The following is a 72089-nucleotide window of genomic DNA, read 5'->3' as shown; positions in this document are numbered from 1 at the left end:
GGTTAAACCGGCGTCGGCCAGGCGCGTAAACAGGCGTCGGACCTTCTTTCCGTGTTCCTCCAACGTTTTCGCGAAGATGACTATGTCGTCCAAATAAACAAACAATTCTATGCCCTGCAGGCCGCGAAGTAATTGATTCATCAACCGTTGGAAGGTTGCTGGGGCATTCTTTAATCCTTCCGGCATTCTAACATATTCGTAGTGTCCCGTAGGTGTACTGAACGCGGTTTTGTGACGGTCCTTCGGATCCGTCTCTATTTGTTGAAACCCGCTCGCGAGGTCGAAGACCGAGAAGTATTGCGCGTTTCCGATTAAATCGAGAATTTCAGTCATATTAGGTAGTGGATACGCGTCGCCTACGGTTTTTTCGTTTAGTTTCCGAAAATCTATCACCATTCTCCACCTGGGATTGCCCTTAGAATCAGGTTTCTTCGGAACAATCCACAGGGGAGAATTATAAGGTGAATTCGACGGTACAATTATCCCACTGGCTAACTTCGTTAGAATTTGTCTTTCGATCTCGTCCTTGTGGACGGGAGGAAACCTATATTGACGAGTATTAATTGGTACCTCGTCTACAGTTGGAATGTTGTGCTTAATAAAGGTTGTAGCCTGCAATTTATCCGTCGGAAGGTGGAATCTTTCCGGAAACTCTTCCACTAAATCTTCCACGTGGCTACGTTCCTCGAGATTCAAATGATCTAATCGCAATTTCTTTAAAACCTCGGTAACTCGATCGACTGTTACCGGATTTTCTAACTCGGTATCCGGGTCGTCCGACTCTTCCGGAAAGCGATGGTAATCAAACGGGATTATTTCCTGGGGTGGAATTTCCAATTCCAAATCGCGTTGTAAGGTGTTAATCGCGAGGACGTGGCATACCCCCTGGTCATTTACAGCGACTGCGGCTCTGCCTACATACAAGCCGTCCACCGTTTCCAGTAAGGGAAGATAGCCCTCTCGCAGATCGTTATTAATTACATCGATACCGATCGACTGTCTACTGCGCGCTTTAATGACATAAGTACGCGGCTTTAAATCTCGACGTTCTACACAATTCAACGAACGTTCGTCGACAAAACGAAATGGTCGAATCGGTTCGGTGCACGTCACGAGTGTATTATGCGCGAACGATATCTCGGCCTTTACCTGTCGAAAATATTCTTGTCCTAAAATTCCGTCGGTAATTAATGGAAAATCCGACCTAACGACGTGAAAACGAACAGGATTCCCTTGAATGTGCAGGGTAGTTGTGCCGATTGTTCGGTCTTTCTGTGGCGTAATGCCAGAGATTATCGTCGCCTCGTAAGTCGCGATTGGTAACTTGGGTTGTAAAAGATCGACTTTAATCAAATTGATTTCTGCGCCGGTATCAACAAGAAATAACCCGGTTCCCGGTTCTAAATCTTCGGATGGAATTTTCACGATTGGCGTAGCCCGCTTAGTTTCTATTGCGAGAACTATTTCTTCTGGAACTGTACTTTCTTCTGACGCTCTGGTTGAGTCTGACTCGTCGTCGCGTCCGTCCGGCGAGTCGCACTGGCGTTTAAATTTGCGCGACGGTCAGGTGACGGTGACCTCAACCGTTCCCGTGAGGGCCCTGGTACAGGTTCCTCCAACGGTGGTGTACGCGGTCTACGAAATTCAAAACTGCGACGCGGTTCAGGAGATTCGCGCCTTGTGGGAGATTTCTTTCCACAGGTGCATTCCTTACGGCGATGCTGCGATGTTCCGGCAGGCGAATCCGCCCGAAAGGCTCTAACCGGACTCGAAGTTCTAAAATCGCGGGTCCTATTCGCGTCTCTAGTTGGTGACTCAGGATTCGTACGTTCCGGCGTGTGTTCGCGTCTCGTTGGCGAAAAGCTGTCAAATCGCGGAGAATATGAACGATCGCGTTCCGGACTTTGATGACTCGAGCGATAGCCATGGTATGCATCTCGTCGCGATTCGTAAGATGGACGATAAAGATCTCGAGATCCAGGACGATAGTACTTTTCCCGATTTTCAAGTCGAACGGCAATGTCTACCGCGTCCTTCAATGTTTTGGGATCGCGCGAATCGACCGCCCTTGCAAGCTCGTCAGGCAAACCGAAAACGAACGCGTCTATCGCAGACGATTTTACAGGTTCCATAAAATCTGACGCGCGGGCTCCGTAATCCCTTTTGAGTATATCTTCCATCCCAGATAGCAATGCACGAATACGGTCGTGAAATGCAAATACGGATTCGTCACGCCGCATACGCATATTCAATAATTGTCGATTATAGTCGTTATACGATCTCTCCGGAGTAAATCGATATTTCAAATGTTGAATTAATTCTCCGATAGTGATGAAAAGCATACCGCTAACGCTGTCTCGTGCCTCCCCCCTTAAACGCGAAATTACGAGTCGAAGGAAAGTCCTTCTTCCCGTTGCTGGTAAGCTATCGTAATGATACTGTATTTCGCTTATAAAGTCCCGAAGACGGATATTCCGTCCATCAAAAGTCGGAACATGGTGGGCGGCTTGTTGCACGGCAAAACTTTCCATGACCGTTGTGGAAAGGTCGCTATATTCGCGATCATCGTTCCTGAACGTATGCGAGGCGAAACCGACATTTCGTGTATCGCGCCAAGTATCGTGTGGTTCACCGGTATTTTCAGGCGTATGCGGTCTCAACCCGCTCGGACCTTCACCGGCGTCAATCGGATCAGACATTTTCAAACGGAATTTGTTAGTACGCGGAAAAATATTCGGATTTGATTTGTAATACACAAAATATATAACAGACAAAATATAGACAAAACACAGAAATTGTAACACACAGTATTCAAATCAAATCAAAAATCAAAAATTTCGAATCAAAAATAATAATAATAGAAAATCAGAAATGGACGATAATTGTTCAGTACTTTAAGAAAATATCGGAATAATTCAATAGATGGAAATTTGACAAAGCACAAATTTAATATTAACTAAATAAATAAATACAATAGATAAATAATAGATAAATAAATCAAAGACTGACAATAAATAAATAAGTTACTAGAAGCAGAAATTGATTTCAAATGAATTTTTCCTGAACAATTACCGTAAAACACACAGAAATTACGATTAAATATATAATTCGCACAAATTACACAATGAATAATTCAATTTTTCGCAATGCGGCAAGTTTGGCAAAAGGGGGTATCTATAATGTCCCGAATTTGCCTCAACTGTGATCTCAGAGATTACGACAGTGAATTCAATAATTAGTACAGGAATTTAGAAATTTTCAAACACTTCAAATTATACAGATTCACGGGGCAAGCGCTGGTATCCCACCGCTGCCACCAAAATTTTGTTACGTTGCGCGTGCGACGGCGCAACGTAAAAAGGATAAGATAAAAAAAGACTAGGAAAGAAAGACTGCTGTTTCAACTAGAAAATTGAAAGGCAATTTCCTATACTTTTTACCCTATTCTGAGCGCGATGGTTGGTATCGCTGCCACCAGTCTCGAGCGGGTTAGCGCTCTCGACAAATTAAAAGACGAAAGATAATTATTAAGATGTTAGAACTTAGAGTGTGAACTTTTTAATCTTTCGTTTGGGTTCGTTCAGCGCTTTAGGTCCCGTACGGGTCCCTCCTTGAATCTGTATGAAATGGTAGGCGTGTATAACTGAAAGAAATGTGTTTGGTGTGTTTGAAATAAATTTGAAACTGTTTAACTAGTGAAACTGGTTTAATTATGAATAATAATCAAGAAATTAACAGAACAAAGAAAGCCAAAAATTGAAGATGTTCTAATTTTGGAACTTGTTATTGAGGATACCAGTTTTATACGTATTTGTTAACAAGGGTAAAGATGATTCGTAAAAGTAACAAAAATATAATATATAAAAATATAAAAATATGATGATATGCGCGCGCTGAGATCACACTTGGAGGTTTACGATTTTCGACGGTCGCGGGAAAAATGATTGTTACTATTTCGTTTTCGCTCGAATTAACTCGAAATTCGGCGTATTTCGCCGTAAGGGTACACCCCAGCCTGAGATACTCTCGGCACCCTCGAAAGGGCAGGACTAGGATGTCCCTTTGATTTAATAAAAGAAATGACAGAAATCATAGAAAACGAAATCGCAGCACGATAATAATTGAACGTTTTTATCGATACCTCAAACGTTGGAACGATCTGACCGGAGGAATTCTCGGAACCCAAGAAGGGCTGGACAGATCGCCCGTTTTGCCAGTAAATTGTCGTCGTGTTCAAAAATGTTACAGAATCGACTTACCGAAACGCTGTTTAATTACAATTACAAGATAATAAATTCGCTTGTAGATTTCTATATAGTATTCGCTGGTTAATCTGGAACACCAAAGAACGGTAAAATATCGATCACTGCACTTGTCGCGTCGGAAAATGAATTAAACGGACGAGTACGTCGACGAGAGACAAGCGATTACGAACAGGAAAAGAGCAAATAAATATTTAATTACGCGGAATGAAGCTAATACGATTGATTACGCGAGCAAACGATTTAAAACGAGAAAGAAAGATAGAAATTTAGGTAGAAGGAAAATTTAACGTGCGCGTCTATGAGTCCTTATTCAGAATTCTGATTATCTTAACTCGCACGGCACTCTGCCTCGCTACGCGGAGGACTTTACCGCAGAGAAAATATCGCGAAGTTCCGAATAACTCTGTCTCTCGGACACACGGGCTCAAGATCACGTACCTCGACGATTGATCGATCAAGAGTGTCGAAATTTGCGCGAGATCGACGGGCGAAGGGCCCGTCGCGCGATCATCGTCCTTGGAGGGGACGGATTGACGAATCGTGGCACGTGCTCGGAAGTGTCGCGTGCCCGGTGATTGGCTAAGACGCGCGAGCTAGACGAAGATTCTTCATCCCCTTTCTTTGGTGTTCCTTTTTCTTTCTAATACGTCGCCATGATAGTTTCAACGGTTTTCTAGAAACTACGCAGTATTTCCTTTAAATGTACTACTTGCCAATTTACAGCTATTGATTTGATTTGATCATGCAAACATTGAACTGTTAAATGATACTATTAATTTGACTGAACATGAATGGTCTTGAAATCGGTATAAATATAATCTAACAATTGTAACCGTAATCCGTTCACTTTCCCTTAACAGGATCAGAATTATCTGTCTTTCCTGATTAATAAAGATTTTATCAGTGTAAAAGCGGACGATGCATTCGAGATAGTCGCAATGCCGATTATGCATTCATTTACAATCTTTCGCATAATTACTTCGGTGGAACCGGCATTTCGTTAGCGATGAACTTAAACATTTCTACCAGAACATTCCTTTGTTCAAAATTCGTCGTTGTCGCTAGGTAGTTCTTAGAATTTCGAACACAATGATGTTTATTGCTTCGAACGACCCTTGATTTTCGAACAGCGGTCGAACGTTCGCGACGTTAGGCTTTGTAAAGGTTCTCATTTACTGTAGTTTCATCGTTCAAATTCATATTCATCCATCCATTCCTTTCACACTATCATTCGGTCAGGTAATAATGATCATGATTGGACCGGCTGACGCTTTGTGCAAATGAGAGGGAAAGAGTTTCCTCGACAAAGAAGTTATTACGGTTTTCCCGTTTCTACGCAGTTACCAAGGGAAATTCCCGGAATGCGAAGCACTGGATAACTGCGTAGCGCTGGTGTTGTGCTAACGGCTCTCTCTCTCTCTTACGAGCTAACGCGAGTTTTTGTGCGTTACCCGATTGTAAACTGTCTTATATATCTATGGTTGGCGACGATAGTTTCAAGGAGGGTCACGTAAACTATTGTAAAGAAGGAAACAGAAATAACCTTTCCTCGTGTACCTCGCATGAGAAATTCTCGGAACCCAAGGGCTTGACAAGATACACGATTCCAGGGTAGAATAGAATAAAGAAGAGAAAGCAATAGAAGAAGTCAAAAATAGAAAGGAATTAAACTCAAACTCTTCCTGGCACACCCCTGCATGAGAAATCCTCGGAACCTCGAAAGGCTTGTCAAGGATGTACAAGGTAGAGGAGGAATAAAAAGATTGGCGGAAAAGTGAAACACCCACCTCACGACCCTTACATGAGAAATTCTCGGAACCCCAAAGGGCTTGATAAGGGACGCAAGGCGGATAAATTTCAAAATTTCCGCCGGGGCGTAACAAATCCTCCCCCCTTAAAACTATCGCCGTCCTCGGTGATGAAAACTAGAAGTTACGGAGTATCGGCTGATACACTCGATCGTGGAGTACCCTAAGCACGAGGCTGGGTCGAATGCGCACCCGACGATCCACGCTCGTCCCGCCGACCGACAGACTCAGCACCGCTGCCCTGCCCTGCCTCCTGACGATTTCAGTAGACTCAATGATCGTCTGAGTTGTTACTCCCAGACATCCCTCCACGTCTAAGAGCACTAGGTGTGGGCAGCCACGGACGATAGCCGTGGTATCCTCGTCCGTGACCCCCTGACTGTCACGTGTCCTAACCTCCACTAACGTGCCAATAGTTCCCAAGGCCGTTGCCGCTACAGAGGGGTGAAGGTTGTTAAGCGTGGCCAGTTCCAACCCCGGAAGATTTCCTAATGGTTCTAAGGCAAATTGCCCCCTTATATTGGAACATCCAGAGAGATCAAGCTCCCGTAAGCGTTGTAGGTGCTCCCCCACGTGCCTGATAAAGGTGACGTCTACCCAGCCACAGAACAACACACGCAGGATGGTAAGTTGTTTGAAAAGTTCAGGCAACGTTCGCGCTGTCTCCACCGGTCCTAATTGGAGCTCGATATAGACCGGATCAGGAACTGGGGGAGCATCTGGAACGTCGTCCTCTTCTCCGTCCCCGATCGGGGCGAAATCGATGTCGATGAACACAATTTCTTGGGCTGAACGATGTAGATCCTCGTTATTGGTGAGAGCGACGAGCGGCTCGGCAGAGGACAGGGATCGGCACTGGGCGAGCTCAATCGACGAAAGCGAGCGCTGGGCCGCCAGACACGCGGCCACCGATGCTGAGGACAACGACTCGCAACTCCTAAGCCTTATCTCCTGAAGTGCCGGGGCCATCCGCGACAACGCCGCCCCCGCGAATCCGGTGCCGGTAGCCCTAAAGCCCACGAGACGCGGCGCCGCCGCGAACAGGCCCGACAATTCCGGCTCAATATTCCCGCCACTTTTACCTAAATAAAATTGTTCTAAGCATTCCGCGTTCGACGCAAGATCGCGCAGCGCCGAAGGTCGTATTGTCGCTCCAGTCAAATCTATTCGCGTTAGCTTAGGGCATCCGCGCGCCGCGATCCCCAGCACCTGCGGCCGCAGTCTTTCGGCGACCCACTGATCGTCGAGGCGCAGTTCGGTGACGTAAGGGCCCAGTCGCACAATCGCCCAACGCAGGTTGTCGGTGTTGATGCGCGGGTGACCCCACCCCTGCGGCCAGCGTTGGTCGGACGTTGAAAGTACGCGCTCTAATGCGTAGGATGCCAGGACACCCTTCCTCCAGGCTCTGCACACCCCTTCCATTCGTCCACGGTCGGCGAAGCTGAGGAAGCTGGCGATTCGCGCCACGACCTCCTCCGGTAGCGGTGGTGATCGCCGCGGTTCCCATCCTGGGAACGGGTTAGGCCGTCCACGCGGTCTCAGTAGGGACGCCTCGTTCCACGCGTCCGCCACGGCTGCTCTGATGCTACGCCTATGTAGCACTGGCTTGGTGGTTTCGACCCATTGTACCGCTCTAGACGCCAAGTCCGCCGTCGGGAAGGTCACGAACGCGAAGGTCCCCGCTGGCTTCCTCACAACCACAGCCTGGTCCGGGTGGTAGGCTTGGAAAAGCTTCATTAGGGCCTTGGTCTGCGTGAAAGGCGGTATCCGCCTCACGAAAATCCTTCGTCCTCGATTTTCCTCCGCCGTATTTCGATATACGGCTTTCGACGTAGACGCCATGATGTTGGATCCCTAGATTATTCAAATACAGTGTAAAAATCGAATATTCGCACGCTAGATTTTGATTTGAATACAGTGTTACGCTCGGTCAGCTCCTGAAAAGAGTGTTAATTCAAAATGCGAAAGCACTGCGCCAGCCGGCCCTCCATTGAGCTATGTTGCCCCTTCATCGATCAATTCGATTTTAAACGGACAAACGGCCAACTGTGCAGTGATCAGCCGCCTTTGGTTTCCAGAATTTCAATTTATCAATATGTTTGCTAAAGACGTTTCCCATCCCATCCTTCAACACGACATTCTTGTGAGGTGTAATTTCAACTATTTCGTATGGCCCATGATATCTCTTGCCGAACTTGCCCTTGCGCGGCTCGACCAGGACATATGCCACGTCCCCTACACGACCCTTAAACGGACGAGCTGTAGCGTCGTAATAAGCTTTTGAACGGTGTTTAGCTTTTATTAAATTTCGACCAGCGATGTCCTGCATTTCGTTCAGACGGCCGCTCAAATCGCGAATATATCCCTCATAGGTAGGCAGGTCGTCGCTCGCGGGAAACGCGGTAGGTGCCCGTGCGCGTTTTCCATACACTAGCTCAAACGGTGTAAATTTGGTTCCCTCGTGTACCGAGGTGTTATAAGCAAAAATTGCAAATGGTACTAATCTGTCCCAGTCATCAAAGTCTCCTAAGTAATGCGCGATGTAATCCACCAGAACGGCATGACTCCTTTCTAATGAGCCATTTGTTTGAGGTCTATAACCCGATGTGGTAAGGTGATGTATACCGAACATCTTAGCTACGGCGGAAATGACTCGATTTAGGAAACTCGTGCCTCGATCAGATAGTATGACCTTGGGAGCACCAAACTGCAGGATGAGGTTTGTGACCAGTGCGTGGGCTATTGTTTCGGCTTTGATATTAGGTACCGGAACAGCAATGCAGAATTTCGTCAAATTATCTTGAATAGTCAAGATATGTTTGTTCCCGTCAGGTGTTCTGGGAAACGGACCCACCGTGTCCAACGATACTTTCGCGAACGGTTCAACCGGTGTATCTGTAATTATCATTGGTTCGCGTGTACGTTTCCTCGATATTTTACGCGTTTGGCAACTTTCGCAATTTTGTACGTATTCTTCGATTTGGTTTCGCATGTTTGGCCAGTAAAACCTCTCACGAATTCGTTGGTAAGTTTTTGTTACCCCTTTGTGTCCACCCACTAAACTACTATGTAGTTCCGAGATGATATCCGGACGAATTTCCGTGGGCGGTAATTGGACTCTACCATAGCATAAAGTTATTTTAATATTTGTTTGACCGAAAACTCTCCGCAGAATGCTTGATAATGCATCCTGTGGCAAACCTTCAGTCAAATCGTCGAATCTAGATATTCTGAAAGTTTGGACATTTAATTCAGACATCTTATGCTTTAGTTTATCCAAGCTTGATTCTAATTTAGCTAATGGTAAATCGTCGTTGATATTTTCCTTGATTACGATCGTAAACACGTAGCTACTACCGCGTTTGGTAACAAAAATTGTTCCAACCTTTAAATCCGTATTTTTAAAGTTTTCTAGTTTAATTGCTCCTATGTCAATGAGCAGTTTACTAATTGGCGTAAGCGATAGGTCTTTACTCACGAAATGTACGTAGTTGTCACGATGGTAAGTTAGATTCTCACACGCGAAATGCACGGTTTTCGCGGGTGCAGTTGCTCTACGTTCTGGCGCGTCAAAGTGCGACGAGTCTAGGTCTATTATCGAATCGTCGGCTGATTCCTCAGTCGGTGGTACATCTGCAGGTACTATTAGGTCGTTTTGTTGCTGTTCAGGAACCCTTTCAGCAATAAGTTTTCTACTGGGAGTGGATAAGGCTATTGGCGGAGTAGACAGTAAAGTAGCTGGTAACCGTGATTGTCGTAACGGTCTATGGATTACTGTATCGGAGAAATTCTCTGTAGACAACCCGTCAGGACGATGTAAATTGTCATAGTCTTCGACCGTATCTTTTGCCGTAACGTCAATGTCTGATGGTAATTCGAAATACGTTTTTGATACGCTAGAAAGTGGAGTTCTGAAACATTCCTGATCCGAATCGGTGGTAGCGCTGTCGGGCTCTGGGGTCTGGGACACTCCCGGAATTCGCTGACGCGAACTGAGCCCCAGGCTCGGCAACACGCTACGTCTACGCACATAAATCGGCGTTCCTGCTTCGGAATCAGTATCGGTGTCTGTTGGGTTATCAGTTGTAGAGTCAGTCTCTGTAGGAGAATTAGAAGTTACTATGATAGTTGGTGGAGACAGATTGGAAACAGTAGATGGAACGGGTTGCGTCGCGGATCTCAAACGTGTACGCGTAGCTATTCCGTCCGTGTCTATTACAGGTGTTTCTTTTGGCCGATTCCTTGTACCGGGAGGCCTACCTCGCCCCCTACGAACGACGACTGCCGGTGTTTCAGAGTCAGACGACCGCGGAGATCCCGATATCGGCAACAAGTTCGCTTGTGTTGTCCTTCGTCGCGCCTTTCTAGATTTAACTTGCGCGGAAGTTACTAAGAATCGATTGATCATTTTAATTACGGAGGACGATTCTTCTTTCTCGTTCTCGGTTTCAGAGCTAGTTAACGTGAAAGCGTCTGATTCATTCAGCTCCGCTTCATTGACCGGATTTCTCGAAAGCGCATCTGCGTTGGTATTCAGTTTACCGGGTTTATGCACGAATTCGTATTCATAATCGCGTAATTTTAAACGCCATCGGACTAAACGTTGCCCTGGATCTTTGATCGAATTGATCCATCTTAAAGGCTCATGATCGCTAACCAACTTGAATTTACGCCCGTACAGATAAGGTCGAAAATGCAGCACGGCGTATAAAATTGCTAAGCACTCCTTCTCAGTGGTAAAGTAGTTTCGCTCCGGTTTTGTGAGCGTACGCGAAAGGTATGCGACGGGCAGATCGTGTCCGTCGACTTCTTGACTAAGAACGGCCCCGATTGCGAAGTCTGACGCGTCGGTTGTTAGCGTAAACGGCTTCTGAAAATCAGGGTATTGCAAAATCGGTGCACTGCAAAGTGCTTTTCTTAGCGCGATAAAAGCTACTCGTTGTTCTTTTCCCCATACGAAGGGTACGTTTTTCTTTAGCAAATCAGAAAGTGGTTTAGACTTGGCAGCAAAATCTTTAATAAACCTGCGGTAGTATCCTGCTAAGCCTAGAAATTGACGAATGTTTTTGGCGTTTCTGGGTCGCGGAAAGTTCTTTACTGCGGATATCTTCTTAGGATCCGGTCGGACTCCGTTTCTACCAATCACGTGCCCGAGATACGCGACCTCAGTTCGCAAAAATTCGCATTTATCCGGTTGAAGGGTTAAACCGGCGTCGGCCAGGCGCGTAAACAGGCGTCGGACCTTCTTTCCGTGTTCCTCCAACGTTTTCGCGAAGATGACTATGTCGTCCAAATAAACAAACAATTCTATGCCCTGCAGGCCGCGAAGTAATTGATTCATCAACCGTTGGAAGGTTGCTGGGGCATTCTTTAATCCTTCCGGCATTCTAACATATTCGTAGTGTCCCGTAGGTGTACTGAACGCGGTTTTGTGACGGTCCTTCGGATCCGTCTCTATTTGTTGAAACCCGCTCGCGAGGTCGAAGACCGAGAAGTATTGCGCGTTTCCGATTAAATCGAGAATTTCAGTCATATTAGGTAGTGGATACGCGTCGCCTACGGTTTTTTCGTTTAATTTCCGAAAATCTATCACCATTCTCCACCTGGGATTGCCCTTAGAATCAGGTTTCTTCGGAACAATCCACAGGGGAGAATTATAAGGTGAATTCGACGGTACAATTATCCCACTGGCTAACTTCGTTAGAATTTGTCTTTCGATCTCGTCCTTGTGGACGGGAGGAAACCTATATTGACGAGTATTAATTGGTACCTCGTCTACAGTTGGAATGTTGTGCTTAATAAAGGTTGTAGCCTGCAATTTATCCGTCGGAAGGTGGAATCTTTCCGGAAACTCTTCCACTAAATCTTCCACGTGGCTACGTTCTTCGAGATTCAAATGATCTAATCGCAATTTCTTTAAAACCTCGGTAACTCGATCGACTGTTACCGGATTTTCTAACTCGGTATCCGGGTCGTCCGACTCTTCCGGAAAGCGATGGTAATCAAACGGGATTATTTCCTGGGGTGGAATTTCCAATTCCAAATCGCGTTGTAAGGTGTTAATCGCGAGGACGTGGCATACCCCCTGGTCATTTACAGCGACTGCGGCTCTGCCTACATACAAGCCGTCCACCGTTTCCAGTAAGGGAAGATAGCCCTCTCGCAGATCGTTATTAATTACATCGATACCGATCGACTGTCTACTGCGCGCTTTAATGACATAAGTACGCGGCTTTAAATCTCGACGTTCTACACAATTCAACGAACGTTCGTCGACAAAACGAAATGGTCGAATCGGTTCGGTGCACGTCACGAGTGTATTATGCGCGAACGATATCTCGGCCTTTACCTGTCGAAAATATTCTTGTCCTAAAATTCCGTCGGTAATTAATGGAAAATCCGACCTAACGACGTGAAAACGAACAGGATTCCCTTGAATGTGCAGGGTAGTTGTGCCGATTGTTCGGTCTTTCTGTGGCGTAATGCCAGAGATTATCGTCGCCTCGTAAGTCGCGATTGGTAACTTGGGTTGTAAAAGATCGACTTTAATCAAATTGATTTCTGCGCCGGTATCAACAAGAAATAACCCGGTTCCCGGTTCTAAATCTTCGGATGGAATTTTCACGATTGGCGTAGCCCGCTTAGTTTCTATTGCGAGAACTATTTCTTCTGGAACTGTACTTTCTTCTGACGCTCTGGTTGAGTCTGACTCGTCGTCGCGTCCGTCCGGCGAGTCGCACTGGCGTTTAAATTTGCGCGACGGTCAGGTGACGGTGACCTCAACCGTTCCCGTGAGGGCCCTGGTACAGGTTCCTCCAACGGTGGTGTACGCGGTCTACGAAATTCAAAACTGCGACGCGGTTCAGGAGATTCGCGCCTTGTGGGAGATTTCTTTCCACAGGTGCATTCCTTACGGCGATGCTGCGATGTTCCGGCAGGCGAATCCGCCCGAAAGGCTCTAACCGGACTCGAAGTTCTAAAATCGCGGGTCCTATTCGCGTCTCTAGTTGGTGACTCAGGATTCGTACGTTCCGGCGTGTGTTCGCGTCTCGTTGGCGAAAAGCTGTCAAATCGCGGAGAATATGAACGATCGCGTTCCGGACTTTGATGACTCGAGCGATAGCCATGGTATGCATCTCGTCGCGATTCGTAAGATGGACGATAAAGATCTCGAGATCCAGGACGATAGTACTTTTCCCGATTTTCAAGTCGAACGGCAATGTCTACCGCGTCCTTCAATGTTTTGGGATCGCGCGAATCGACCGCCCTTGCAAGCTCGTCAGGCAAACCGAAAACGAACGCGTCTATCGCAGACGATTTTACAGGTTCCATAAAATCTGACGCGCGGGCTCCGTAATCCCTTTTGAGTATATCTTCCATCCCAGATAGCAATGCACGAATACGGTCGTGAAATGCAAATACGGATTCGTCACGCCGCATACGCATATTCAATAATTGTCGATTATAGTCGTTATACGATCTCTCCGGAGTAAATCGATATTTCAAATGTTGAATTAATTCTCCGATAGTGATGAAAAGCATACCGCTAACGCTGTCTCGTGCCTCCCCCCTTAAACGCGAAATTACGAGTCGAAGGAAAGTCCTTCTTCCCGTTGCTGGTAAGCTATCGTAATGATACTGTATTTCGCTTATAAAGTCCCGAAGACGGATATTCCGTCCATCAAAAGTCGGAACATGGTGGGCGGCTTGTTGCACGGCAAAACTTTCCATGACCGTTGTGGAAAGGTCGCTATATTCGCGATCATCGTTCCTGAACGTATGCGAGGCGAAACCGACATTTCGTGTATCGCGCCAAGTATCGTGTGGTTCACCGGTATTTTCAGGCGTACGCGGTCTCAACCCGCTCGGACCTTCACCGGCGTCAATCGGATCAGACATTTTCAAACGGAATTTGTTAGTACGCGGAAAAATATTCGGATTTGATTTGTAATACACAAAATATATAACAGACAAAATATAGACAAAACACAGAAATTGTAACACACAGTATTCAAATCAAATCAAAAATCAAAAATTTCGAATCAAAAATAATAATAATAGAAAATCAGAAATGGACGATAATTGTTCAGTACTTTAAGAAAATATCGGAATAATTCAATAGATGGAAATTTGACAAAGCACAAATTTAATATTAACTAAATAAATAAATACAATAAATAAATAATAGATAAATAAATCAAAGACTGACAATAAATAAATAAGTTACTAGAAGCAGAAATTGATTTCAAATGAATTTTTCCTGAACAATTACCGTAAAACACACAGAAATTACGATTAAATATATAATTCGCACAAATTACACAATGAATAATTCAATTTTTCGCAATGCGGCAAGTTTGGCAAAGGGGGTATCTATAATGTCCCGAATTTGCCTCAACTGTGATCTCAGAGATTAAGACAGTGAATTCAATAATTAGTACAGGAATTTAGAAATTTTCAAACACTTCAAATTATACAGATTCACGGGGCAAGCGCTGGTATCCCACCGCTGCCACCAAAATTTTGTTACGTTGCGCGTGCGACGGCGCAACGTAAAAAAAAAAGGATAAATAATAATAAGACTAGGAAAGAAAGACTGCTGTTTCAACTAGAAAATTGAAAGGCAATTTTCTATACTTTTACCCTATTCTGAGCGCGATGGTTGGTATCGCTGCCACCAGTCTCGAGCGGGTTAGCGCTCTCGACAAATTAAAAGACGAAAGATAATTATTAAGATGTTAGAACTTAGAGTGTGAACTTTTTAATCTTTCGTTTGGGTTCGTTCAGCGCTTTAGGTCCCGTACGGGTCCCTCCTTGAATCTGTATGAAATGGTAGGCGTGTATAACTGAAAGAAATGTGTTTGGTGTGTTTGAAATAAATTTGAAACTGTTTAACTAGTGAAACTGGTTTAATTATGAATAATAATCAAGAAATTAACAGAACAAAGAAAGCCAAAAATTGAAGATGTTCTAATTTTGGAACTTGTTATTGAGGATACCAGTTTTATACGTATTTGTTAACAAGGGTAAAGATGATTCGTAAAAGTAACAAAAATATAATATATAAAAATATAAAAATATAATGATATGCGCGCGCTGAGATCACACTTGGAGGTTTACGATTTTCGACGGTCGCGGGAAAAATGATTGTTACTATTTCGTTTTCGCTCGAATTAACTCGAAATTCGGCGTATTTCGCCGTAAGGGTACACCCCAGCCTGAGATACTCTCGGCACCCTCGAAAGGGCAGGACTAGGATGTCCCTTTGATTTAATAAAAGAAATGACAGAAATTATAGAAAACGAAATCGCAGCACGATAATAATTGAACGTTTTTATCGATACCTCAAACGTTGGAACGATCTGACCGGAGGAATTCTCGGAACCCAAGAAGGGCTGGACAGATCGCCCGTTTTGCCAGTAAATTGTCGTCGTGTTCAAAAATGTTACAGAATCGACTTACCGAAACGCTGTTTAATACAATACAAGATAACAAATTCGCTTGTAGATTTCTATATAGTATTCGCTGGTTAATCTGGAACACCAAAGAACGGTAAAATATCGATCACTGCACTTGTCGCGTCGGAAAATGAATTAAACGGACGAGTACGTCGACGAGAGACAAGCGATTACGAACAGGAAAAGAGCAAATAAATATTTAATTACGCGGAATGAAGCTAATACGATTGATTACGCGAGCAAACGATTTAAAACGAGAAAGAAAGATAGAAATTTAGGTAGAAGGAAAATTTAACGTGCGCGTCTATGAGTCCTTATTCAGAATTCTGATTATTTTAACTCGCACGGCACTCTGCCTCGCTACGCGGAGGACTTTACCGCAGAGAAAATATCGCGAAGTTCCGAATAACTCTGTCTCTCGGACACACGGGCTCAAGATCACGTACCTCGACGATTGATCGATCAAGAGTGTCGAAATTTGCGCGAGATCGACGGGCGAAGGGCCCGTCGCGCGATCATCGTCCTTGGAGGGGACGGATTGACGAATCGTGGCACGTGCTCGGAAGTGTCGCGTGCCCGGTGATTGGCTAAGACGCGCGAGCTAGACGAAGATTCTTCATCCCCTTTCTTTGGTGTTCCTTTTTCTTTCTAATACGTCGCCATGATAGTTTCAACGGTTTTCTAGAAACTACGCAGTATTTCCTTTAAATGTACTATTGCCAATTTACAGCTATTGATTTGATTTGATCATGCAAACATTGAACTGTTAAATGATACTATTAATTTGACTGAACATGAATGGTCTTGAAATCGGTATAAATATAATCTAACAATTGTAACCGTAATCCGTTCACTTTCCCTTAACAGGATCAGAATTATCTGTCTTTCCTGATTAATAAAGATTTTATCAGTGTAAAAGCGGACGATGCATTCGAGATAGTCGCAATGCCGATTATGCATTCATTTACAATCTTTCGCATAATTACTTCGGTGGAACCGGCATTTCGTTAGCGATGAACTTAAACATTTCTACCAGAACATTCCTTTGTTCAAAATTCGTCGTTGTCGCTAGGTAGTTCTTAGAATTTCGAACACAATGATGTTTATTGCTTCGAACGACCCTTGATTTTCGAACAGCGGTCGAACGTTCGCGACGTTAGGCTTTGTAAAGGTTCTCATTTACTGTAGTTTCATCGTTCAAATTCATATTCATCCATCCATTCCTTTCACACTATCATTCGGTCAGGTAATAATGATCCTGATTGGACCGGCTGACGCTTTGTGCAAATGAGAGGGAAAGAGTTTCCTCGACAAAGAAGTTATTACGGTTTTCCCGTTTCTACGCAGTTACCAAGGGAAATTCCCGGAATGCGAAGCACTGGATAACTGCGTAGCGCTGGTGTTGTGCTAACGGCTCTCTCTCTCTCTTACGAGCTAACGCGAGTTTTTGTGCGTTACCCGATCGTAAACTGTCTTATATATCTATGGTTGGCGACGATAGTTTCAAGGAGGGTCACGTAAACTATTGTAAAGAAGGAAACAGAAATAACCTTTCCTCGTGTACCTCGCATGAGAAATTCTCGGAACCCAAGGGCTTGACAAGATACACGATTCCAGGGTAGAATAGAATAAAGAAGAGAAAGCAATAGAAGAAGTCAAAAATAGAAAGGAATTAAACTCAAACTCTTCCTGGCACACCCCTGCATGAGAAATCCTCGGAACCTCGAAAGGCTTGTCAAGGATGTACAAGGTAGAGGAGGAATAAAAAGATTGGCGGAAAAGTGAAACACCCACCTCACGACCCTTACATGAGAAATTCTCGGAACCCCAAAGGGCTTGATAAGGGACGCAAGGCGGATAAATTTCAAAATTTCCGCCGGGGCGTAACACAGGGTTGAAATAAAATGTGGATTATTTATGTACAGTGCACTGCCAAAGTATTCGTCCACCTTTTAAAACACAATACCTCCCTTAAAATTGGACCAAATAACTTAAGGATTCTCGAGAAGCTACAAAAATTAATTTACTAAGATATATGCCTTTGTCGTTTTAAAAAATTAAAATTTGCTGAAATCGGGAAAGAAATAATAAAAGACAATTTATTATTTTTTTATTTCAGCCTGTAACGAAAATTTGAAATACAACATTTGTAAATATAAATATGTTATGTGTATCCTGAACAATTGATGAAGATCGGTCAACGCATTTAAAAGTTATAAGTAATTGAAATCTCCGAAAATCGCGACTTTTCATGTAAGAACGGACTTAATCACGATCTTAGCTGAAAAGTCGCGATTTTCAGAGATTTCAATTACTTATAACTTTTAAATGCGTTGACCGATCTCGATGAATTTTTCAGGATACACATAACATTTAAATTTACAAATGTCATATTTTAAATTTTCGTTACAGGTTGAAATAAAAAAATAATAAATTGTCTTTTATTATTTCTTTCCCGATTTCAGCAAATTTTAATTTTTTAAAACGACAAAGGCATATATCTTAGTAAATTAATTTTTGTAGCTTCTCGAGAATCCTTATGTTATTTGGTCCAGTTTTAAGGGAGGTATTGTGTTTTAAAAGTTGGACGAATACTTTTGCGGTCCACTGTATATATGGAAAGGTAACTTACATAACTAAATAAAATTATAATACATACTAACAATGATTGTTTTTAAAAGAATTGTTTATTTAAATGAAAAATAATATTTATTATGCGGCCCCCCACTGCCGCCTCTGCCGCCTCTCTCTCCTCCCCTCGGGAATTTCCCGCGGTAAGGTTTTCTTCTGGTACCTGCAGCCGTTCCTCTTTCTGTAATGTAAAGTTTGAACAGTTACATAGGTCATGTACTTTAGAATTAATTTTTAATTTCTGACGCAAAGGGGTTAATTACACTGTCTAACAAATTTAAATCTTTTTTTGTGTTCCGATTCCCAGTAGGTGATTGTTATAGTGTTTTGTACGCTGATTACGAATGTGCAAACCGTTTTTCTCCTGTACGTACAGTTTTTCAGAAATTAAATTTAAAAAAAAAATATTTTTCAGATTAAAACAAATTTTCTGACGTAATTGTAAAAGATATTGAAAATGTATTTACACCTAAAGATTTTGTAGACTTTCGTGAGTACAACGATACATATTTTTAATACATTCTAAACGTTTATGTATCTTTAAACGATCATTGAACGCGGAGGGTCCCCGATTTGGCACCAATATTTAGTATATTTTCTGACAAAATAAAGGTCCAGCGTAAAATCGAATTAGTTACCACGCGATCGAGGAGATTGTTATCCTGGAAAACCACCCGGAGAAAGTTGCAACCTTGATTTTTCTATCAAGCCAGGAAGCGAAATAGGTTCACAGGAGACGAAGTATCGACAGTGGTGCTCCGCGTCAGGACGGGTGCTCGGCGTCTTCCGTATATTGCCGCTTTAAGCAACCGTCCTGACGCGGAGCACCACTGTCGATACTTCGTCTCCCGCGAAGCTATTTCGCTTCCTGGCTTGATACAAAAATCAAGATTGCAACTTTCTCCGGGTGGCTTTCCAGAATAGCAATCTGGTCTATCGCGTGATATAATTCGATTTTACGGTGTGCTTCTATTTTATCATTTAAATTGAAAAATATCCTAAAAATTGCTGGCAAATCGGGGTCCCTCCGCGTTAATGATCGTTTAAAGATACATAAACGTTTAGAATGTATTAAAGATAGGTATCGTTGTACTCACGAAAGTCTACAAAATCTTTCAGTGTAAATAGATTTTCAATATCTGTTACAATTACGTCAGAAAATTTGTTTCAATCTGAAAAATATTTTTTTTTATTCAAAATCAAATTTCTCAAAAACTGTACCTACTGGAGCCAAACGGTTTGCAGATTCGTGATCAGTATACAAAACGCTATAAGAATCGTCTATTGGGAATCAGGACACAAATTAACTGTTCGACAGTGTTATTTGTTTGATGGGATATGTGATACTTACGGCGGCGCAACGGCTGTACAGCGTCCTCGTCGTTCTCTGGTTGCTGCTGCATTGGGTTTTGTGGCTGTTGCTGCTGTGGCTGTTGCTGCTGTGGCTGTTGCTGCTGTGGCTGTTGCTGCTGCTGCTGTGGCTGTTGTTGGTGCTGCAGCTGCTGCTGCAACACCTCCTGGTGCATCACCTCCTGTTGGCGCTGATGTTGCTGTTGCTGCTCGACAAGTTGTTGGCGCAACTGCACCATCAGATTCATCATGGTTTGTTCTGAAAGAAAAAGGGGAAATATATACCTTACATCCATATTTTTGAATCATGCAATATATTCATGTTCAATTAAAGTTGAAATTATACTTACGGTTATTTTGTTGTTCCTCATCCATCTGTTTATGAAAAAAAGAAGAAAAAGAAAATATTATTAATTAAAGAAAAATAATCGGAATTTGTGGGTGAAGTTCCGAAAAGCACTGACCGTCTATTTTTTTGAAAGTTAGTATTGTTACGTTTTTTTAATACGCTAATTACGAATATCATAGTAAAAAATTGGTGACTATTTAACCATCGTAAGGCGGCCGGCAACGCTTTCGCGAAATAATAACGAATTCTTTAAACAACATTATTATTTGCAAATTCTTGTGACGGCGACGTGTCATCAAATTAAAGATAAAGTGGCTCCCAAAAGTCTGCGTACAGCATTTAAAAGAGAATACCTCATTTACAATTGGACGAAATGACTTGAGGTTTTTTGACAAGCTATAAAAATTAATTTTCTGAAATATTTGCTTTTGTCGTTTTAAAAAATGACAATTTGTTGAAATCGTGAAAGAAAAATTTTTAATATTTCAATTTTTTTATGTGAGCCTATAATGAAAATTTAAAATATTTCTTTCGTAGATTCTAATAAGTTATGTGTATGCTGAAAATTTCATCGAGATCGGTAAATGCAGTTAGAAGGTCGAAAAAATTAAAATTCCCGAAAATTGCGACAAACGAAAGACATATTTTAAATTTTCATTATAGGCTCACATAAAAAAGTTGAAATATTACCCTTCACTATTTTCTTTCACGATTTCAACAAATTGTAATTTTTTAAAACGACATAAGCACATACAACTTCTCGAAAAACGTCAAGTTATTTATTCCAACTGTAAATTAGGTATTCGGTTTTAACACGTTGACTGCCGCAGTGAAAATGGGTATTTGTTACGAAGTTGTAATTATTAAGAATAGGAATAATTAATTTTCAAATTTCAAATGTCAAGCTTTTAATTTTATACTTTACATTATTAGTATAATAACAATACTATTGTAAATAATATTTTTTTATCTTTTTCATTTAGTTATTGGAGTGCGTGTAATTTGCGATGCCGGTCACCGGTAACCCCCTCGGCAGTCAACGTGTAAACTGTGTGCGCACACTTGTTGGACTCACTGTACGTTTAATTTTGTAACGCGTCGCCGCCATAAGAATTAACAAATAATAATGTTGTTGAAAGAATTAGTTATTATTTCGGAAAAGCGTTGCTGGCCGCCTTACGATGCCCAAATAGTCCCCAACTTTTCACTATGATATTCGTAATCAGCGTATAAAACAAACGTAAGAATTGTATTGTTACGTTGCGCGTGCGACGGCGCAACGTAAAAAGGATAATAAAAAGACTGCTGTTTCAACTAGAAAATTGAAAGGCAATTCCCTATACTTTTTACCCTATTCTGAGCGCGATGGTTGGTATCGCTGCCACCAGTCTCGAGCGGGTTAGCGCTCTCGACAAATTAAAAGACGAAAGATAATTATTAAGATGTTACAATTTAGAATTTGAACTTTTTGATCTTTCGTTTGGGTTCGTTCAGCGCTTTAGGTCCCGTACGGGTCCCTCCTTGAATCTGTATGTAAACGGTAGGCGTGTATAACTAAAAGAAATGTGTTTGGTGTGTTTGAAATAAATTTGAAACTGGTTAACTGGTAAAACTGATTTAATATCGAATTAGAACCAAGAATGTGAAATTAACAGAATTAATAATCAAGAACTAACGGATTTTAGAAGTCAGAAATGGAAGGTGTTTAAATTTTGAAACTCATTACTAAATAATACCAGTTTATAAATGTCGTTTAACAAGTGTAACGTCCCGAATTATTCGCGAGCACGCTACTGCACCGACGCGTAGGGAGAGCGGTTCCCTATGAGAAGGCGACTCGTATTTATATATATTAATTATAGGAAGGGATTATAGGTTCGGGTGGCACGCGGTAAAGGAGTAAAATCCAACGCTAGATTCCTTTCTCAAAATGATAATAAGTAGTGTTTATTTCAAGAAATTAATGTGGTGTCTTGTGTATAATATAAAAATAAAAAAAGAAAGTAGGTAAGTAATATAAAAGAATATTGAACGTAATTAAATATTGAATTTAAATAATGAATTTAAGTAATTAAATATTGAATTGAATTAATGTAACAAATGTTGCGCCCTGTGTTTGAAATACAAAAGAAAATAATGGTATTAGTAATGTACAATGAGTACGCCCTGGATTGAAAAATACAAAGAAATTAACAATCGTGTTTGTGCCTAAATTGGAATACAATAAAAGAGAATTTGATTATTACAAAAAAAATAATTCAACCTAAAATAAAATACAGAGTAAATAAATTGATTAGTAAATGCGGTTCTAGATACGATTATAAAACTTGAATTTATAATTTAATATAATTTAATTTAATTTAATATAATATAAATGATTCGAAAGAATTGTCGGGAAATTGGCCAAGATCCGTTCCGACGCTGTAGGAGTTGGCTCGTTCGGCCGCAGTTCGGTTTCTGGGCAACTTAGCCGTCAATGAACAGGCCGCATCCAAGGAGCTTCTGCTTTCGCTCGCTCGTTATACTTGGTAGCGAACTCTGCAAAACGGTATCGTCGCTCTAGAGCCAGTGTACTGATAGGCCGCATCCAAGGAGCTTCGGCTTTCGCTCGCTCGTTAAGCTTGGGTGCGAACCTGACACGTAGGAGAACCGCTGCGAACCGATAGTTGAGCGCCCCGGGTCTGACGCGGTACCTTTGCCGCTTTGCCGACAAAAGAGTCTAAGATTACTGAATTCTATATAAATCGTATCATAGACCCGTCTCGGACTACGATCAGAATCGAAGTGAAAATTCTTTGCGCGGCACTCTCGTATTTATACCGGAGAACTGCTGACGTAGCAGTTTTTTCTACCTGTGTTTTCGATACCGGAAGTGTTCGGACTTTGACCGGTGCGTACGTGACTCCGTGTGTATCGCTATCTCTGTCTACGCGCTATTGCCGTCTCTTTCTACTCTGCGCTTGTTCCTATCTCTTTCTATTCGCTATTGCTATCTCTCTCTATTTATTTCGCGCGCTGTGTCGATCTTTTATCGACGCGGTAGAATTATCGACATGGTAGAATTTATCGACGTAGTATATAAAATTTTTGTTAAAATGTAAATATTAATAAATATAAGATTCTGTTCGGTTATTAAGCATGAATATAATTATTTAAATCAATGTAATACAAAAATAAATAAACGAACTGTTACACTTTGTAATTATATAAAAACGAAAAAAAAATTGAATAAATATTTTAATGAATACTAATTATTAATTGTTGTTGCTCATTCTTCTTGTTTATTCTTCTTGTAGGATGTTACAGCCTTCCCCCTGTGTTAGTCTCTTGCCCTCAAGAGACTCTTCGGCTGATGATCGTGTTTTGGAGCAAGATTTGCATAAACATTTTCCTTCGTTGTTTCTGGGGGATGCTGCCAGTTTTCCGAAATATCTGATGACTTTTGCATGTTTTTTCCTTGGGTCCTTTTTATTTGCTTTCTTGTAGGTTTTCCAGTTTATTTCCGGGATTTCAATGAGGGTTAACCTCCATGGTGTATCCATTTCTGGTTTCTGCTGTGTTGGAGTCTTTGGAGAATTTTAAGAATTGTTAGTAAAAATCATTGAATAAATAAAAGGATACTTATACCTCGTTTAGTTTTTTTAGCGCTTTTCTTAATCGTTTCAGCTGTTGTCGTTTGCCAGCTCGTCGTGTCATTTTGGTAGTTAGAATTTTGAAATTAAATATGGCGTTCGCGTAGGTGGCGCTTTACGCCTTCTTTCTTTCTTTAACCTATTTTTTCTGTCTTCTCTTTTGTAGGAAGGACCATAATGGCGGTTATGGGTTCGATGAATAAAAAAAACTTTTATAGAGAATAAAATTTAGTTTTTATTATATATTTATATTATTGTCTTTCATTTTTTTTTCCTTTTTCTTTTTTTTAGTATTTATAATGTTTTATTGTTGCTGGAATAAATCACTCAGGTATACAATGTCAAATTCTTCGGAGGGGAAAAGTGTCCCGTCTGGGAAGACCTCTTCATCATCCTTGTCCATCTGTCTCATGGCTATTTGGCATACGTTGCATGCGATTGCAGGCTGAAAATCAGCATATTCCCAGCCACATACCATACATTTGGTTTGTTCTATTCCGAACTCCTTGATTATATAGTGGTGGGTGCCTTGGTGTACCCACTGATTTCTTGTTTCAGGACGGATTCTCCTTGCACAATTAAAACAAATCCTTTTCGCCGTGGGGTTGAAAATAAATTGAAATGCGACGCTATGGTCGTTGATGCATAGGGCATCAATTATTCGTGTGGGTGCACGCATTTTTCTTCTTATCTGTATAAATTATTATAATATTTAGTATTTATTTTTCTGAATACTAATTATTTAATGCTTACTTTTTTACTCTTCTTCACTTTTCTCACAAATCTTTTTTTTTTATCACTTTTTTTTCTTCTTACTTCAGAGAGAACTTTGTGCTCCGCTTCTTTCGGCAGTTGCTTTTTGTATAGTATAGTGGCGTTCTTTTTAGAGTGCTTCCACTTGCTTCCAACGGTTTTTTAGATTTTCGTTAGTGCGCATGCGCGTGTTCGCGAATCTAGTGGATTTTTGCATCGATTTTCACGTTTGATCTATGATGCTGATTGGTAGATAGGCCCTCTTTAGCCTATCTTTATGAACGATGCGCTTTTTATTGGGTCTTATTGCCAATTCTATGTTATTTGGTTCTATGTTTCGAAGTATAGTGTATGGTCCAGTGTATTCTTTTTCAAATTTGTTTCTTCTAGGCGGGTTTAATAACATAACTTTTTCACCTGTTTCGTAATTTATTGGTCGAATTTTCCTGTCGTAGTAGTGTTTTTGTCTGTGTTTTTCTTTTTCCAAATTCGATTTTGCTATTTCGCGTAAATTGTACAGTGTTTGAATTAGTTTCTCAATATATTCGGGGTATGTTTTTAAACTATCAATCGGTTTGACACTTGATGGTTGTCGAGCTTTCTTTCCGAAAATTAATTCATGTGGTGTAAATTTCGTTCCTTCGTGGATGCTGGTGTTATAGGAGAACATTGCCTGTGGTAACCATTCATCCCAATGTTTTTCCTTTGAGATATAATGTTTTAAATATTCTATTAAAACGTGATGACTTCTTTCTAGTGATCCATTTGATTGAGGATGGAATGAAGATGTTCTGTATGTTTTTATCTGGAATGTTTTGGCTAATTTCTTCATTAATGAACCAGTAAAACATGTACCTTGGTCTGTAAGTATGGCTTTTGGACTACCAAATTTGCATATAAAGTTTTCTGTAAAAGCTTTTGCTACTTCTTCAGATGTGGTTGATATTAAAGGTGTTGCAGCTGAATATTTAGTTAAATTATCCTGGATGGTGAGTATATAACTATTTCCTGATGTAGTAATTGGTAGTGGTCCTAATATGTCTAAAGATACTTTGTCAAATGCATCAATAGGGGTGTCAGTGATGACCATAGGTTCTTTGTTTTTCATCCTTACTAATTTTACTTTTTGACAACTGATGCAGGTTCTAATATAATCAGTGATTTCTTTTTTCATGTTCTTCCAATAATAATTATTTCTTATTCTATGGTAAGTCTTTTTTATTCCTTTATGTCCTCCTACTGGGCTTTCATGGTTTTCTTTAATGATCTGTATTCTTTCTTCTTTAGGTGGTGTGATAATGATTCCTTTACATAATGTGATGGAAATGTTTGATTCTGCAAAAATTACTTGTAGGAGTTTATGTAATCCTTTTAATTCAGGTATAGAGCATTCTTGAATTTGTCTTTTATGGAATTCTTGATAAAGTATTTTTAGTGTTTTAGGTAGGTCTTCTCTTGATTGTGTTACTAGGCCAAATATTTCTTTATTCTTCTTTTTTAAATGTATGATAATTTCTTCCTGTTGAGGTATGTGTATTTTCATTTTTTCTTTTTGTAAAAATTCTCTTGATTGATTATCTATTGGTTTTCCCTCTTCATTTAGGAATACAATTACAGTCCCTTTCTTCATCCAGAGGTGGTCAGTTGTCTCTACTATTTTTGATGTGACTGGTAGGTTGCTGATCACTCTTGGTTGTGTTATTTTATGTGTGGTAAGTTGGTCTTCTTCTTTAATAATTTTAATGGGAGTTATAGGTGCTGTAGATGTACTTCCTGAATCAGTTTTTTCTTCTTTTTTCAGCTCTGAAAATTCTTCTCTGGTTCCTAAAGATGCTCTTTTTGTTCCTGAAGATGCCTTTTTTATTTCTGATGATGATTTTTTTATTTCTGAGGATGCTTTTTTAGTTTCTGAAGATGAATCTATTTTGGGTGGTTCTCTATATATATGTTTGGGTAGAGTTATTCCCTCTTCAAAATCTTCAATTTCATCACCAATTATTATTGGTTCATATCTCCTTTTAAGTGGTTTAGGAGGTTCAGAAATTAGTTGTTTTTTAGGTAATTGGTGAATTTCTACTGTGATTTTTTCCTGGTTCGGTTTTCTCTTTTTATATTGTTTGTTTGTAGAGCTTGATGTTTCCTTTTTCCTCTTCCTGTGTTGTTGATCTTGGAATTCATCAGTATCGCAATATTCTGATTCACTGGAAGTAGTATCTTCTTTTAGACGTTTTTGATGTTGACTGCTGCTTGTTTTATGTGGTCTTTTGTGGTGTTGTGTAATTTTTCCCTTTTTTATTTCTCTCTCTGAATCAGATGAAGTATCTCGCTGGCGAGTAGAATATTGGTGTGTTGTTTTCTTTCTTACAATACTTCTTTCGGATTCGGAGGAAGTATCTCTTTGTCGTGTGGCGTGTTGATATGATTGTTTTTTCTTTTTTGTTCTTCTGTTTTGTTCTGAAGATGTGTCTCGGCGTCTTGTTGGATATTGATGTGTTTCTTTCTTTTTTTTGATTTCTCTTGAACTTGATGATGTTGTTGGTCTCGGTCTTGTAGGGTGTTGATGAGTTTCCTTTTTTTTCTTGTGTTCCCTAGAATCGGATGTCGTCGATGGTCTAGGACGTGTAGGATATTGGTGAGTTTCTTTTTTCTTTTTGTATTCCCTAGAATCGGATGTCGTCGATGGTCTAGGACGTGTAGGATATTGGTGGGTTTCCTTTTTCTTTTTGTATTCCCTAGAATCGGATGTCGTCGATGGTCTAGGGCGTGTTGGGTATTGATGCCATTGTTTTTTCTTTTTAATTTCTCTTGATTCTGTGGTTGAAGTGGTTGCTCTAGGTCTCGTAGCATACTGGTGCCATTGTTTCTTCTTTTTTACTTCTTTTGAATCCGTGGTAGAGTGTTTCCGTTTCGCTTGAATTGGTAGGGTTATAATAGGATTTCGGGATAATGCGTCGGCGTTTATATTTTGTTTTCCAGGTTTATATTTAATTTCGTAGTCGTATTCGCTTAGTTTTAGTTTCCAACGCATTAATCTTGATGCAGGATCTGTTAAATTATGCAGCCACGTTAATGGTTTGTGGTCTGTTATTAGATAAAATTTTCTTCCATAAATATAGGGCCTAAAATGAGTTACGGCATATATGACTGCTAGTAATTCTCTTTCTGTGGCAGAATATTGAGTTTCTGCCTTATTTAAAACTCTTGAAGTGTATGATACCGGTTGATCTTTTCCGATTTCGCCTTGGCTTAGTACTGCTCCAACGGCGATTCCGGATGCGTCTGTGGTAATATTGAAAGGTTTTGTAAAATCTGGATACTGAAGAATTGGTTCTTCGCATAATTTGTCTCTGAGGATGATGAAGGCTTGTTGTTGCTGTTGCGTCCATTCGAATTTTTGTTCTTTTTTTGTTAAATCTGATAAGGGTTTAGCTATTTTTGAAAAATTTTTTATGAATCTTCTGTAATATCCGCATAAACCAAGGAATTGCCTAATATTTTTAACTGTTTTTGGAACTGGAAACTCTTTGACCGCTTCTATTTTCTTCGGGTCAGGCTTCACTCCATCTTCTGTGATAATGTGTCCCAAATAGGCTACTTCCTTCTTTAGTAGCTCGCATTTTTCCGGCTGGAGATATAGGTTTGCTTCTCTCAGTCTTGCCATAAGTCTATTAAATTTTGTTTCGTGTTCTTCTATTGAACTAGCATATATTACTATGTCGTCAATATACACGAATGCTTCAACCCCTTGTAGTCCATCCAGAACGTTGTTCATAAGCCTCTGGAATGAACCTGCAGCGTTTTTCAAACCAAATGGCATTCTTTTGAATTGGAAGTGTCCAAATGGCGTTGAGAAAGCTGTTTTGTGCTTATCGTCTGGATGCATGGGTATTTGATGGAAGCTAGACTTTAAGTCGAATATTGAGAAGTATTTTGCGCTTCCCAATTGATCCAGAATATCGACTATATTTGGCAATGGATATGCATCGCTAATTGTTTTTTCGTTTAATTTTCTGAAATCGATAACTAATCTCCATGATTTATTTCCTTGTGTATCTTCTTTTTTTGGTACTATCCAAATTGGAGAATTGTAAGGTGATGATGAATGTTCGATGATATCTTTCTCTAATAATTCATTGACTTGTTTATTTACTTCTTCTTTCAGTGCTTGCGGGTATCTATATTGCTTTATATTAACTGGAGCTTCGTCGGTTGTAATTATTCGATGAAAAATTTTGTTTGTAGCTCCAAGTTCATCTTCGTTTAAATAGAATCGATCAGCGTTGTTTGAAATTAAATTTTTTATGCTTGATTTTTCTTCTTTATTTAGATGTTCCAGGCGAAGTGATGTAAATAGTGTGGTTATGCGTTTAGTAGAGTCTGATAGCGTTTCTTCTTCTTCTTCTATTTTGATTTCTTCGTATGGTTCCAATTGTACGGTAGGCATTTCAATTTTTATTTCTTCAGAAGAGACATTTGTTGCATGAAGGAAGGCTATTCCAGTTCTGTTTGTTACGACTGCGTTTCCCATGTATAATTGTGGATGTATATCAATTTTTGGTATAAAGCCCGTTGTTTCTTTTGTATTTTCTATTTTGATAGGTATTGTTGTCCTAGTTCTTGATGGTATGGTGATTAAAGGTTCTTGGAATGGTATAATATAATTGTTGACTATGAGCATAGATTTGGCATAGTCAATGTTCGCTCCGCTATTCTTGAAGAATTCTGTTCCTAGTATTCCATCGTGTGCTATTGGAAGGTCCTCCACGACGTGGAATATGGACTCTGTATCCAGCGCTTTTACTTCGATGTAGCCTAGGGTTGAAAGATATCCTTCGGTTATTCCGTTTAATTCGAAGATAATATTTGTATTAATTATCGCTTTATTTGATATAATATGTTTTTTTATAATATTTATATCTGATCCAGTGTCGATCATTAATGATGCTACTCCTTGATGAAAATTTTCACTTATGAGTTTGATGCTTGGAGGTTTTTCTGCGTAATTTGCTTTTAAACACAGGTTTGTTTCTTTACGTACCTGTGGTTCTTGAGTTGTAGTTTGTTGTTGTGGTTGATTTTTGATTTTTTCTTGATATGCTTTTTTCCTGCATTGTTCAATAGTATGGCCAATGTTTTGGCAATAAGCGCATATTGGAGGTTGTTGTCTTCTCCAGTTTGCGGTGCCTTGGTACCAGTTATTAGGAGGTTGATTTCCCGGGGTTTGATTTGTTGGATTTGCCAAAGGTTGGTTTGCCGGATGTTGAAAAGCCGGTGGTTGTCCCGTTCCTTGGCGTTGATATGAAGGATTACGACCCATATTTTGAGGCTGGTTTACCGGGGTTTGGTTTTGTGGAACCCGGTTTGGTTGCATCCATTGATTTCTTGGCTGATTGTAATTATTGTAGTTGTTGTAGTTGCTGTTGAAGTTGTTGTTATTATTGTTAAACCAGCAATTTTGAATCGTATGTCCCGGGCGCTGGCAATGCTGGCAATATTTTGGCTGCCACTGGATTGATGATACCTGCTGCCTTTGGAATGAACGGCTACTGCAGGTGTTGGTGCTGTGGCCGTATCCAAAACAATTGCTGCATTGAACGGCCTGGGTATATCCCTCAGTTATCTTCGTTCTCATCATGTTTTCCTTGTATTCCGCTTCGCCTTTGATAGCTGCGCTAATTGCATCGTCTAAGGTGTCGAATTCGCAATTTCGCAATCGACTGAAGATTTCTGGTTTCATCCCAGTCAGAAATGCTTTGACAGCATTGGCTTCTGCAGATACATTATATTGCTGCGTATGATCAGGAACTTCAATTTCATTACAGTTCTGAATTTGCAGCAGGATACTAGAGACTCGGCTGCTATAGTCGACGACTGCTTCGTTCGCCATTTGAGCCATCTTCGACATGTCTCCGTATAGTTGTATCGATGAGTACAAAGGAGCAAATCGTGATTTTAATACCGTAATTAGCTGTTCGATTGTATTGTAGTCTCCGCTCAATACTACTCTCGAAGCTTGTCCATATAATTTGTTTTTAATTAGCTGGACCAGGCCGTATTCGGCGTTCGGTGAAATCATTCCTCTAGCATTAAGGCAATTCTTCGTGAATTGATATACGGATATGTTGTGGCCATCGAAAGGTGGCACTATGTCCGCTGCATCCCTTATGCTAATAGGTCGGTTGCCCTCGACTGGTACGTTGGCTTCGTTAGCCATCTTATAACTATTTATTAATGTGTATATATATATATATGTGAATATTTTTTTTTTTTTTTTTATTTCTACGTATGTATCCTTTTTTTTTTTATATATTTTCTTTCTTTTTCTTGCTTATTTATATATATATATTTTTTTTTTGTTTATTATATATATATTTATTTATTATTATTATTTTTTTTTTCTCTTTTTTTTTTCTTTAATTTATTAATATGTACTTATATAATTAATTATATCTATGCTTATCCTCTAATTTGTTTTAAGAAAGGTTCCAACGTCCGCTAAGAATTGTATTCTATTGCCACACTGTCGAACAGAAAATTTATATGAACCGAACTGACTCGACGGATTCTACCTGTTTCAATGACTCGACCAATCCCACCGCTGTCACCAAATTTTTATCTAATATACTACGTGTAACGTCCCGAAATTATTCGCGAGCACGCTACTGCACCGACGCGTAGGGAGAGCGGTTCCCTATGAGAAGGCGACTCGTATTTTTATATATATATATATATTATATATTAATTATAGGAAGGGATTATAGGTTCGGGTGGCACGCGGTAAAGGAGTAAAATCCAACGCTAGATTCCTTTCTCAAAATGATATAGAAGTGAGTGTTTATTCAAGAAATTTAAATGTGGTGTCTTGTGTATAATATAAAAATAAAAAAAGAAAGTAGGTAAGTAATATAAAAGAATATTGAACGTAATTAAATATTGAATTTAAATAATGAATTTAAGTAATTAAATATTGAATTGAATTAATGTAACAAATGTTGCGCCCTGTGTTTGAAATACAATAGAAAATAATGGTATTAGTAATGTACAATGAGTACGCCCTGGATTGAAAAATACAAAGAAATTAACAATCGTGTTTGTGCCTAAATTGGAATACAATAAAAGAAAATTTGATTATTACAAAAAAATAATTCAACCTAAAATAAAATACAGAGTAAATAAATTGATTAGTAAATGCGGTTCTAGATACGATTATAAAACTTGAATTTATAATTTAATATAATTTAATTTAATTTAATATAATATAAATGATTCGAAAGAATTGTCGGGAAATTGGCTAAGATCCGTTCCGACGCTGTAGGAGTTGGCTCGTTCGGCCGCAGTTCGGTTTCTGGGCAACTTAGCCGTCAATGAACAGGCCGCATCCAAGGAGCTTCTGCTTTCGCTCGCTCGTTATACTTGGTAGCGAACTCTGCAAAACGGTATCGTCGCTCTAGAGCCAGTGTACTGATAGGCCGCATCCAAGGAGCTTCGGCTTTCGCTCGCTCGTTAAGCTTGGGTGCGAACCTGACACGTAGGAGAACCGCTGCGAACCGATAGTTGAGCGCCCCGGGTCTGACGCGGTACCTTTGCCGCTTTGCCGACAAAAGAGTCTAAGATTACTGAATTCTATATAAATCGTATCATAGACCCGTCTCGGACTACGATCAGAATCGAAGTGAAAATTCTTTGCGCGGCACTCTCGTATTTATACCGGAGAACTGCTGACGTAGCAGTTTTTTCTACCTGTGTTTTCGATACCGGAAGTGTTCGGACTTTGACCGGCGCGTACGTGACTCCGTGCGTATCGCTGTCTCTGTCTACGCGCTATTGCCGTCTCTCTCTACTCTGCGCTTGTTCCTATCTCTTTCTATTCGCTATTGCTATCTCTCTCTATTTATTTCGCGCGCTGTGTCGGTCTTTTATCGACGCGGTAGAATTATCGACAGGGTAGAATTATCGACGTAAATTCTGAGTATATAAAATTTTTGTTCAAACGTAAATATTAATAAATATAAGATTCTGTTTAAATACATGAATATAATTATTTAAATCAATGTAGTACAAAAATAAATAAACGAACTGTTACACTGTTGTAATTATATAAAAAACGAAAAAAATTGAATAAATATTTTAATAAATATTAATTATTGAATTTCTTCTTATTTACTCCTCTTCCTGCTGGATGTTACACAAGGGTAAAGATGACTTATAAAAGTAACAAAAACATAACGAAATGCACGCTCTGAGATTACACTTGAGGATTTTCGCTTTTTATAACAATCGCGGGAGATGATTGTTGCGATCCCGTCTTCCCCTATTTTAATTTGGAAATTTGGCGTATTTCCGCCGTGAGGATACACCCTAGCCAGAGATATTCTCGGCACCCTCGAAAGGGCAGGACTAAGGTGCCCCCTTTTATAGAATATCAAATGAATTATGAAAACGGAATCGCAACGCAAGTTTTAGTTGTACGTATTTATCAAATACCTCAAACGTTGGAACGATCTGACCGGAGGAATTCTCGGAACCCAAGAAGGGCTGGACAGATCGCCCGTTTTGCCAATAAATAGTCGTCGTGTTCAAAAATGGTAAACGGATCGACTTACCGAAACGCTGTTTGATATAATACAAGATAACAAATTGCTTGTAGAGATCTGGATATTCTGGAACACCAAAGAACGGTAAGGATCGTGAACACTGCACTTGTCGCGGCGATAATGAAATAAGCGAACGAGTACGTCGACGAGAGACAAACGAATACGAACGGAAAAGAATATGTAAATATTTTATTACCCGAAATGAAGCTAATACGAATTATACGCGAGCAAACGATTTAAAATCGGAAAGAAAAGATAGAAAATTTAGGTTGAAGGAAGATTTTACGTGCGCGTCAGTGAGTCCTTGTTAAGAATCGCGCGATTTCAACTCGCACGGCACTCTGCCTCGCTACGCGGAGGACTTTACCGCAGAGGAAAACTGTCGCGATTTCCGAACAACTCTGTCTCTCGGACACACGGGCTCAAGATCACGTACCTCGACGATTGATCGATCAAGAGTGTCGAAATTTGCGCGAGATCGACAGGCGAAGGGCCCGTCGCGCGATCATCGTCCTTGGAGGGGACGGATTGACGAATCGTGGCACGCGCTCGGAAGTGTCGCGTGCCCGGTGATTGGTTAAGACGCGCGAGCTAGACGAAGATTCCTCATCCCCTTTCTTTGGTGTTCCTTTTTCTTTCTAACACGTCGCCATGATAGGTTCAACGGTTTTCTAGAAACTACGCAGTATTTCCTTCAAATGTATTATTGCTAATTTATCAGTTACTGCTTTAATTCGAATATCCAAATGTTGAACTGTTAAATAATACTATTAATTTGACCAAAACACGAATGATCTTGAAATCGAGATATATAATTTAACAATTGAAAGCAGTTATCCATTTATTTTTCCCTTAGCAGGATCAGAATTATTTATCTTTCCTGATTTATAATAAGATCTTATCAGCGTAAAAGCGGACGATGCATTTACGATGATCGCAATGCCGATTATGCATTCATTTACAATCTTTCGCATAATTATTTCGGTGGAATCGACATTTCGTTAGCAATGAATTTAAACATTTCTACCAGAACATTCCTTTGTTCAGAATTCGTCGTTGTCGCTAGGTAGTTCTTAGAATTTCGAATACAATAATGTTTATTGCTTCGAACGACCCTTGATTTTCGAACGGCGGTCGAACGTTCGCGACGTTAGGCTTTGTAAGGGTTCTCATTTGTTTTAGTTTCGTCGTTCAAATTCATATTCATCCATCCATTCCTTTCACGCTATCATTCGGTCAGGTAATAATGATCCTGATCGGACCGGCTGACGCTTTGTGCAAATGAGAGGGAAAGAGTTTCCTCGACAAGGAAGTTATTACGGTTTTCCCGTTTCTACGCAGTTACCAAGGGAAATTCCCGGAATGCGAAGCACTGGATAACTGCGTAGCGCTGGTGTTGTGTTAACGGCTCTCTCTCTCTCTTACGAGCTAACGCGAGTTTTTGTGCGTTACCCGATTGTAAACTGTCTTAAGCCGGGTATCCACCAGTATCAAACGCTCGTATCGTATCACCGTTCCGAACCCTTTTGAATAGGCAGACGTTGCCTCGTTGCATGCCACGGCGTGCTACGGCTTGGACAATAGTTCTTCGTGTCTTGAAATAAACTCCTATAGGCGAGAAGTTTCGATTTGCTGCATGCTGTTTCTTTAGTGTAATTATCCAAACCATATCGTGTTTGGTATCATTTTAATCAGAAAAACGTCACAAATATCTTGGTAACAGTTTTTTAAGAAAAAAATGAAAAATAACAAAGTTCAGTCGTTGCATTAGTATTATCTCACTGATGTATCCAATTCCAAATCATATTATCTCGTACCTCAAGTGTCATGTTTCCACTTGACATAGCATTTCGGGCCTTCGCCTGGGTATGTTGTTTTTACGTTTCAAGTGGTTTCCGAACCAATCCTTTGAACGACAAGAAACCGACAATTTTCGGATCGGCCCGTTCCTTCGCCTCCGTATCACAGACCAATAGAACTTTCGATATTCGGTAACGGAAAAATCTCTGGAAAATTAACATTGTCCTTTTTCAATAATCACACAGGTGATTATTAACATTGCTCTTTTATGTACAGCGTAGCACCGAAGATAATTGATCTGTTTAAATATATTTAGACGATAAAATTTGTCTAAATTAAATTAGATTAAATTCATAAATAATTTAATCGCTTTTGAAATGAATCCAATAATACCGCAAGATTTCAAATAAATTGAAACCCAAGTGACGGCACGAAACGCTATGTCAAGTGCCAACGCATGAACCTTTCCTTCGATGCAACAGCAAAGAATCGACAAATTTTTCGGATGGATCCGTTGCCTCCGTTCCTTTGGAACGCCACGCAGCAAAACGAAACTCCTCGCCTGTAGCGGCCCAGTCCTATTGCCTAACCGTTTATATCAAGAAACGAAGAAATGTTGTCCGCGCCGCAGCATGCCGTTGCATGCAACGAGGCAACGTCTGCCTATTCAAAAGGGTTCGGAACGGTGATACGATACGGGCGTTTGATACTGGTGGATACCCGGCTTTATATATCTATGGTTGGCGACGATAGTTTCAAGGAGGGTCACGTAAACTATTGTAAAGAAGGAAACAGAAATAACCTTTCCTCGTGTACTTCGCATGAGAAATTCTCGGAACCCAAGGGCTTGACAAGATACACGATTCCAGGGTAGAATAGAATAAAGAAGAGAAAGCAATAGAAGAAGTCAAAAATAGAAAAGAATTAAACTCAAACTCTTCCTTGTACACCCCTGCATGAGAAATCCTCGGAACCTCGAAAGGCTTGTCAAGTATGTACACTCAGTCCCATCGAAGCTGTCGCAGCGAAGTTGGCGCGCTAACGCATTCAAGCCGCGGCGGCGTTATCGCGCCAACTTCACTGCGACAACTTCGATGGGACTGGGTGTACAAGGTAGAGGAGGAATGAAAAGATTGGCGGAAAAGTGAAACACCCACCTCACGACCCTTACATGAGAAATCCTCGGAACCCCAAAGGGCTTGATAAGGGACGCAAGGCGGATAAATTTCAAAATTTCCGCCGGGGCGTAACAATAGGTTACGTCTATTATTTCGTATGGCCACAGCCGACTCTAGTACTAGCCGTGCTGAATAACGTGGCAACACCGCTCACGTGACAATCGGGAGTCCTATTTTCAATAATGGGAGTCTTGTACTTCGGATTATAATTATCGCTTTTTTTCATAGAAAATAATGTTAAAATATACAATTCTTTATTGATTATGTACAAGCAATATATAAATATTATAACTATGGTAAGTAGAAGTGATGTGGTAGTATAAAATTGTTATAAATGTGATATATGTTTTGTGTACTCTCGAAGTAGTTTGGTGTTGTGATACATAATATTTGAAATATTTACAGCGGTTTCATGAAAATTGAGGTATGAAGCAAAATGAAATCATCTTTGGATCAAATTGAAACATTTAAGAATTGATAAATGTGTATATGAGTTAATAAAAACTTGAAACAAGCGAAATTATCGGAACGAAGCCAAAGAGGTTATGTGAACATGTGGAAAAGAGGTTAGTATAGTTAGCTATTGAAGGGAAGAGTTGCGTAGTTAATTACAAAACCGTTTTAGAGGACAGTATTAAAATTGTAAATTTCCTCACCACCCTAGGGGTATTACTTCGGCGCGTTACCCTTTTTTATTATAATGGGTGGTTCGCCAATAGCCATATCATCCCATTTTATAAAATAAAATTAATCTTTCAAAATAAAATATAACTTTCGATTCTCCGTAAAAGAAAATTGTACATATCACTTTAATGAAAAGAAAATAAATAAACTTTCAAATAAGAAAAGGAAATCTTAAATTTTATAATAGGCAACAGTAAATAAAATAATCTTAAATAACAATAACAATAAAATAACAAAATATCACTTTGGCAATTATTTTCAGGAACTAAAAATATAAACTTCTTATGTAAATAGAAAAATTGAGTATTAAGTTTTGAACTAATAATAAATATTCTTAAATAATATTAGTAATGAAATGTAACAAAACTTACTTTGACATTCTCCTGAATTGCTAGTAGAACGTTAAATCTTGTGTGAAATAGCTTTTAATAACAAAAATATAAGAAATATAAATACATGAAAATTTAACAAAATTTAAAAACAAAGGTCATTGAAAATCTAATTTCTGTTAAAAGTTTTTAATTTGCGATTTTTAAAAATGGTGTTTGTATGTATTTCTAATTGACTATTATTTACAGTTTTTACATAATCATTTAATAAAATATTTGAAAAAATTGATAATAATTTAAACAAGATACTGTGGTAATTTTTACCACAAATACATGTATCTGAAAATGATAAATAGTGAATATCTGATTGAATACTAATGTGTGTTAATTTAAGTAAAATATGTCTATGGTTTTCAGAATGCAAAAATTGGGACTCTAAATTGGCATCATTTATTATGGCTTCCATTATTGCATATATATGTGTAAATGAGGCTACCACTTCTTCAGTTGGAACAGAAAGGCCTCCTCTTTGTAAGTGATCAAAATATGTATTATTTAAAGTTGTACCTTTATCCTTCACAACTAATAACTGGCAGATGTTACAATTTAATTTTTTAGCAACTGCATGGGACCCATAGCCAGCTACAGTAATGCTTCGAAATAAGCAAGTGGCTCGGGACCGAACAGTTGCTTATTTCGAAGCAGGTTGCTATTCGGCTTGACTTTGTTCTCGAAACGGGACGATAGAGAACGCGAGAAACGAGTGAGAGATCCGAGGTAGCGGCAAATCATAAAGTGATCGGCCGAGCAGCGATGTTATTTTTTGAACAAGGATAGAAAGCATTATATACATATATTCCATCCTTCTTCTACTAACCGATGTCACTGCTCAGTCGAGCGTGAAATTTATTACCCTAAACATCGGCTTCGCGCTTTCATGGACCTCTCCCTCATTTCTCGTACCTCTCACTTTGCGGGCGACTTCAAACAAAGAAGAGGGGATAGCGAGTTGCTTATTTCGAAGCAGAGACCACTTGCTTATTTCGAAGCATTACTGTATATATAGCATGACTGAATCATCTATAACACAATTGGACAAGTAATCAGTATCAAATATTTCCTGAAAAGAAGTTACATCAATGGAAAGATCATGAAGATCATCACCACTTACATCACAAATCTGAAATTTATCTTTAATGTCAGTGAAAGAAAACGAAGCTGCCGATTTTGTAAATATATGTTTTAATCTAATTTTTTTCTCTGCATGAAGTGCTTCATTATATGAAATATGATAATTACAACCGGATAGAAGTCGGTAATTTCCAAATCGTTTTTCTAATTTTTCTGTAGTAAATTTTCCTGGTAAAAGATATGATATATCAAAATTTTGAAAGCAGTATTCTATAAGTAATAAAAGAACTGTTGTACTTTGATGTAGCGCTGTAAAAGTATCAGTTGTCAAATGCCCGTTCGTTTCTACAGTTCGCCAACAGTTTAACCAGGTTACAAATTTTTTCAAAAATTGACATCTACAATCATTAATATTCAAAATTGGTTTACTAAATTCATTTCTTTTTTTGTTCCCTTTTATACTACTAGTATTATTTACAATGTCCCACCAGTTGCGAAATATTTCCAAAAAATGTGCCGTATTAATATAATTAAAAGCTTTCAAACCTGCTATTGTAGAATGATCGAAAATATTATCGACGAGGGAAACCTTTTGCCGATCAAAATTACTAGGATATAATGATTTGAAATTTAATTTATAAGCTTTCTTAATAACCAAATGTTTCTCCAGATTGTAAACCGTACGTAAATCGTTAAAATGAGCTAATTGTAATTCGTTTGTAAAAAAGTTAGGAAAATGAAAAGTTTGATCAATATTTTTAAAATTTAACCAATTATTTCTTATATTTTTGAGTATGTGAACGAAATCAAAAGAAAGAAAAATTGTTTTATTGGGTTGTGAAGGATTTGGAAAACTTATACCATTATCAGATAATTTAGAAAACAAAGTTCTATTAATTCTGTGGTTATCTGTCACAATGCAAATGACTTCAAAACCACATTTTTGAACCGATTCTATGATTTTGTAAACAATTGGTATCATTTCATTTCCGGTAATATTATAAACTGGTAATAATTTAACGATTTCAGAAAAATTTCCAAAAGCTGAAGTTATCATGAACGCTAAAATCGTTTTTGCTAACTCGGTCGTATTTGTAGCGCAGCCTGCGAGTTTATTTGATTTATACTGTAATTTTGAACTAATATAAATTTCATCAATTAATAAAATTACTACTTTTTCTCTAGTTGTTAAATTTGCTGATGTATTAAAAAGATAATGCTCGTTTTTTATATCATTGTCGGGTGAAACAGTTATATTAGATGATAAATATTGTAAATAGCGTTTGTGAGGTAAAATAAAAAAATTTCTTAATAAATTATACGCAGCCGACGATTGGCTATATAATGAGAAGGCCATAATAATGGTGCATGAACTGTATCTATTTTTTTTAGCTTTAATTTGTCTAATTTGATCTATTACTATTTCAAGATTTTTAGTGTAAGCAAATTCAGTTGATTCAGCAATGATATATGCTTTATTAAGTTCTTCTAGAGACTTCTCTAGATGCTTTTCAATAAGACATACATCAGTAATAGAATGTGTAGCATGTGTTACCTTAACTTTATATCTAGTTAATATATTCTGAAGTTGGGACCACCTAGACAATTTCTGATCTATGGGCAGTACCCACTTTAAATCAGTAAATGATAATTTATTACCTTCTTCACAAATTTCTAGCGTCATGTCATCAGCAATCACGATCTGTGTTGAAACTGTCAAAAAATCAGAATCATTATTTACAAGCATATAAAAATAAATTTTTGAAGTGGTTACTTTAATGTTCCAACAATTAGCAATTATAAGCTTTACTTTATAAGTATTCACTAATTCTGTATAGTTATTAATTAAATCAAATTCAATAAATTGTTTAACTAAATTGTCGTTATTGTTAATAATTCTTTCCTGACGCTCTGCAGGATCTTTCCTCTGTGGTAGCACATGTTTTGTTAGATATGAAGGTGAATTAGGAAAAATAGAAGGCACTGCATCCGTAATAAGCCTTGGACATCTCAACAAAACATTTTCCAGTACACCAGTAGGAGATAAAATACTCTGATACCTTTAAATATCAGTTTCTGCAAAATGCAGACTGCATACTGCAGAATATTTTGTTGGTGTCTAATTTTTACGAGGAATAGCAGCTATCCATTTTTTCCGTAATTCCTCATCTTTAGGTAGCAAAAATATTGAAGTATAATTGTTATCTTTTAAAGTGCTGTCATAATTTCCCTTACAATTGGGAACACAGCAACGCCGTGGCATTATTAATTAATAAATTTAATATGAAATTTGTAAAAAACTTTATATATAATAAATATGACGTTGTAATTATAAAAATTTATATATATAATATACATATATGATAATATTGTTAATATTTATTTGAAATATATTGAAAAGACTATAAATTCTATTAAATGAAAATGCTACACACAAAAAAGGAGCCGAGGAATTAATATAAATAAATAAACTTTATCTGTATTATTGTACTTATCTTTATTATTATTATTTAAGAGGCTTTATGTTGCTACAGATGACGTATACATATATATATTCTTGAAAAATAAGCGGGAAATTAAACGGCCGGTAGATGGAACTCGTGTAGCCGGGAGTCTGATGATGGTGGGAGGCTGGGAGTCCGGGAGGCACTCTGATATATTCAGAGTGTTGATATATTCAGATCAGACTCCCGCGGTGTTGCCATTTTTCCTTCAGCACGGCTAGTACTAGAGTCGGCTGTGGTATGGCCCGACATAATGGGGATATAATTTGCTTCTCGGTTCCTTGGGGGGGGGGACACAACGTGAATGTGTAAAAATTTCTGTTCGGAACGTAACACCAAAATACGTCCCATATCTACGTGTCCGATGTCTACGACGAGATTGTACTCGCCATCGTGCAGGACGTTTTGTGCAGTAGGTCTTACACTTGTAGATTCGCATTGTACAACGACAGTTTCGTCGTTTTAGCCAAGGACGTTTATTGATTGTGAAAAGCAACCTACATCTTTATTTTCCGTAAGGACGTTTTTATTATTATATTTACGAATTAGTTGGTGGCCAGACATATATGACTGACCGACCTCCTTTACATTGTTTATAAGTTTTCCCGGGAGAGAATTTCTCTCTTTGAAAACTGTAGTTGGTGGAATCGTCGATGTCGACGATTGCCATTCTTCCTGTCGCCTGAAAAGTAGAATGAATAAGATTATAAATAATTGTAGGACAATTCACACAAGTCACTGAAATGTATAAATTGTAAGCACTTACAGTTTTCTATAAGCTCTTTTGAGGGAGAACTTTCTCCTACCCGGAAACCTCTTATTTGTACCTTTTTTATTTCCCATTTGTGCTTATTTTTTGCACAAATGGTAAGAAATATTTATACAAATTTGGCTTTATGCGTATCCTTTCGATGTGTCTTCGCTGATATCGCGAAAACGTCTTAGAAAGAAGTAGATGGCAACTCGGGCCATGCACTGGGGCCATGGGCTATTCCTCCACCACGCTCCGCACGAAACAAAAACACTGGCAGCGTAGGCATGCAAACTATCGAAAAAATTTGTTTGTCGATACTATCGTTAGTTTTCAAAAGCCTTGTCGATACCATCGATAAATATCGATAGTTTTATAAGAGTTGCTTATATTTTACTTTTTTACTGTAGATTCTCTATAGATTGTATTTTTTGATTAAATTTTATAATTAAACAGAAATAAAATATAATTAAATAAAAACAAGGGTATAAATATTATAAAAATAGAAAACAAAGGGTATAGCCGGATAAGATGGTCAAAAGTGCCCCCAAACCAAAGTCGACTTGCTAGGAACCATTCGATAGGTGATAAAAAAAAACCAATCTGTGCCAAGTTTCAACCTAATCCTGTATCTCATCTAGGAGGGTAGTTACGGGTGAAAATGTAATCGCGAAGTTTTTGGTCAATTTCTCCTATTTAATGACATTCGAAAATTCTGAAAAAAATGAGGGACATTTCTATTTGTGAGGCACATATTACAGAATTTTTTCAGATTTTTAGGTCGAAAACTGAAGCCGTGAAAAATCAAAAATGTCAAAAAATGCTGAAAAATGGAGATTTTGTATGGAAGGAGTCGCGGATCTAGATTCATATTTTTTCCATAAGTGTATTGTGACCCGCTTTCGTGGGTGCACTCTATAATTAGGGCTTTTCACAATAGACGTTCGTTCGTTGGGTGCCAGCCACTCGCTGTGGCGATCACAATCAAAAAGGGAGAAAGGAGTATTAGGGCTATTACAGTGGAGGGGATTCGGGCTCTTACGTCCTCACAACTTCGCGGGGGAGTACGCTGGGAGGAGTATTGGGGGAAGGGAGGTCGCAGGGTTGGAAGGGTTCTTACGGAGTTAGTTACGTTACGCGTAGAATAGTTGACATAAAAGGGGATCTTGAAATAGGGGGTCGAAAAGAAAAGGTGGTCATTGCTGAAACTCAGAACCATACAATAGTAAAAAGGGCTTACCAAAACGCCTCACACAATCTCTCACAAATCTCGTTTCACAACGCTCGCTCCACAAATCTCTACTCGAAACTCCGCTCACAAATCGCTCAATCAAAATCTCTTTATCGCTTTCTAATACTCTTTATACAGTGATAGCCTCAGGCTCATTGACGGCTCGTCGCCGCCGCTGCAACGACGAGACCGTCGCGGGATAATTTTGGGGATTGGATGGGACTAGGATGGGGGGGCGCCTTCCGGCAACGGAATAGATCGATTATCGACTTATCGATGTGTCGGTAATCGGGGTCGATGGGGCTGACGGAGACTTGACAGTGACGGCTGCGGGCTGAGGTCTTTGGGCTCGGCGACAGATGGCTCCAGCTGGCTCTCTTTTGCTGCTGTTGTTTGAGCTGGGTGGACGTGTCATCTTGTTGCATTGTTGTTCCCTTTCCTGGGAGGGATTGGGGCGGTCTGTCACCGGCCTCGAAGCTCCTCTCGGGGTTGTCCGCTTCTCGGGTCCTTTCTGTCGGTTCCATCGGCCCGACACCAGTGGGTAGGGAAGGGTTAGGGGTCATTTTAATACTGGAGTGGGAGGTAAGAGGAGCACAATGATTGTAACGGGGGGGGGGGGGGGCACACGTGACACCACCGTACAATACTAACAATGATTTTTTTTTAATGGACAATTTATTTAATCGATTAATTATGCAAATGATATAAAATAATTGTTAACGCGGCCCCTGTTGCCTCTTCTTCCTCCCCGTGGCCGTCTTCCGCGGTAGGGACTCCGCCTCGTTCCCGCAGCCGTTCCTCTTTCTGTTTTTACGTACGGGGGTTCTTTAATCGACTGGTGTCGATTGAATCTACTACCTATGATTTCTGGCAACATGCGGCCCTCATAAAACTTCCTTAGTTTTTCCTCTGTTGCCCAGAATGTATCATTTCTTGGTACTTTTATAATTTTCATTCCTTTCGGCGTCCATAAACAGAAAAGGGCACATCGTCTATTCGTTATGTGCAACTGTCCTTACACTTGATAATAGTAGTGATGAATTTTATTCATTTCATCACCCCGGAAAATACACCGTATTGCAGGAAGTTGCTCTATTGCTTCAGCAGGCGATAAATCCTTCGCCGATTCAGGACATTTTACTTCGACGATGGTATCATCGTCTACAATGCCGTCAGGAGTAGCACCTAAGTAAGGCACAACAGCATCGATGAAGAGACCACATGGTAGAATATGAATTCTTATTTCGTCTTCTAATTGCCTCAAGGCGTTTGCCTCGTTCTCCCTTCCGTGGTCGAGGGAACGTAAATTCGGTATTTGCGGATACATTATACTCTTCAAAGTATTTGCCTGCGGTGTATCTTTTCGTAATCTGCATATCTTGCCGAAATTTGATGCGGTTAATAATTTTCTCCTGTAAGCTATCCACTTTTCGCTTTTCGCTTGATCGCGAGTTTCCGCTTCGATCGTGTTCCGCATCGTCTGCCACTCATAGAGTATAGCCATGTGCCTTTCATACTCGGAAGAGTATACAGTCTCTTCCATATCTGGTTTTGCTGCACTGGGGCCATAATCCTGGTCGTACGATTGTCTCTGATTTCTGAAGGAGGATGCTTTCGCTTCATTTTTATATTTCGATGCCATTCTCGTACATTCTTCCATCTTTCTTACGATGGTTGTCGGCTCTTTATTTATTGCCATACTCAATTTGCTAAAGGTCTCTTTAGTGTTAAATTGGACGACAGCAGCGGAGACTCTATGCAGCGGAGCATGTAGACCTGATATGAGCCTCTTCGTCCAAAGTTTATCCTTTTTCCTCCGATGAATTTGCCAATTATATTATTAAAGCTTTCTACAGCATTATTATTTAAAGCGTACAACAAACTTTCAGCTTGAGCGAAGAGTGGCTGCATCGCTTCTTCAATGCTTTGATATATACCACCTTGCTTCAATCGTGGAACATAATTTACTCTGTTCGGATCAGAATATTTGATGCAGAAATATGCTAACTTCTGACACTCCTTGTTTTCACCGAAAACATGACTCGGTACATTTTTCATGTCCACCTTCAAATTTTTTATTTGATCAACTAGTCTGATTTTTTCTTTGAATCGGTATTCTGCAGCTTTCTTTATTCCAGTACGCAGCCGCAGAGCATTGTCCTTTACGACAGCTCTTTGCTCTTTGTAGCGGCCTTTTGCTATGATGTCGTTTATTTTCCTACTGAAATTCTGTAGCAGGTGATTGGTGGATTCTATTTTTCGTATATGCACCATATAATCTTTATATGAATCATTGTCCAATATTTTCTTGTACACGCTGCTATCGCCATCGGCAACTAATATAGAATATACTAGGCCGTGCATTTCTATGCTGCATTTGAATCCTTCGGCGATAGCAGCACTTTCCATACCGGTTGAACTTTGCTGACGACCACAGTTTTTGAATCAGCAATGCTCGCGCGCTGCTTCTTTCTTTTTTGCTGCTGTTTGGCAAATCATACAAAATTTATTTTTCACGCTGATATACAGCACTTTTCTCGTATGGTATGGTCGAAAAAGAATTGTAGTCTCTTCCGCGGTACGATCTTTTCATCCAGCTGCCATCTGCGACAACTGGAATCCACGGTATATTATATCCTGCAAGCACAGCGCCTCTTGCAATAGCCAATTCTCTTTCCTCTTTTCCAGCTTCTTCCATTTCTTGTTGTGCGACCACTTCGAAGCCATCGATTATGTCATCCTGACATTTCTTGTACATCCTTTTTGTCATGCAAGACATGTTCACGCCAGAGAGTAATTCCTCCAGTTGATTATATCCGCCGCCCGTAACCATTGTTGCAGAAACAGCGGCATGGTTAATATCCATAATGCCATCATTCTTTCGAAGACACGGAATGTGTCCTACGTAATTGCACATTCGGCACTGTACATTATACGTTTTTTCTAAGCCATATTGTTGACATCCAATTATTTCAAAATGTTCAATGCCACAGCCAATAGGTGAGTGTTTTGCAAGATTTTTTATTTCTTCGTATACATATGCAAAATCAGCAAAATCTATTCCTTCCGAAATTGGTTCTTTTGGCTGTTGTGGTTCGGCTTTCTCTACCAACCAATTTATTTCTTCGTCTTCATCGGTGGTATTCAATTCATGTTCTTCTGTATACAGGGTGTCATGTAACGCATTTTCACGCTCCTAGATGGCGGCGGTGTGGGGGGGGCAGCGTCGGCTACGAAGCGGGGCTTGACGTAGGTCGCGAACGAACGGTTCGGCATCCCGTTAGCATAGCACAATAAAAAAATTAAACTAGTTAAACATTTTTTGTTGTTGTTCAAAACGAATACGGAATCTAATCTCTTGTCGCCTGTCATTATGTAGAAAAGGAAATTTTAAACATTTTAAATAACAAATAAAAATGTTTGAAATGAAATAATGAATACAAATTTTAAAACAATTTCAGTGAAACTTACCCATTCGTTCGTAAATTCCTATCTGGGTCAATCCTGGGTTATTGTGTCGGTCTTCATCACTTGACGAAGAAACACGTGAGCAGAACAGCTGATTTCACGGTCGGGCTAGTGAACTCGCCTCGTTTATTGCATTTAGGTATCGCACTCGCGCAGCCCCTTTCGGGGTCGATTTTTTCACTGAAACGACCACACAAAATCACTGTCACTTTTCACGCACTTTAACCTTATGACTTGAATTATTAAAGTTAGCTGCATAATGAATAAGTAAACTTATGTTTACTGTACGCTTAATAAATTGCTGGCCCCGAAAGGGGCCGATTGTATTAATCGATGAACCAATGTTTTCTCTACGTGTAAACAATAGGTGGCCCCGAAAGGGGCCGATTGTGTTAAGAATGCATGAAGGGTTCCACGTATCCCCCTTGATGCTCCAAACAAATCGCTGCACGTGAGGCAACTGACCGCTGCACCTTCCGCAATGTGTCTACGGAAATGTTTGCGACGGCACCTTGGATTAGTGCCATTGCCTCGCCCGTCGTTTCAATGGGGTGTCGATATACCTCGCTCTAAAATAATTATTGAATAAAAATAATTATTATTAAAAATACAAAAACATAATTAAATGGATACATAACTGTAAACATACCTTCAGATACCCCCAAAAATAAAAATCCAACGGATTCAATTCCGGTGATCGTGGGGGCCACGCTACAGGCCCACCGTGGCCAATCCACCTGTCCTGGAAGGCTTCATGTAGGTAGTCGCGAACATTTACGGCGAAATGTGCAGGTGCACCATCATGTTGATAGAACATGTCCCCCCGAATTTCGGGAGGAATTCTCTGCATGAGATCCGGAAGGACATGTTCTAAAAACACTCTGTACGCCGGGCCGTCCAATCTACTCGGTAGAATGTACGGCCCAACGATAAAATCGCCGCAAATCCCGGCCCATACATTTAATGACCAGCGGTGCTGCGCTGCATGTGGGCGAATCGCGTGCGGATTCTCATCGCTCTACACGTGTGAATTGTGGGCGTTGAAGCATCCCTCTCGTGTAAAGAGGGCTTCATCTGTCCACAAAACAGACGTGCTGAACGACGGATTCCGTTCGATTTTTCCCAACAATCACCGGGAATACTCCATCCGCTGGATGTAATCTTGCGGGTACAGATGCTGCACCCGCGTGAATTTGTACGGGTGCAGTTGATTCTCCTGCACGATCCGGTACACGGTTCCACGGCCAACACTCAAATGAAACAAAAATATTAAAACAAGAATTATATTTTCATATTAAAATTATTATAATTACTTAAAATTATTACTTACTTGGTGCATCGGCTGACCTCGCGTATGCTCGTGGTCGGATTTTCCTCAAACTCAGCAAGAACATGTTCTTCCTGAGCTACGGAGGAACGGGTGGTGCGGCCGGTATCCGTTGTGACCGGTAGCAGCGATCCTGTTGTGCGAAGCCGCGAAGCAAGGTGCCGAAAAGTAGGTGCACTTGGTGCATTAACGGGTCCGTACTGTTCACAATATTGCTCGGCAGCAAGATTGGAGTTATAGTTGCATTCCACATAAATGCAAAACATATTATAATACTCCTCGGTCGAACGCGTCATGATGTTTTCACCTAGCTTTTCACTTTGAAAATGATTTCTGTTCCAACAATTTGACGGTATTTATACGAAGTTTATGAGATAGGTTTACCTGAATTTGACTTTTTCGCTTCATCCCCAAAGTGGGTTTTTCCGAAGGGTCAATTAGCAATCGGCAAACGTGTTACAGTAACTTCTATATCGGAGAGTTTACCTGCCTGGAAAAAGTCAACGTTGCCGATTTTTCGAATGGTTGGAACAATAAACATTTCCAAAGTTTGAAACGGCGGACCAGGCAATGGCACTAATTCATGGTGCCGTCGCAAACATTACCGTAGACACATTGCGGAAGGTGCAGCAGTCAGTTGCCTCACGCGCAGCGATTTGCTTGGAGCATCAAGGGGGATACATTGAATCCTTCATGCATTCTTAAAACAATCGGCCCCTTTCGGGACCACCTATTGTTTACACGTAGAGAAAACATTGGTTCATCGATTAAAACAATCGGCCCCTTTCGAGGCCAGCAATTTATTAAGCGTACAGTAAACATAAGTTTACTTATTCATTATGCAGCTAACTTTAATAATTCAAGTCATAAGGTTAAAGTGCGTGAAAAGTGACAGTGATTTTGTGTGGTCGTTTCAGTGAAAAAATCGACCCCGAAAGGGGCTGCGCGAGTGCGATACCTAAATGCAATAAACGAGGCGAGTTCACTAGCCCGACCGTGAAATCAGCTGTTCTGCTCACGTGTTTCTTCGTCAAGTGATGAAGACCGACACAATAACCCAGGATTGACCCAGATAGGAATTTACGAACGAATGGGTAAGTTTCACTGAAATTGTTTTAAAATTTGTATTCATTATTTCATTTCAAACATTTTTATTTGTTATTTAGAATGTTTAAAATTTCCTTTTTTACATAATGACAGGCGACAAGAGATTAGATTCCGTATTCGTTTTGAACAACAACAAAAAATGTTTAACTAGTTAAATTTTTTTATTGTGCTATGCTAACGGGGTGCCGAGCCGTTCGTTCGCGACCTACGTCAAACCCCGCTTCGTAGGCGACGCTGCCGTCCCTGAGCCCGCGCGTTATACGCGCTCGGATTGGTCAGTGTTTTTGCTTAATAATTCAAAAAGGAAGCTTCGGACCACTTTCTCGCAAAGGAAAAAGTTGTTCAGAATCACCCCCCCTACCACCATCTAGGAGCGTGAAAATGCGTTACATGACACCCTGTAGAAATCTCCTTCTTGTACAATTTCATCGATAGTTTCCACTTTTCAACATTTTCTATATTTTATATGTTTTCTTCATATAATCTCTCCGTAAGAAAATCATCCGCAGCAGATATAGTTGTGATTGTTTCTTCGGAGGTACCTGCGCAGGTACCTGTTTCCGCCGCGGTACCTTCACTTACCGTGAGGCATGCTGCCTTTTTCGTGTCGAATCTCGGGTTACACGCGACGACCAGCCAAGCGTGAACGTAGAAAGGGACAGACAGTAGATTACAAAACTTTTTTATTGTAGACTTTTTTTTAATAAAATTTTTACTACCGCATTGGTGAGATTTTTCTGATTAAAATGATACCGAACACGATATAGCTTGAATTATATTTATTTATTTATTTATTCAGAATACGCTGCGGAACTATTGACTAGAAATTAGATGCTTTATGGTGTTAGGAAAAGCCTGTGATTTCAAATCGGACAGCTTTTTCCTATTGAAAATTAAAGTAACCTACAAGCTAACAATAATAATAGAATAATAATAAAATAAGTAAGCAATAATAATAGAATAAAGAACATAGAATTGACACATCGGCTACATATGTATAAGGCAGGCCGTACACCAAAGATGCATCAAACACGCAATATACCACATGCAACATGCAATATACAACATGCAACGTAATGTAAATGTTACATGTTGCTAAATTGCGTAAACCAGTGCAGCAAATTGATCCTGAAAAATTTAAACAATTTTATATGCGCGGTATTTACCTCACGTCGCGCGTCGCGTGTTTGATGCATCTTTGGTGTAGAGCCTGTCTAAATGATGTGTACGAACGCAGAATTGACATCGCGGCTAAATACAAACGATGTGTATGGACTCAGAATCGACACTTTGGCTGGATATATGCAACATTAAATGCCCAGAATCGACACCTCGGCTGGATATATGCAACGTCTGGGTCCCAATCTCTGTTGCATATATCCAGCTTTTACTGTAATTATATGTCGCGGAATAAATTGTTCTTTGATGAGAGTAATTCGGCTTCCAGTATCAAACAAAGCTTCAACTTCGATTTCGCATTTAAAACTAGAATCAGAAACTCTTACTTTCACCAATTTTTTAAATTCATTTAAATGTAAAGAATGATCATCAATGCAATTTACCTGTGGTTTCGGTTGTTTTGTACAATTCTGGATCGCATGGCCTACTTTCTAAAGCCTTCAAAACCGTGGCCGAAAATCCGTCCACGCACACCTCTGACTATGCCATCTAAAGCCTCGTGCTGACCTGTGCATTTGCGCGCCGAAAACGTTCGTTCGGGCAAAAATGCTCAAGTGAGTATGGCCCGTTAATGTGTTCGCGAAGACCCAGAGTGCGAACGAACGCTTTTCGACGGCTGTAGCCTCGTACTCACTAGAGCATTCGTGCGCCGAAAACGGCCCGTTATGTGTTCGCGAAGGCCCTGGGCACGAACGAACGGTTCCGACGGCTGTCGGTCCATCAAAGGATATTCGTGCGAACAATTTTACTGTGCCGTTTACAAATTTCCAAGTACCGTTAGTCGACCGCTGCCGAATTTACCCTTCGGAAAAACACCTACCAGAACCTGGCACCCGACTTTGAAAAAATCAATTTTTTCCAATTGCATTGTATTCTCCTTCGTTTGTACCCGTTTGTACCACTTTTCTTTTCGTTTGTACCCTAAGGGGTGAAAAGATATGAGGGGGTGAAAATAGCCTAGCACCTCACTTTAACATTTTTCAAATCTTTCTACGGGTGCTGTTTCTTAATCGTTTGTACCCGTTTGTACCACCTTCAGTTTCGTTTGTACCCCAAGGGGTTCGTTTGTACCGACTTTTGAAAAAAGCACAAAGGGGCAACTTTGGCGTTGTTGAAGATTTTTCAAATCTCCTTGTGGGTGCTGTTTTCTAATTGTTTAAGCATTAACGCGTATATTTGTTCTAAATATTAAGTACCTTTAAACATTTTTTAATGACTACCTGTTCAAGATTGTCGATAATGAATCATCAAGGCTGTCGATAATATCGATCACTATACATATAACTGAGAAGACTTGGTCACTTATCATCAAATTTGATTCCGCCGTCCATAATCTAAATAATTACCGAGAAACACATTACTGTTTCCAACAATTATTTTCGCGACTCAACAGCACATACAATGGAACGTATCGAAGTGTAACACGCCTATTTTGATGAAACTTTGGGGAAATATAGGTTTTATAAAAATATTCAACACGTATTTTTTTTTATGTGCCATAGTCCATGTTATGGGGGTGGAAACAGTTTTGCGTTGTTTTCTGTTATTCAGCACATAAGAGATCTCATCATCACAAATAGTTCCTTTCTTTTAACGAGCCACTATAGAGTTTCCGACCACCGCATAGACGATGAAATACTGTAGGTCGTAGATTTGAAGTTAGTAATACTAGTTACGCAATATTTATAGTCTTTATGTCATTAATATAAAAAATATACAAAAATGGCGAAGTTGCCCCTTGGTGCTTTTTTCAAAAGACGGTACAAACGAACCCCTTGGGGTACAAACGAAAGTGAAGGTGGTACAAACGGGTACAAACGATTAGGAAACAGCACCCGCTTTCAGATTTCGAATATCTTAAAAAATGACGAAGTTACCCCTTGCAGGTTTTTTCAAAAGACGGTACAAACGACCCCCTTGTGGTACTAACGGGTACAAACGATTAAGAAACAGCACCCGTAAAAAGATTTGAAAAATGTTAAAGTGGGGTGCTAGGCTATTTTCACCCCCTCATATCTTTTCACCCCTTAGGATACAAACGAAAAGGAAAGTGGTACAAACGGGTACATACGAAGGAGAATACAATGCAATTGGAAAAAATTGATTTTTTCAAAGTCGGGTGCCAGGTTCAAGTAGGTCGGAAAAACTCAGTTTATGATATGGCCTGATGAACCGTCATAAACTGATTTTCGAAATCCGGAACAATTTTTGATATTAATTGTTTGGATACTTTAAATAGATACTGAAGACTCGTATATGAATCTCCCGTTGCTAAAAGGCACACAACATTTTTTAAATGTCCACTAGCTTCTACCTGTAAATCTCTAATTAGATTTTCACCACTAGAGGTTGCTCTATTTTTATATATTTGACTAATCCACCATCGTTTATCTTGATTTTTTCTTCTTCTTTTTCTTTTAATTATTGTATTTATAACAATATACGCTGCACTGGCGATCGTGACATCTGTTCCTGTCGACATTCTGACTTCGACTGGTTTACGGAAGAAAGAACTCAAATAGAAAGGTTTACGGTACCCCAGGTAGAAAGGTTTGTGCGAACAGCCGGAGAAATTTCACGTTCGTTCGCCGAGAGCATTCGTTTGGGCAAAATCCACAAGTCAGTACGAGGCTTACGGCTAAAATTAAACTCATAGATTTATGCACATTTATTTGAAGGGAACGTCGATTCGGTCCTTTTCCCACAAAGAATCCAATCTGGGCTCCTCTTCGTCTAATCGTTATCCCACTATGCTCATAAGTTCTCCAAGATGTTTATTTTTCTACTGAAATTCTGTAGTAGATGATTGGTGCATTCTATTTTTCGTACATGCACCCTATACTCTTTATATGGATTATTGTCCAATCTCTTCTTGAACACACAGATATCGCCATCGGCAACTAATATAGAGTGTATACTAGGCCGTGCATTTCTATACTGCATTTGAATCTTTCGATGATAGCAGCACTTTCCATACCGGTTGAACTTATCTGACGACTCCAGTTTTTGAAACAGCAATGCTCGGGCGCTTCTTCTTTCTTTTTAATTGCTCTTCCACGAACCATACACTGCACTGCCTTCGTGTTATATCCCATGGTGGCTCCTACGCCAGAAAGAGAATTGTAATCTCCTCCGCGGTATGATCTTTTCATCCAGCTGTCATCTGCGACAACTGAGATCCATGGCATATTAGATTCTGGATGTATGTCGCCTCTTGCTATAGCTAATTCTTTTTCTTCTTTTCCAGCATCTTCCATTTCGCGTTGTACGGCCACTTCGAAGGCATGGATTATGTCATTCTGACATTTTTCGTGAATTCTTTTCGTCGTACAGAACACATTTACACCAGACAATAATGCTTCTAGTTGATTTTATCCGTCGCGCGTCACCATTGTTGCGGAAACAGCGGCGTGGTTGATGTCCATAGTGTCATCGTTCTGTCGAAGACAGGGTATGCGCTCTACGTAATTGCACATTGGCACTGTACATGGCACACTTTTTCCAATCCGTATTGTTGACATCCAACTATGTCAAAATGTTCGATGGCACATCCAATAGTCGAATGTGTTGCAAGATTTTTTACTTCTTCAAAACCCTATCCAAAATCAACAAAATCTATTCCTTTTGAAATTTGTGTTTCCGACTGTTGTGGTTCCGCTTTTTCTACCACCCAGTCGCTGTTGTAACTTGCAACATCTTCATTCGTTTCTTCGTTCATGTCTTCTACGGAAGGTATTTCATCGCTCACTATCAGCTCATTACCTTCCAACACTGATTTAATTGTTTCTTCGCCTTCATTGTTGTTACTTACTTGATTTTCTTCGGCATCGAAATCTATTTCGTCTATAATTTCTTCGATAATCTGAATCTCTTCACCTACGTTTTCTTCATATACTTCATATATCATGGGGGGTGGGGCACTCGTGGCATCACGTTACAGTACATACATCATTCATATACAGAATGTGCCGAGAATTGTGGTACAAACAAGAATGGAGTGATTTTTCATGCAGAGATGAGTCGAGGATGTAAACTTACATAGTAAAGTGACAATTTCTGATACAGGGTTGTGATCTTCAGAGAATCAGCTGCGAAGCTCCGGCAGGAGCGTGAACATCCGAAAGGTGCTGAGAGTTGATTGAATGGGTTTCCTCATACTCGGATGGTGTATTTCTATGGCCTGTTACAAGAAGTGCAAATGTCATATTTTTGCAAAAATGACGAAATAACCGGTATTCAATCTGTAAACAATTAGTTGAGCGTAAATTGTTTTACGTATCTTTAAGTGCTAATATTTCAACTTTATAAAAACTGACATTAGTATTTCTTGCACCAAGTCACAGATTTGTATTTTTAAACAATGTCACGGCTTGGTATAGATCGAATTACTACGTCAAGCTTTAATGATCCATTTACTCATCGTCAATTAAGGGATCATTCTACTTCGACACCTAAAAATTAAGCTATTTAATGCAGCTTTTTTCTAAGCAAATACCTCCTACAACGAAATAGATTTTTCAGCATTTATTACACTGCTCTTATATAATGTAATAGCATTTTTTAAATAACCTTTTTAGTTGCTTAAAACAAAGAAAACATTTTTTGTTTCTAATAAGCCTCCTTACAGAAATTCCCTACAGTGTAAGGCTCTCACCATGGATACAGATATTTTTTTGAGGTGCAATTTCAACACCATTAAAGATGTTCTATTTGAAGCAACTAAAAAGATTAATAATATTATATAAGAGCTGTCTAATAAAAACCAAAACAGTTAATTTTTTTCAGAATAAATGGTGAAAAGTAGCTCAATTTTTCTGATACCGGAGTAGAATAACCCTTTAAACTAATTTTATGAAAGTATTTTCCGGTCTCTACCAAATTAAGTACTGTCCAACGGATTGCACACAAAGGATCATTGAATTGTGATAAAAAATTTGCCGATATTTGATCCCTTGTAACTATATGATAAAAATTCATATAGCATGTGCTGCTTCTATTTTTTCGATTTAATCAATTTGTCAATCTATGTAACATCTGAGAAATTAAACATACCGTTTGTTTCCTAAATTGTTAAAAATTGAAACAGTGTTGTGGACATTAAAAAATTTTAAGAATCAATTCATCATAAATTTGGATATTGTAGTGATACCTTTAAAATGATTCCTGAAAACTGCTTCGATCGAAACATGTGCAGTAGACATCAGATTAACCCCAAGGTACATTACAAGCTGGTTACACTGTTTGGCACACTTTCTTCAGTCGCATAGTATGTCGACTATTCACCACCACCCAGGGGTAAATCCCGATGTTAATCCGTTCAAGCATGTATGGGATCTGTTAGATCCAACATTGAGGAGTCTCTAAAGAACTGTTATGACACTGCAGTGATTCAAAACTGCAAGAATCAATGAGACAATGCATCAACATGCATTAACGATGCCGATAAATAATAAGGCATCGTGGTGGTATTACACATGTGGAGACACACAAAGATACAAGGCGGTTGTGTAAGCTTTTGCTGGTGTACCTAGAGTTGTTGTAACACTGCTGACGCGCTTTTCATTCAAACTTAGATAAAAGATCGTGCCGCAGCTTTTCAGGGGTCATTTTAAACGAGACAGTGCAATCTTTTAATTCATGGTGCACTCAGTGTAGAAAGAAATTTTGTAATGTCCATAGTGACATTTCAATTTGTAAAAATTTGGAAAAGAAATAATATGTTTAATTTCTTGAGTTAACGTTTGTCGAGCTGGATGAACCGGAGGGCCCACCGGTGAAAGAGTAATTTTCGTGTAAGTGAAAATACAGCCGAGTGGCCTGGCAACCCAGTAAGACCCGGTATTCACAGAGGCAACTCTTGGACCCCCTCTCATTTTAAGATGAGTCCAGATAGAATTATGTACCACTTTTTATTATAAAGTTACAAAAAGTCAGATGGAACATTTTTTTATCACGTCCTTTAATTTTGTTTGAATAGTGTAGTGGACGTAATAAGAATAATAAGAGCCAAATCACGGCACTTCTGCAAGTCATGACATTGTTCACAAATATGATTGGATTAGCTACATACGTTGCCCTTCAGGTGCACACGTGCTTGATGTTGCTTCTTAGTCGATTCAATGGGAGAGCAGTCTTAAATTTATGATTGCAAGTTGACTGAATCAATAATTAAAGATTGACATTCTAAATATATTTCTGATTTACTTCTGCATGGAGAACCACCCCTTTCCCATTTTTATCGTGATTTTCGGTACATATTACACTAGGCATGTCAAACTCATATGTTATTACGGGCCACATGATTATTTTGTATTAAGTTGGGGGCTGCATGTTTTCAAGGTTCAAAAAATCGATAAAATACGATTTTTAGAATGATTATATTATGTATTATGAATTTATTAGACTCAGTGTCAAGCTCAATGTATTGTATATTATACATACTGTGACCCTTTTGGGGGTTCACTCTATAATATAATTTTCGTTACAAAACTCGTTACAATCGCTGGGCGCCAGCCACTCGCGGTGGCAATCGAAATCAAAAAAGGAAAGGGGTATCGGAGGTGCTTACAGGGGATGGGTTTCGTGGCACTTCCGCCCTTACAGTATTTCGCGGGGGAGTACGCAGTGGAGGACAGTGTAGGGTAGGGAAAAATCTCAGGGTGGGGAAAAAGTCCGCAGGAAAGTCCGTATACGTTGTGCGTCGAATGGAAGGATCAAAATTGGGAATTGTAAAGGGGGCTGGAAAAGGGTGAGGTTCGTCGAAACCTTTGAATATAATGCGCGGGCGGAGAAAATAGCCGTTGCCGGAACTTAAACTTGACAATTTTAATAATTGAGGGGACTCACCAATGGTGCATTCCACACACAACTCGCACAACTTTCTCAATACGCTTCTATAAATCTCTTCTCACAAAAATCGCTATCTGAAAAATCCATATTCACTGTATACAATAGCCACAGGCTCATTGATGGTTCGTCGTCGCCGCTGCGAGTCCACGTTCTCGAATATAATTTACAATTTTGGTGACTATTTTTAAAACATGTCCGATATTTAAAACTTTGGAGCATAGTACTTGCTAGTGAATAATACAATGAAAATGTTCAAAATTATTATTACCATGCTGTTGGCATGTTTCTTTTAATCTTTCAATAACTCCTTTAGTAATACCGGTCATGGTAGGTGCACCATCAGTTGCAAGACAAACCAACTTTTCCAATGGTAACTTATACTTCTTCAAAACTTCCATAAGTGCATTAAAAATATCAGCTCCAGTGGTTGTATTATGCATGGGAATGATTTCCAAAAGTTCTTCACTTATTTTTAAATTAACATCGCATCCGTGAATAAAAACGGCCAGCTGAGCGATATTTCGAATATCTCTACTTTCATCAATTGCAATAGAGTAGGCTTGAAATGTTGATATTGTTGAATTATGCTGATTTCTCAAATTCTCGACTATTTCATCAACTCTGCCAGCTACAGTATTTCGACTTAAACTTACAGTTAAAAATTTTTTTACTTGTGCTGGACATAATACTGCCGCTGCTTTAATTAGGCATTCGCTAATAAATTCCCCTTCAGTAAATGGTTTCGATCTGCTTGCGATTAAATGTGATAATATATAACTAACTTTTACAGCAGCTGTATTATCTCCAACAGATTTAGTGAATACACTTTGTTGTTTTTGAAGAATTGATTTCAATTCCGACAATTTGTCTTCACGAAGTTTTCCAACGTATTGATCATAGTCTGTTTTGTGATTTGTGTCATAATGCCTTTTAAGATTATATTCCTTAGCAACTGAAATAGAGTTTTTACATATCAGGCATAATACTTTATTCTTGTTTTGAACACAAAAATATTGAAGTTTCCATTTTTCTTGAAAATTACGATGTTCCTCTTCAATTGATCTTTTCTTACTCATTGTTCTTGAAGTTTGATTATATTTCTATTAAATACATTTTTAGTTTAATATGAATAAAAACCAAAATCCACTTTAGAGTTCAAAATATCATTCCCAAACGATTGAGCAAACACTGCACTTTATGACGACTTGTAAATACGTACAAACATGTGTCGTGTGTCGGATTAGATCGCTTCGCGTTCTATCATGTTTCTGATCGTCTTGTGTTTTTATCTCCGTTCGGCTTCGGCTGCCGCTTTTCATTTGACGCCTCGCGCCAGCTTCAATCAAAAAGTTCAAACTTTCCAACTTCAAGCGTCTGTTACGTCGCGAGCGTGATACGGCGCGCGACGTACAAAATATAAAACGAAAAGAAATTGGTATTTAGTTATATTATCCCTTTTACTTTCTGAGTGATTAATACGCGGTTGAGAACGGTATTATCGCTGCCACCAGTCCCAATCGTGCTCGACGATGTTAGGTCGGTAACGATTGGAACAATTTAAAAGAATCGATAAATTTATAGTAAGATTCTGAATTTATTTATTGAGTCCGTCAATGCTCTGGTCCCATACGGGCCCCTTGTGCGAATTCGTGTGAAGATGGTAAGCGTGAATGTATAGGAAGAAAGTGTGTTTGAACCAAGAATGAATTTGAAACTAATTAGGTGTAACACAAAGTATAATTTCAAAAGAAAAGCGTAACAAGCAAATGGTTTGGATAACAGAGAGTACGAGCTGTTGAAAATACAGAAAAATGAGAAATATATATATATTAACAAGAAAAGTAAATTATGCAATTTTGAAATGATTCAAGCGACGATTCCGGTGAACAATTAAATTGTTATTTAAAAATGTTAAATATCTTCGATACCTTAAATGATGATGAACGGAACGATCTCGTGGGAAATTTCCAGAACACGCGGTTTCAAGATTGCCCGTTTTGCCTCACTAAATCCAGATTCGTCGTATTGGACAAAATGAAATAGATAACTTACCAAACTCGATGTTAAATGATATAAGATAATACAGTATTCGTTTGGTAATCGCTATTTGCTGTGGGTCGTCTGGAAATCTGGAAGGTAAAGAAGAGATGAAAACTTGTCACACGCACCACGCGTTCGCGATCGGCCTTTGTTCGGTATTACGGTTACGAGACGATCCGAAATTATATACGAAAACGACGCGACGCGGAAAAAAGAAATATAATTTATTACGAACGATTTAAAATGAAAGAAAAAAAGATAGATAATTGAAAAGTGTGAAAATAGTTTAACGTATTCGTATGAGTCCTTTACGCGGAAAACAAGAATCGTAATCTCCTGGCACTCTGCCTTTTACAAGGACTTTACCGGTCAGCTAATCGCTACAATTTTCACGCGTAAACTATTTCTCGACGCGAACACGGGCTCCCCGTCACGTACCTCACGATTTTTCGACGAAGAATGATTTGCCTCAGTCAAGCGATCGTATCTCAGGGTTCGACCCGCGATCATGGGCCCAAAGTGGGGACATCATTTGGCAAATCAGGGTACGTGTCGCAAGGGAAGGCCCGCGCGTATTGGTTTTGTCTAGGCGCATTTTCCGAGTTCTCATCCCTCCTTGACCTTCCTTCCGACTCTGTCTATCGTTGGCTATCTTTCTCTTTTTACCCCTACAGCGCTTCGTGAATTTCGTGCGTCGCAATTTCTATACTTCTGGAATATTCGAAATCTATTCTATTTGAATTTATTTGTTTCTCAATTAATCAAAGAAGCTCTTATAAATGATATTTTCGGTATCGAAGAAGATCTAGCTTTCTTAATAGATGTTTAACTCGCTATATTGAACAACTAGTAAATGAATAATATTAAATTATTCCGTTCGTATTTGCGTTTCGGCGGTTTACGAAAAGACCGTAATTATTATCAAGTCGCGGATGTATGCAAATATGTTGCTGCATTTAATTGTCATTAGTTCCGCGTACATCAATTTTTAACGATTTACATATTTTCTAAACGTTCTACGTTTAGCGTTTAGCTGTAGTTCGTTGTCAATGTTTATTGCCTTGGTCGACCTTCGTCTCGAACGTTCTTGAACATCGGTCGACAAATTTCAAACGTCAGTGGTTGTCGCGCAAACCTTCGCATTCGATAGTCATTCAAACAATTTCATTCCGTTCCATACTAATTGTTTCGTTCTTAATTGCACTCATTCCTTGTGGAAAGGTCGGCTGACGCATGCCTTGCAGGTAGGAGAGGTATCTCGCTAGTAGGGTAGAACAAGAATTTTCTATGTACGGCGCGGTTAGCTGGGAAATTTCCAAGTGCGTCGCACTGCTTAACCGCGCGGCGAAGGATGTTTATTGTTACGTCGCGCGACGTACAAAATATAAAAAGAAAAGAAATTTGGAGAAATTCATGTTAATTTATATTATTATTTCTTTTACTTTCTGGATGATTAATACGCGGTTGAGAACGGTATTATCGCTGCCACCGGTCCCAATCGTGTTCGACGATGTTAGGTCGGTACGATTGGAATAATTTAAAAGAATCGAAAATCTAAAGTAAGATCCTGAATTTTTTCTGAGTCCGCCAATGCTCTGGTCCCATACGGGCCCCTCGTGCGAAGTTGTGCGAAGATGGTTAGCGTGAATGTATCGGAAGGAAGTGTGTGTGAACCAAAAATGAATGTGAAACTAGTTATGTGTAACAAAAAGTATAATCTCAAAAAAAGAAAAACATAACAATAAAAATGGTTTGGTTAACAGTGAGTACGAGTTGTTGAAAATACAGAAAAATGAAAGTTATATATATATATTGACAAGATAAGTGAAATTAGGTAATATTGAAATCTATTGTATCGTAAGACAGAATTTTAAGATGATTCGAGCGGCGATTTCGGTGAACAATCAGTACGCAGTGAGAGGAAGACGGTCCCAGGGGGAAAACTTCCAAGACCAACGGTCTCGTGCGCCGCCTCTCGTTATCGTAAACGGAATTATTATTAAAAATGCGAAATACCTTCGATATCTTGAACGCGATGTTGCACGGAACGATCTCGTGGGAAACTTCCAGAACACGCGGTTTCAAGATCGCCCGTTTTGCCTCACTAAATCCAGATTCGTCGTATTGGACAAAATGAAATAGATAACTTACCAAACTCGATGTTAAATGATATATGATAATACGGTATTCGTTTGGTAATCGCTTTTCGCTGGGTTGTCTGGAAATCTGGAAGGCGAAGAAGAGATGAAAACCTGATGCACACGCACTACGCGTTCGCGATCGGCCTTTTATTACGGTATTACTGTTACGGTAACGATAGCAAATTATATACGAAAAATGACGCGACGCGGAAAAAGGAAAATAATATTATTTAACGAACGATTTAAAATTGAAAGAGAAAAGGATAGAAAATTGAAAAGTATGAAAGGGTCTAGCCGTATAAGCATAGTGAATCGGCCCCAGCAACACTTTCGGTTGATATTTATACCACATAATGCTTTTTGCCTAAACAACAATTGTGTGCAATGTCAACCCCCTATCCCCTCTGATAAGGGAGAAATGAGGGTAAAACGCAAAAACTTTATCATTTTTTTTCTCGGAAACTATTTAAGATATTTGATCACATTAAAGTGCAAATAGTAGGTATTCATTAGCTGTATATCATATTTTTTTTCAAAATTTTTATTCGATGATTAAGGTGATGCGAGTGTCAAAAACTTTACCGACAGTCCCTAGAAAAATCCCTAGACGCGAGTTTTCAAATTACGTCCTCATTTCTAAACAGAATGAAGAAAAATTTGAGGGACGTGTTCAGGAGATTCTAAAGAATATTTGTCTGGTCCTTATATTATTCAAATCGTCAAAAACTTATAAAATATTGAAATTGCTGTCTGTCAACGGTCAAGAAAATGGCGGATCGGACTCACCTGCATTGATTTATTCGTAATATAAACATTTCTGCCAATAGTTTGTCCAAATAGGGACCAGACTGATATTCTTTGGGGCGGATATAATAAAACGAGTACCTAAGGGATGATGTACAAGTCTCCAGAAAGAAGTAATTTGAAAACTACGATTTCGTTGATTGTTCACTCGCGAAAGACGTCAAAAAGGTAAAGCAGACCACAAATTTAGTTCCTCGTTTTTTCTGAAGGGCGCAGTTTGTTCGTTTTCTGTGCTCGACCGCGCGCTCATTCGCAGCTCGTATATGTGAATATGTGTGCGTCGACCGAACCGTCGACGACGATACAATGTATTGTGGAGAATGGGAAGTTCGAGTCTCGAAGAGGCGATGAACTCCGACGCGTACATTTTTTTTTCACGCATCGTTCTATCGACTAGGATAGCGATTTTCAACCCATGTGTCACAAGACGTACTATCATTATTTTTTGTTGCTATTATTATTCTTTTTTTTAGTGAAACTGAAGAACAAATACGTCCTTCCCGATTTCAATGATTTTTTTATATGTTATAAAAATTGATATTCTGAACAATTTGGTGAAATACTGATTACTTATGAAAAGCACCCCGAAAATAAATATGTTGCCAGAGTTATTAAAATTTTTTTAGACAGAGAAGTTAGTATGTTTTTTCAGCATAGAATGTGATATTATGCTGGACCCTGATTTTGCGTTACGCCCAAATATTGGATGAATAGGTAACAAAAATGTGATGCTGGAAGAACAACACGGCTGGAGCGAGTTCTTCAATGCTGGCGAATGTAAAAAAGGACAAATACCGAAAGAGAAAGAGGTCCGAGAATTAAAGGGCCTGAGAAAAAACATTTGAGTGATACAATATTAATTCAACAATAACTTTTTTATTTTTCATTTTTGTTAAATGAAACTTTTACCAATGTAATTGTAAGGTTCTTCTGATTAAAATAAGACCAAACACCATATAATTTACATTATTTTTACTTATTTAGATATAAATAAGAAAATAAATAATTATAATTCAAATTATGTCATGTTTGATCTTGTTTTTATCAGAAAAATCTCACAAATACGTTAGTAACATTTTCATTTAAAAAAAGTCAAAAATAAAAAGGTTTTAATCTTAAATTTTGATTGCGTTAGTATTGTCTCACACGTATACGGGTATTTAAACTTGCTTTTTTCCCTGTACGCTGCGTCGATTCTCGGCTGCCACCACATCAAAGGCGAGCCGAACTCGCTCGAGAAACTGTGGTTTCTCCGGCGACACGCAAAAATTGGTCCGATTCATCGTACATAATACATATAGCTATCGTACCATCCGTGTGTCATTTAGGTGTATGCGAAAAGTGACGTAGCATAGCATGCCGTTAGTTGGATGCGATAATTCAGGTGGCGTTAAAATCAGTTTCTGTTCGGCCTAATTTTCGATGAAACGTTGACTGTTTTACCGACGCGGAATTCGAAGTTCGGGCTCCACGCTAGCATCACCTTAAGGGGGTAGACACGGGTAATGCAGCGAGGTGACATTACCGGCAAAAATGGGCCTAAAAAGGGGTTTACGGGAATACACTTTTCGTCCTTATATGAGAAGATTTGGGGCTGGGTGAGGGCTCATTCGAAAGAGGAAGGTCCAATGCAGCGCGGTCTGGTCATGGTTCAACGAGATTGTGTTGATATTTAATAATATGAGTGTCTAAAGTAGAGGAAAAATCGACAAAATACATCCGCAGATTCCAAGTATTTTTTAGGTCACTAAAACAGTTCTGTGACTCAAACCGTGACCAGACCGCGCTGCGTTGAACCTTCCTCTTTCGAATGAACCCTTATTTAGATCAAAACCTTCTCATATAAGGACGAAAAGTGTATTCCCGTAAAAGCATTCCCAAAAACGAATTCCGCCATTATCTGGATACTACAGAGCAAGTCACGTGACAAATTTAATTCGGCTAGTGGTTAGGAGATGGCGCCTACTCAGGAGGACTGCCAACGTGTAATCATAGGAAAACCGAAACCTCCCTGGTGCATAGAGACCTTTCTCGCCGGTCCACACCTCAAGGAACTATATACTATATCGCGCTTCTTACAAAAGAACAATATTTCTATTTAATTAAGTTTGTTCATCTCTGACTTTTCTACTGACTTTATATGAATTTACTGTAATGATATGTACCACTTATTGCTGTTCCGGATCTATGAGCTTGTATGGAGCTTACGATCCTTTTTCAATAAATACAATACAAATAGGAAAACCGAAGCGTTTGCTTGATACATATGTCACAGTAAAAGCGTGATACAGGCAATGTATCCATTTTCGTACGATTGTAGGTTAGGGTTAGGTTATGTATATTTTAGGTATACATTTATTATGAACTGCTAAGAATTGTATATATTTACTAAAGTAACGCTTTTACTGTAATATTTATTATTAGTCAATACATTATTTATTAATTTATATTTACATTATTAATTTAATTTACATCCATTGAAATTAATTTTTACTAATACTGGTAATATTGATTTATTAATATCGTGTTTTGGGATGTGGAATGTTGAAGGGTGGGTTGAAGAAATATAGAACAAACACCTTATTTTTTATATTCTTATTTATTTTTAAATATAAATAAATTGGCGGGTTTGCCCCCGCCTGTTCCTCCTCCGGGGTGATGAAATGAACAAAATTCATTATTACTATTATCAAGTGCAAGGACAGTTGCACATAACGAATAGACAATGCGCTCTATTCTGTTTATGCACGCCGAAAGGAATGAAAATTATAAAAGTGCCAAGAAATGATACATTCTGGGCAACAGAGATGGAGGAAAAACTGAGGAAGATTTATGAGGACTGCATGTTGCCAGAAATCATAGATAGTAGATTCAATCAACACCACCCGATTAGAGAACCACCGTATATAAAAACAGGAGGAGCATGTACAAGTACACAAGTACAAAGTGACTAATGCACCGACGAGTGCATTCAGCTTATATGGAGAGCTGTCAAAGAAAAAAGTGCAACCCGAAGTCACTAATGCACCGACGAGTGCATTCAGCTCATATGGAGAGCTGTCAAACAAGAAAATACAATTCAAAGTGACTAATGCACCGACGAGTGCATTCAGCTGATATGGAGAGCTGTCAAACAAGCAATTGCAATCCACAGTCACTAATGCACCGACGAGTGCATTCAGCTCATATGGAGAGCTGTCAAACAAGCAATTGCAATCCACAGTCACTAATGCACCGACGAGTGCATTCAGCTCATATGGAGAGCTGTCAAACAAAGAAGTACAAAATAATGTAAGTACGTAAAAGAATGTAACTATGAAAGTATTTGGAGAGTGAAGAGGACCGTCTATGACGGGGGTGGTGGTGGGTCTCTTCACACTCTCCTAATAATTGATACTTGCAGCTACGTTTCCTTTCTTTTCACAGGAAGAGTACAATGTATGACAGCGTAAGTATGACATTTATACTTTTGGTATACAAGTAGTTGGATGAATTGGAAATGATCATGAATTTCATATATGAATTTATTTTAATTATTTTCAGTGACCAGTATCAATGGTGAAAATCCTGTTCTATGAAGGGAGGAAAGGAACCAGGTCTTCCCAATGCAAGCATAAAGATAAGTAAAACACATACATTTACAAATGTATTGCATGCAGATTGATTAGAACTGATTATAACTTTTCATCGTAGGTTCAATGAGAATATACTCTGTACACCATTGCAAGAAATTTTGGTGAGAAATAGGAAAGTACGAGTGGATTCATCAGGAAGTGTAGGTACCAGTTTGTAGATTAAAGTAGTATACACTCAAAAAGTAATTGTTATTAAACTTATTTATTTTTACAGATCAGACCAGGGTGTACAGCATGATAGTTGAAGATATTCGGTATCGTCTCAACCAATTTGTATAGAAAATTTTTTTTTCAATAATTACTGTCAATTATCTTATAAATGTACGCAGTTCATGTTCTACTGTAGAATTTTATTAATAAAAAAGGCTTGTATTTTACTGAACAGTATTTTAATCCTTTTTGTTTAAATATTCATTCAATGTTTATTTACTAATCTAACCCTAACCTAACCGTTTAGTATTGTTATATGGAAAAAGGTGTAACGTAAGGAACTTTGTTTTCCTGGGATTTCCAATCTTTTATTTTTCCTTCTCACTTATAGTTCCTCACTCCAACGTAACATATTGTAGCATAAGCATATTTTAATTAATTAAAAGTATAATAAATTTTCTACACTTGCACTATCAACCAAACTTTTAGTTTAAATTGTGTCAAGTACAATGCGACAGCTGACTATTTCTTTTACATTCAGAATAGAATATAGAATTAGCCAAAAGCGCCCTCTCGTTTTCATCGGCCTGCCCTATATCTATGGGTATTACCATTTCGGTGCAGAAAAATTTGCTGTAATACCGACGTCCCGAATCGGTGACGTCACGTACTGGGCCTACCCCCTTAAGGGGGTGCCTGCAAAAACAGTAGAAAAGCGGCGATCTCACACTAATGCGTACGTTGTCACGGACGCACACGGCTGGCCAGAATTCAGTGTGTTAGTTTCGACAGTTTTTCGAAAATATCTCGAAAACTAAGGCCGAGCGGCGGTTATATGTATAGAAAAAAGTTGTTCAAAATGTCTAATTTTACAACATATTTAAATTTCATCAAAATCGGTGAGGTGTAACCTAATCTCAATAATTACCGAAGTTATTAACTTTTTTAAATAAATGTTTTTTAATTAATAAAAGTATACAGGATACGTCATGGTATGATAATGTATATTTTTCTGTGATTTCATTTTCTTCGTGAATGCAACGATGCACTCAAAAAATGCAAATCCACTTTTTATTTAAATGGATTGCATTTTTTTTTTACTTGTGTCAACTCCTTGAAATATTCTGCATAAAAAAGTACTACGGTACTATTAGAACTAATAAATGGAGGGACCTCGCGTCTATACAGTAAAAGTTGAATATGTGCAACAATTCATATATGTATTCAGCCGAGGTGTCGAATCTCGGATTATATGCGATGGCCAGCCAAGCGTGAACGTAGAAAGGGACAGACAGTGGAGGAGAGAGCGAGAGGTCCAATGATCAAAGGAAAGAGCCGAAACATATCGGTGTGACTAATATTAATTCAATTATAAAACTTTTTTATTTTTGACTTTTTTTAAATGAAATTTTTACGAGCGCATTGGTGAAATTTTTCTGATTAAAATGATACCAAACACGATATAGTTTGAATGAGGCGAGGTTTGTTATGGGGCGCTGTGAAAAATCCAGGCGGACGGCAGTCAAATCTTACAATTAGAGAAAAGGGACAATCTCAACATGCAGAATGAGAGAAGGACAGCATGACTGTAGTGCGTCTCACTCAGCGTTCGGGCGATGTTGCCTTTTTCGCTTGCCTTCGCAGCACAGTTCGAGTGACGTAATCAAGCTGACGCTTGATTCTGGCTACGATTCCAGATCGGCAGCCTTTCTACTTAGACGCTACCTTATAACTACTAGCTGAACTAAATTTGTCACGTAACTTGCTCTGTAGTATCTAGATAATGGCGGAACTCGTCTTTGGGAATGCTTTTACGGGAATACACTTTTCGTCCTTATATGAGAAGATTTTGATATAAATAAGGGTTCATTCGAAAGAGGAAGGTTCAATGCAGCGCGGTCTGATCACGGTTTGAGTCACAGAATTGTTTTAGTGACCTAAAAAATACTTGGAATCTGCGGATGTATTTTGTCGATTTTTCCTCTACTTTGGACACTCATATTATTAGATATTAACACAATTTTGTTGAACCATGACCAGACCGCGCTGCATTGGACCTTCCTCTTTCGAATGAGCCCTCACCCAGCCCCAAATCTTCTCATATAAGGACGAAAAGTGTATTCCCGTAAACCCCTTTTTAGGCCCATTTTGCCGGTAATGTCACCTCGCTGCATTACCCGTGTCTACCCCCTTAAGGGGTATATTTTATTCCATGTTCCGTAGCTATCGGAATAGGACGCTCCTGTACACGAGCTCTCTATTGCATTTCTTGCTAGACTTATTTCTACGGATTTCGTTGAGTTTACTTTTAAATTCGCGATTGTGTGAAAATTATCGTATCTAAATATTCCGGTGTTGTGTATGGATTTACAGTTTTCATGGCTTATGTCTAGAAGGTATTCTTGTATCGCGTTTTCTACTGGTACTAAGTGGCTGAACATTCCGCATCGGAAGATTGTGCGTTGGATCTCTATTTTGCATTGTATGATTGGAGCCGTTCTGAATTCCGCTAATTGTAGGAGTCGTATTGTTGTGTTGGTTATGCTAACGTCTGCATGGTGGAAGTCGCATTCTCCGGTGTGCAGTAAAGAGTATGTCGATACGATCGGGTTCGTTGCGCCGCAATCAAACCCGATTATTGCTTGGCTAATTTTGAATGTGCTGATATAAATTAATAGAATTAACTTCATTGTCGGCTCTTTTCCTAGAAAGAAGGCTTATGTTATTTCCTGTGCTGCTGAATGCTTAATTTGTTCGCATGAACTGTTTTTGGCTTTCCTTTGTAATTGATTGTTATATTATTGTTGTCACCTATTTTTAATATTTCATATGGCCCTAAATATCAATCTTTTTCTAATTTTTCCGGTTTAGGTTCTTTGAGTAACCATACTTTGTCTCCGATTTTAAATTGTACCGGTTTAATGAATCTATCGTAGTACAGTAAAACTTGGATATATGCAACAAACATTGGGACCCAGGCGTTGCATATATCCAGTCGAGGTGTCGAATCTCGGGTTACACGCGACGAGCAGCCAAGCGTGAACGTAGAAAAGGACAGACAGTGGTGGAAAGAGAGAGGTCCGATGATCAAAGGAAAGAGCCGAAACGTATCGGTGTGACTAATACTAATTCAACTATAAAACTTTTTTATTTTTGACTTTTTTTTACTGAAACTTTTACTAACGCATTGGTGAAATTTTTCTGATTAAAATGATACCAAACACGATATAGTTTGAATTATAATTACTTGCTAAAATTGATGTTAAAAGTTGGCGAAAAGCAAAGGAGGATTGGAAATGAAAACCGGTTGCGGCGTCGACTCGGGTTTCAAACGTTGCATATATCCAAGCGAGGTGTCGATTCTGGGCATTTAAACGTTGCATATATCCAAGCGAGGTGTCGATTCTGGGCATTTAAACGTTGCATATATCCAAGCGAGGTGTCGATTCTGGGCATTTAAACGTTGCAAATATCCAAGCGAGGTGTCGATTCTGGGCATTTAATGTTGCATATATCCAAGCGAGGTGTCGATTCTGCGTCCGTACAAATCGTTTGTACCGTGCCGCGTTACCTATTCTACGTTCGTACACAACATGCGACGTGTTGCATGTTGCATGTTGCGTGTTTCATGTATCTTTGGTGTACGGCCTGCCTTATACATATGTAGTCAAATCATATCGTGTTTGGTACCATTTTAATCAGAAAAATCTCACAAGTGCATTAATAAAAGTTTCATTAAGAAAAAGTTAAAAATAAAAAAGTTTTATCGTTCAATTAGTATTAGTCACACCGATATTACGGTCGGATCATATTACACGGTTTCCTCGCCGAGCGGCTCGGTCCGGCTTAGGGGGATCCCCCCAAGTGGAGGGGATAGCGATGTTGCATATATCCAGACAAACTTCTGTTGCATATATCCAAGTTTTTCTGTATTCTTTTGATTTCATTTTTGAGTCTATTAGATTTTCGCGTGTCATACTAGCTATATCTCTTATGTTTTTTATTAGGTTTTCCAAATAATCGTTATGTGTAGGTAGCTGTTCTGATTTCTTTAGGGGTTCGGTCGAAGGTAGCCTAGCTGGGTAAGCGAAAACCAGTTCATGCGGTGTGAATTTGTGACTGGAATGAATGCTTGTGTTGTAGTTGAATTGTGCTAGCTCTAGAAGTTCATCCCATTCACATTTTTTTGTTGAAAAATTTTTTAAATATTCGCAAAGTGGATGATGTGCTCTTTCTAATGATCCGTTGATTGAGGTGAAAAAGATGTTGTTTCGATTTTTGAGAATTTAAATCTTTTTGCAACTTGTTTCATAATTTTACTAGTGAAATTTGTTCCTCTATCAGTAAGTACTATTTTAGGTGAGCCAAAAGTGCATATAAATTTTTTTACAAAAGCATCTGCGACTGATTCTGCTGTTTGATCTTTTAAAGGTACTGCTACTAAAAATTTTGATAATTGCTCTTGTATGGTTAAATGTATTTATTATTATTTTTTGTGACGTTGAGTGGACCGACAATGTCCATTGCGATTTTATCGAAAGTTTTCATTGATGTGTCTGTTATTACCATTGGTTGTCTAGTTTTAATTCTTTTTAATTTGTTTCTTTGGCATTCCTCGCATTTTTTTATTTTATTTTGAATATCTTGTTTTAGATTTTCCCAAAAGAATTTGTCTTTTATTCTATTATATGTTCTATTTACACCTGAATGACCTCCTAGTTTTGTAGAGTGGAATTGGTCAAATATTTATTTCTGTTCTCGGGTTTTACATATTCTATATTATTTAGGCAAACTATTATTTTAATGTCGGTTTTATCGAAAGTGTTTTTTATTATTTCTTCTATTTCGTATGCTGCATAGTTATATTAGCATCTTCGAGATGCGTACGCTGATCGGTCGTAAGAGCGGTGGCACGGGACCATCCTAATAAGTTGACAGTAGGAAGTCCGGGCACAACTGCACCAACATTAGCCGGAACAAGGTCCTCTGGTAAATTCCAGTCTCTTGCGATTCCTTGTCCAGTTGTGTACTCAAGATCTTTCATGATTGACAAAGTCAATACGCGGGGGGACGGCATCGATGAATACTTCCAGTGAGTATTTGCGTCCAGGCGTCCGAAATCACCTTGGCCATTAGGCCAGATCAAATCAGTGGTGATGTGATGGTGCTTTCCGGCTTCGTCGCGAAAGTCGCCTATAGATCGTAGGTATGTGTCAATAGAGGGCGGCACAGAATATGATTTTCCATTCAAATAATTGATTAAGTTGATCTCATCAATACTAGCCATTCCCCTCAAATCGCGCAGCTTACAATAACGTGCATAAAGATGAATACACATCACATAACGATAAACTGCCTTCGATACGACAACTGAAAACCGTTTATCGACTGCAGCTCTTAAGTCATATTCACGTTCTACCAATGGTATGAACGACTCATGTGTCACTGCAAACTGTCGCTGGTTACGGTATTCAGTTAAACCCACGAAATCTTCGGCATCGATCTCATCATACATGGGATCGTTCCTGAGTGGTGTTGATGTTGTGGATAACCTTACGCTGTCTTTGGCACTTTTTCCTCCCTCAGGAGGTGGTAAAGGTGAAGATACTGTAGCCTTAAGCCCAGATGTTTTGGGCTGAGAAAATTTCTTAGGAAATCTTTTCTTAATTGGCTTAACTTCTGTCACTTCATCATTACGCTTAGTGTCTGACATCTTGGGTTAAGTAGGCGCTGCCTGAGATTCGACCAATAAGTAAAACTTAAAGAGTTTGGGTGGCGAAATAGAAATTTTAAAGAATGCGTCACAGGACGTGACAGTGATAATCATTTCTTCTGACTTTATTTCCTAACCAAATTACATCTTTATGAATTTTAACTTTCATCATATAATATGCAAGATCTTTCCGGTGGGAACTACAAGTTTCATGCTGAAACCAACCTGGATATTTCATATCCACAGCTTCCACCATTAATGGAAACAAGGTATGTTGTATTCCATATTTTTCTCTAATGTTAGGATAACAATTATCAAATATTGCGTTCATTATTTTAAATACAAATGAAAATTCTGGAGATGGAGTACATAAATGCCCCATTAGTTCGCCATCACTTGTTTCATAGGCTCGGAAAAATGTTAATATTTGCCTATCATGTACAGTTTCATGATGTTCACTAATTAACGAGATCGCACATTGTTCACAACCAGATCTAGTAACGCATTTCATGGCTATAAATCCTCCAAAATATTCAACGGCAGAGGCTTCTAATGTTTCGTCATTACTATATGATGCGTCAATAGTAATTTGTTGAACATCAATAGATGTTTCCTGCTCGTTCTTTCTTGCAACACATGACTTGTTGGCATTAATTGAACATTAGATGCTACACCGTGTTCAGAATGCGCAAGTAAACTGTCATTTTCATCGTCCAAACAATTTGCAGATTGAGCAGGTTTTGATAAATTAATTACAATATTTTTTTGCAATGACAAACGAAAAGCTTTAGCGGACGGATTTTGATTGTACGTTCCACCATATGTACGGATCATTGAAAATAAATTTTCAACTGGATCTTGATTCACCCTGGATGTCATAAAAAATTTAGTTCCCTCGCATTTCAGATCTGTCCATAATTGCAAGATTGATTTAATAGAAATTTCCAAGCCTTCAAAACATGGTGGTATTTTCAGACCATTACTTGTAATAGTACGCCACTTGGAACAATATGTTAATAATTTTCTTAAATTATTTTTCGCAGTTAATCGAATTTCTGATAATGCGCAACTATTTGGATTAGGTTTATTGCAACTTCTGCTGTTTAAAGAATCAAAAGTATCATTAAGCAGTGTAAAAAATTCAGCAGTATGCATCACCGTTTGAGTTTTAATTCCTTTTACTGTTCCTGCGGTTAAAAGAGCTGCCGAGACTCTGCGACTAAATACT

At 39.1% G+C, this 72089-nt stretch overlaps 1 protein-coding gene, 2 long non-coding RNA genes and 1 pseudogene across 3 annotated transcripts; 2 read left to right on the top strand and 2 right to left on the bottom strand.

Annotated features, from left to right (window-relative positions):
• Window positions 1-35867: 35867 nt before the first annotated feature.
• On the top strand, window positions 35868-37513 carry LOC123988573. Its single transcript, XR_006830182.1, has 4 exons — window positions 35868-36114; window positions 36224-36384; window positions 37249-37362; window positions 37450-37513. It is a non-coding gene; the product is annotated as an uncharacterized LOC123988573 (long non-coding RNA).
• A 369-nt stretch (window positions 37514-37882) lies between these two features.
• Window positions 37883-40257, bottom strand: LOC123988606 (annotated as a pseudogene).
• A 13348-nt stretch (window positions 40258-53605) lies between these two features.
• LOC123988605 (general transcription factor II-I repeat domain-containing protein 2-like) lies at window positions 53606-57454 on the bottom strand. The gene is made up of 3 exons (XM_046289292.1): window positions 57451-57454; window positions 56647-57330; window positions 53606-53709 (listed from the first exon to the last, which is right to left on the bottom strand). Exons 1-3 carry the CDS (start codon window positions 57452-57454, stop codon window positions 53606-53608), a joined length of 792 nt encoding a protein of 263 aa, XP_046145248.1.
• Window positions 57455-64326: 6872 nt separating this feature from the next.
• LOC123988575 lies at window positions 64327-65334 on the top strand. Its single transcript, XR_006830183.1, has 3 exons — window positions 64327-64811; window positions 64907-65138; window positions 65213-65334. It is a non-coding gene; the product is annotated as an uncharacterized LOC123988575 (long non-coding RNA).
• The last annotated feature ends 6755 nt before the right edge of the window (window positions 65335-72089 follow it).

Source organism: Osmia bicornis, chromosome 16, assembly GCF_907164935.1.
Source record: "Osmia bicornis bicornis chromosome 16, iOsmBic2.1, whole genome shotgun sequence".
NCBI lineage: Eukaryota > Metazoa > Arthropoda > Insecta > Hymenoptera > Megachilidae > Osmia > Osmia bicornis.
Note: the sequence above shows the minus strand (reverse complement) of the source record. Positions and strands in the feature narration are given on the sequence as shown.

Coding starts and splice junctions, on each gene's coding strand:
- LOC123988605 (XM_046289292.1), bottom strand. Junction 53,710..56,646: donor AGAAACATGCCAACAGCATG/GTAATAATAATT, acceptor TTCTTGTAACAG/GCCATAGAAATACACCATCC.